This window comes from Osmia lignaria, unplaced genomic scaffold (genome assembly GCF_051020975.1).
Source record: "Osmia lignaria lignaria isolate PbOS001 unplaced genomic scaffold, iyOsmLign1 scaffold0005, whole genome shotgun sequence".
Taxonomy (NCBI): Eukaryota; Metazoa; Arthropoda; class Insecta; order Hymenoptera; family Megachilidae; genus Osmia; species Osmia lignaria.
Genome location: NW_027478162.1, coordinates 20,347,741 through 20,419,829, shown reverse-complemented (window position 1 = coordinate 20,419,829; position 72,089 = coordinate 20,347,741).

The window sequence follows — 72,089 nt, the reverse complement described above, 5'->3', positions numbered from 1 at the left end:
ATAAAAAGTAGGAAACTTAATTCTCTACAAAAACGGTCTCTTAACATTTTGCCATGGCTCGCTTCGTTTCCGAGATATTTGCAGATATATCTCAAGGGAAGGGGCCTGACGGACATATTTCGAGATATTTCTTCTTCTTGTTGTTCTTCTTCTGCACAGCTAAGCTGGAAGTGGCATTTGCGGCTCGCACTAGTGCAGAGTTATCTCAAAGAAAGGGGCCACGGTGTTTCTGTATCTCTATTATGTTGGTGCGGCTTCGGAACTTTTAAATATCTCGATATATCTCGAAAACTACGCTTCTGATCAAAAAATATCATAGAACATAAATTGTAGGAAACATAATTCTCTACAAAAAAGGTCTCTTAACATTTTGCCATAGCTCACTTCGTTTCCGAGATATTTGCAGATATATCTCAAGGGAAGGGGCCTGACGGACATATTTCGAGATATTTCTTCTTCTTGTTGTTCTTCTTCTGCACAGCTAAAATGGAAGTGGCATTTACAGCTCGCAATAGTGCAGAGTTATCTCAATGAAAGGGGCCACGGTGTTTCTGTATCTCTATTATGTTGGTGCGGCTTCGGAACTTTTAAATATCTTGATATATCTCGAGAACTACGCTTCTGATCAAAAAATATCATAGAACATGAAAAGTAGGAAACTTAATTCTCTACAAAAAAGGTCTCCTAACATTTTGCCATAGCTCTCTTCGTTTCCGAGATATTTGCAGATTTATCTCAAGGGAAGGGGCCTGACGGACATATTTCGAGATATTTCTTCTTCTTGTTGTTCTTCTTCTGCACAGCTTAGCTGGAAGTGGCATTTGCAGCTCGCAATAGTGCAGAGTTATCTCAAAGAAAGGGGCCACGGTGTTTCTGTATCTCTATTATGTTGGTGCGGCTTCGGAACTTTTAAATATCTCGATATATCTCGAAAACTACGCTTCTGATCAAAAAATATCATAGAACATAAATTGTAGGAAACATAATTCTCTACAAAAAACGTCTCTTAACATTTTGCCGTAGCTCGCTTCGTTTCCGAGATATTTGCAGATTCAGCTCAAAGGAACGGGCCTGACGGACATATTTCGAGATACTTCTTCTTCTTGTTGTTCTTCTTCTGCACAGCTAAGCTGGAAGTGGCATTTGCGGCTCGCACTAGTGCAGAGTTATCTCAAAGAAAGGGGCCACGGTGTTTCTGTATCTCTATTATGTTGGTGCGGCTTCGGAACTTTTAAATATCTCGATATATCTCGAAAACTACGCTTCTGATCAAAAAATATTATAGAACATAAATTGTAGGAAACATAATTCTCTACAAAAAACGTCTCTTAACATTTTGCCATAGCTCGCTTCGTTTCCGAGATATTTGCAGATTCAGCTCAAAGGAACGGGCCTGACGGACATATTTCGAGATACTTCTTCTTCTTGTTGTTCTTCTTCTGCACAGCTAAGCTGGAAGTGGCATTTGCGGCTCGCACTAGTGCAGAGTTATCTCAAAGAAAGGGGCCACGGTGTTTCTGTGTCTCTATTATGTTGGTGCAGCTTCGGATCTTTTAAATATCTCGATATATCTCGAGAACTACGCATCTGATCAAAAAATACCATAGAACATAAAAAGTAGGAAACTTAATTCTCCAGAAAAAAGGTCTCTCAACATTTTGCCATAGCTCGCTTCGTTTCCGAGATATTTGCAGATTTATCTCAAGGGAAGGGGCCTGACAGACATATTTCGAGATATTTCTTCTTCTTGTTGTTCTTCTTCTGCACAGCTAAGCTGGAAGTGGCATTTGCGGCACGCACTAGTGCAGAGTTATCTCAAAGAAAGGGGCCACGGTGTTTCTGTATCTCTATTATGTCGGTGCGGCTTTGGAACTTTTAAATATCTCGATATATCTCGAAAACTACGCTTCTGACCAAAAAATATCATAGAGAATAAATTGTAGGAAACATAATTCTCTACAAAAAAGGTCTCTTAACATTTTGCCATAGCTCGCTTCGTTTCCGAGATATTTGCAGATATATCTCAAGGGAAGGGGCCTGACGGACATATTTCGAGATATTTCTTCTTCTTGTTGTTCTTCTTCTGCACAGCTAAGCTGGAAGTGGCATTTACAGCTCGCAATAGTGCAGAGTTATCTCAAAGAAAGGGGCCACGGTGTTTCTGTATCCCTATTATGTTGGTGCGGCTTCGGAACTTTTAAATATCTTGATATATCTCGAGAACTACGCATCTGATCAAAAAATATCATAGAACATAAAAAGTAGGAAACGTAATTCTCTACAAAAAAGGTCTCTTAACATTTTGCCATAGCTCTCTTCGTTTCCGAGATATTTGCAGATTTATCTCAAGGGAAGGGGCCTAACGGACATATTTCGAAATATTTCTTCATCTTGTTGTTCTTCTTCTGCACAGCTAAGCTGGAAGTGGCATTTGCAGCTCGCAATAGTGCAGAGTTATCTCAAAGAAAGGGGCCACGGTGTTTCTGTATCTCTATTATGTTGGTGCGGCTTCGGAACTTTTAAATATCTTGATATATCTCGAGAACTACGCATCTGATCAAAAAATATCATAGAACATAAAAAGTAGGAAACTTAATTCTCTACAAAAAAGGTCTCTTAACATTTTGCCATAGCTCTCTTCGTTTCCGAGATATTTGCAGATTTATCTCAAGGGAAGGGGCCTAACGGACATATTTCGAGATATTTCTTCTTCTTGTTGTTCTTCTTCTGCACAGCTAAGCTGGAAGTGGCATTTGCGGCTCGCACTAGTGCAGAGTTATCTCAAAGAAAGGGGCCACGGTGTTTCTGTATCTCTATTATGTTGGTGCGGCTTCGGAACTTTTAAATATCTTGATATATCTCGAGAACTACGCATCTGATCAAAAAATATCATAGAACATGAAAAGTAGGAAACTTAATTATCTACAAAAAAGGTCTCTTAACATTTTGCCATAGCTCTCTTCGTTTCCGAGATATTTGCAGATTTATCTCAAGGGAAGGGGCCTGACGGACATATTTCGAGATATTTCTTCTTCTTGTTGTTCTTCTTCTGCACAGCTAAGCTGGAAGTGGCATTTGCGGCTCGCACTAGTGCAGAGTTATCTCAAAGAAAGGGGCCACGGTGTTTCTGTATCCCTATTATGTTGGTGCGGCTTCGGAACTTTTAAATATCTCGATATATCTCGAAAACTACGCTTCTGATCAAAAAATATCATAGAACATAAATTGTAGGAAACATAATTCTCTATAAAAAACGTCTCTTAACATTTTGTCATAGCTCGCTTCGTTTCCGAGATATTTGCAGATTCAGCTCAAAGGAACTGGCCTGACGGACATATTTCGAGATATTTCTTCTTCTTGTTGTTCTCCCTCTGCACAGCTAAGCTGGAAGTGGCATTTGCAGCTCGCAATAGTGCAGAGTTATCTCAAAGAAAGGGGCCACGGTGTTTCTGTATCTCTATTATGTTGGTGCGGCTTCGGAACTTTTAAATATCTTGATATATCTCGAGAACTACGCATCTGATCAAAAAATATCATAGAACATAAAAAGTAGGAAACTTAATTCTCTACAAAAAAGGTCTCTTAACATTTTGCCATAGCTCTCTTCGTTTCCGAGATATTTGCAGATTTATCTCAAGGGAAGGGGCCTGACGGACATATTTCGAGATATTTCTTCTTCTTGATGTTCTTCTTCTGCACAGCTAAGCTGGAAGTGGCATTTGCAGCTCGCAATAGTGCAGAGTTATCTCAAAGAAAGGGGCCACGGTGTTTCTGTATCCCTATTATGTTGGTGCGGCTTCGGAACTTTTAAATATCTTGATATATCTCGAGAACTACGCATCTGATCAAAAAATATCATAGAACATAAAAAGTAGGAAACGTAATTCTCTACAAAAAAGGTCTCTTAACATTTTGCCATAGCTCTCTTCGTTTCCGAGATATTTGCAGATTTATCTCAAGGGAAGGGGCCTAACGGACATATTTCGAAATATTTCTTCATCTTGTTGTTCTTCTTCTGCACAGCTAAGCTGGAAGTGGCATTTGCAGCTCGCAATAGTGCAGAGTTATCTCAAAGAAAGGGGCCACGGTGTTTCTGTATCTCTATTATGTTGGTGCGGCTTCGGAACTTTTAAATATCTTGATATATCTCGAGAACTACGCATCTGATCAAAAAATATCATAGAACATAAAAAGTAGGAAACTTAATTCTCTACAAAAAAGGTCTCTTAACATTTTGCCATAGCTCTCTTCGTTTCCGAGATATTTGCAGATTTATCTCAAGGGAAGGGGCCTAACGGACATATTTCGAGATATTTCTTCTTCTTGTTGTTCTTCTTCTGCACAGCTAAGCTGGAAGTGGCATTTGCGGCTCGCACTAGTGCAGAGTTATCTCAAAGAAAGGGGCCACGGTGTTTCTGTATCTCTATTATGTTGGTGCGGCTTCGGAACTTTTAAATATCTTGATATATCTCGAGAACTACGCATCTGATCAAAAAATATCATAGAACATGAAAAGTAGGAAACTTAATTATCTACAAAAAAGGTCTCTTAACATTTTGCCATAGCTCTCTTCGTTTCCGAGATATTTGCAGATTTATCTCAAGGGAAGGGGCCTGACGGACATATTTCGAGATATTTCTTCTTCTTGTTGTTCTTCTTCTGCACAGCTAAGCTGGAAGTGGCATTTGCGGCTCGCACTAGTGCAGAGTTATCTCAAAGAAAGGGGCCACGGTGTTTCTGTATCCCTATTATGTTGGTGCGGCTTCGGAACTTTTAAATATCTCGATATATCTCGAAAACTACGCTTCTGATCAAAAAATATCATAGAACATAAATTGTAGGAAACATAATTCTCTATAAAAAACGTCTCTTAACATTTTGTCATAGCTCGCTTCGTTTCCGAGATATTTGCAGATTCAGCTCAAAGGAACTGGCCTGACGGACATATTTCGAGATATTTCTTCTTCTTGTTGTTCTCCCTCTGCACAGCTAAGCTGGAAGTGGCATTTGCAGCTCGCAATAGTGCAGAGTTATCTCAAAGAAAGGGGCCACGGTGTTTCTGTATCTCTATTATGTTGGTGCGGCTTCGGAACTTTTAAATATCTTGATATATCTCGAGAACTACGCATCTGATCAAAAAATATCATAGAACATAAAAAGTAGGAAACTTAATTCTCTACAAAAAAGGTCTCTTAACATTTTGCCATAGCTCTCTTCGTTTCCGAGATATTTGCAGATTTATCTCAAGGGAAGGGGCCTGACGGACATATTTCGAGATATTTCTTCTTCTTGATGTTCTTCTTCTGCACAGCTAAGCTGGAAGTGGCATTTGCAGCTCGCAATAGTGCAGAGTTATCTCAAAGAAAGGGGCCACGGTGTTTCTGTATCTCTATTATGTTGGTGCGGCTTTGGAACTTTTAAATATCTTGATATATCTCGAGAACTACGCATCTGATCAAAAAATATCATAGAACATAAAAAGTAGGAAACTTAATTCTCTACAAAAAAGGTCTCTCAACATTTTGCCATAGCTCGCTTCGTTTCCGAGATATTTGCAGATTTATCTCAAGGGAAGGGGCCTGACGGACATATTTCGAGATATTTCTTCTTCTTGTTGTTCTTCTTCTGCACAGCTAAGCTGGAAGTGGCATTTGCGGCTCGCACTAGTGCAGAGTTATCTCAAAGAAAGGGGCCACGGTGTTTCTGTATCTCTATTATGTTGGTGCGGCTTTGGAACTTTTAAATATCTCGATATATCTCGAAAACTACGCTTCTGACCAAAAAATATCATAGAGAATAAATTGTAGGAAACATAATTCTCTACAAAAAAGGTCTCTTAACATTTTGCCATAGCTCGCTTCGTTTCCGAGATATTTGCAGATATATCTCAAGGGAAGGGGCCTGACGGACATATTTCGAGATATTTCTTCTTCTTGTTGTTCTTCTTCTGCACAGCTAAGCTGGAAGTGGCATTTACAGCTCGCAATAGTGCAGAGTTATCTCAAAGAAAGGGGCCACGGTGTTTCTGTATCCCTATTATGTTGGTGCGGCTTCGGAACTTTTAAATATCTTGATATATCTCGAGAACTACGCATCTGATCAAAAAATATCATAGAACACAAAAAGTAGGAAACTTAATTCTCTACAAAAACGGTCTCTTAACATTTTGCCATAGCTCGCTTCGTTTCCGAGATATTTGCAGATTTATCTCAAGGGAAGGGGCCTGACGGACATATTTCGAGATATTTCTTCTTCTTGTTGTTCTTCTTCTGCACAGCTAAGCTGGAAGTGGCATTTGCGGCTCGCACTAGTGCACAGTTATCTCAAAGAAAGGGGCCACGGTGTTTCTGTATCTTTATTATGTTGGTGCGGCTTCGGAACTTTTAAATATCTCGATATATCTCGAAAACTACGCTTCTGATCAAAAAATATCATAGAACATAAATTGTAGGAAACATAATTCTCTACAAAAAACGTCTCATAACATTTTGCCATAGCTCGCTTCGTTTCCGAGATATTTGCAGATTTATCTCAAGGGAAGGGGCCTGACGGACATATTTCGAGATATTTCTTCTTCTTGTTGTTCTTCTTCTGCACAGCTAAGCTGGAAGTGGCATTTGCGGCTCGCACTAGTGCAGAGTTATCTCAAAGAAAGGGGCCACGGTGTTTCTGTATCCCTATTATGTTGGTGCGGCTTCGGAACTTTTAAATATCTCGATATATCTCGAAAACTACGCTTCTGATCAAAAAAGATCATAGAACGTAAATTGTAGGAAACATAATTCTCTATAAAAAACGTCTCTTAACATTTTGTCATAGCTCACTTCGTTTCCGAGATATTTGCAGATTCAGCTCAAAGGAACTGGCCTGACGGACATATTTCGAGATATTTCTTCTTCTTGATGTTCTTCTTCTGCACAGCTAAGCTGGAAGTGGCATTTGCAGCTCGCAATAGTGCAGAGTTATCTCAAAGAAAGGGGCCACGGTGTTTCTGTATCTCTATTATGTTGGTGCGGCTTTGGAACTTTTAAATATCTTGATATATCTCGAGAACTACGCATCTGATCAAAAAATATCATAGAACATAAAAAGTAGGAAACTTAATTCTCTACAAAAAAGGTCTCTCAACATTTTGCCATAGCTCGCTTCGTTTCCGAGATATTTGCAGATTTATCTCAAGGGAAGGGGCCTGACGGACATATTTCGAGATATTTCTTCTTCTTGTTGTTCTTCTTCTGCACAGCTAAGCTGGAAGTGGCATTTGCGGCTCGCACTAGTGCAGAGTTATCTCAAAGAAAGGGGCCACGGTGTTTCTGTATCTCTATTATGTTGGTGCGGCTTTGGAACTTTTAAATATCTCGATATATCTCGAAAACTACGCTTCTGACCAAAAAATATCATAGAGAATAAATTGTAGGAAACATAATTCTCTACAAAAAAGGTCTCTTAACATTTTGCCATAGCTCGCTTCGTTTCCGAGATATTTGCAGATATATCTCAAGGGAAGGGGCCTGACGGACATATTTCGAGATATTTCTTCTTCTTGTTGTTCTTCTTCTGCACAGCTAAGCTGGAAGTGGCATTTACAGCTCGCAATAGTGCAGAGTTATCTCAAAGAAAGGGGCCACGGTGTTTCTGTATCCCTATTATGTTGGTGCGGCTTCGGAACTTTTAAATATCTTGATATATCTCGAGAACTACGCATCTGATCAAAAAATATCATAGAACACAAAAAGTAGGAAACTTAATTCTCTACAAAAACGGTCTCTTAACATTTTGCCATAGCTCGCTTCGTTTCCGAGATATTTGCAGATTTATCTCAAGGGAAGGGGCCTGACGGACATATTTCGAGATATTTCTTCTTCTTGTTGTTCTTCTTCTGCACAGCTAAGCTGGAAGTGGCATTTGCGGCTCGCACTAGTGCACAGTTATCTCAAAGAAAGGGGCCACGGTGTTTCTGTATCTTTATTATGTTGGTGCGGCTTCGGAACTTTTAAATATCTCGATATATCTCGAAAACTACGCTTCTGATCAAAAAATATCATAGAACATAAATTGTAGGAAACATAATTCTCTACAAAAAACGTCTCATAACATTTTGCCATAGCTCGCTTCGTTTCCGAGATATTTGCAGATTTATCTCAAGGGAAGGGGCCTGACGGACATATTTCGAGATATTTCTTCTTCTTGTTGTTCTTCTTCTGCACAGCTAAGCTGGAAGTGGCATTTGCGGCTCGCACTAGTGCAGAGTTATCTCAAAGAAAGGGGCCACGGTGTTTCTGTATCCCTATTATGTTGGTGCGGCTTCGGAACTTTTAAATATCTCGATATATCTCGAAAACTACGCTTCTGATCAAAAAAGATCATAGAACGTAAATTGTAGGAAACATAATTCTCTATAAAAAACGTCTCTTAACATTTTGTCATAGCTCACTTCGTTTCCGAGATATTTGCAGATTCAGCTCAAAGGAACTGGCCTGACGGACATATTTCGAGATATTTCTTCTTCTTGATGTTCTTCTTCTGCACAGCTAAGCTGGAAGTGGCATTTGCAGCTCGCAATAGTGCAGAGTTATCTCAAAGAAAGGGGCCACGGTGTTTCTGTATCTCTATTATGTTGGTGCGGCTTTGGAACTTTTAAATATCTTGATATATCTCGAGAACTACGCATCTGATCAAAAAATATCATAGAACATAAAAAGTAGGAAACTTAATTCTCTACAAAAAAGGTCTCTCAACATTTTGCCATAGCTCGCTTCGTTTCCGAGATATTTGCAGATTTATCTCAAGGGAAGGGGCCTGACGGACATATTTCGAGATATTTCTTCTTCTTGTTGTTCTTCTTCTGCACAGCTAAGATGGAAGTGGCATTTGCGGCTCGCACTAGTGCAGAGTTATCTCAAAGAAAGGGGCCACGGTGTTTCTGTATCTCTATTATGTTGGTGCGGCTTTGGAACTTTTAAATATCTCGATATATCTCGAAAACTACGCTTCTGACCAAAAAATATCATAGAGAATAAATTGTAGGAAACATAATTCTCTACAAAAAAGGTCTCTTAACATTTTGCCATAGCTCGCTTCGTTTCCGAGATATTTGCAGATATATCTCAAGGGAAGGGGCCTGACGGACATATTTCGAGATATTTCTTCTTCTTGTTGTTCTTCTTCTGCACAGCTAAGCTGGAAGTGGCATTTACAGCTCGCAATAGTGCAGAGTTATCTCAAAGAAAGGGGCCACGGTGTTTCTGTATCCCTATTATGTTGGTGCGGCTTCGGAACTTTTAAATATCTTGATATATCTCGAGAACTACGCATCTGATCAAAAAATATCATAGAACACAAAAAGTAGGAAACTTAATTCTCTACAAAAACGGTCTCTTAACGTTTTGCCATAGCTCGCTTCGTTTCCGAGATATTTGCAGATTTATCTCAAGGGAAGGGGCCTGACGGACATATTTCGAGATATTTCTTCTTCTTGTTGTTCTTCTTCTGCACAGCTAAGCTGGAAGTGGCATTTGCGGCTCGCACTAGTGCACAGTTATCTCAAAGAAAGGGGCCACGGTGTTTCTGTATCTTTATTATGTTGGTGCGGCTTCGGAACTTTTAAATATCTCGATATATCTCGAAAACTACGCTTCTGATCAAAAAATATCATAGAACATAAATTGTAGGAAACATAATTCTCTACAAAAAACGTCTCATAACATTTTGCCATAGCTCGCTTCGTTTCCGAGATATTTGCAGATTTATCTCAAGGGAAGGGGCCTGACGGACATATTTCGAGATATTTCTTCTTCTTGTTGTTCTTCTTCTGCACAGCTAAGCTGGAAGTGGCATTTGCGGCTCGCACTAGTGCAGAGTTATCTCAAAGAAAGGGGCCACGGTGTTTCTGTATCCCTATTATGTTGGTGCGGCTTCGGAACTTTTAAATATCTCGATATATCTCGAAAACTACGCTTCTGATCAAAAAATATCATAGAACATAAATTGTAGGAAACATAATTCTCTATAAAAAACGTCTCTTAACATTTTGTCATAGCTCACTTCGTTTCCGAGATATTTGCAGATTCAGCTCAAAGGAACTGGCCTGACGGACATATTTCGAGATATTTCTTCTTCTTGATGTTCTTCTTCTGCACAGCTAAGCTGGAAGTGGCATTTGCAGCTCGCAATAGTGCAGAGTTATCTCAAAGAAAGGGGCCACGGTGTTTCTGTATCTCTATTATGTTGGTGCGGCTTTGGAACTTTTAAATATCTTGATATATCTCGAGAACTACGCATCTGATCAAAAAATATCATAGAACATAAAAAGTAGGAAACTTAATTCTCTACAAAAAAGGTCTCTCAACATTTTGCCATAGCTCGCTTCGTTTCCGAGATATTTGCAGATTTATCTCAAGGGAAGGGGCCTGACGGACATATTTCGAGATATTTCTTCTTCTTGTTGTTCTTCTTCTGCACAGCTAAGCTGGAAGTGGCATTTGCGGCTCGCACTAGTGCAGAGTTATCTCAAAGAAAGGGGCCACGGTGTTTCTGTATCTCTATTATGTTGGTGCGGCTTTGGAACTTTTAAATATCTCGATATATCTCGAAAACTACGCTTCTGACCAAAAAATATCATAGAGAATAAATTGTAGGAAACATAATTCTCTACAAAAAAGGTCTCTTAACATTTTGCCATAGCTCGCTTCGTTTCCGAGATATTTGCAGATATATCTCAAGGGAAGGGGCCTGACGGACATATTTCGAGATATTTCTTCTTCTTGTTGTTCTTCTTCTGCACAGCTAAGCTGGAAGTGGCATTTACAGCTCGCAATAGTGCAGAGTTATCTCAAAGAAAGGGGCCACGGTGTTTCTGTATCCCTATTATGTTGGTGCGGCTTCGGAACTTTTAAATATCTTGATATATCTCGAGAACTACGCATCTGATCAAAAAATGTCATAGAACATAAAAAGTAGGAAACTTAATTCTCTACAAAAAAGGTCTCTTAACATTTTGCCATAGCTCGCTTCGTTTCCGAGATATTTGCAGATTTATCTCAAGGGAAGGGGCCTGACGGACATATTTCGAGATATTTCTTCTTCTTGTTGTTCTTCTTCTGCACAGCTAAGCTGGAAGTGGCATTTGCGGCTCGCACTAGTGCAGAGTTATCTCAAAGAAAGGGGCCACGGTGTTTCTGTATCTCTATTATGTTGGTGCGGCTTCGGAACTTTTAAATATCTCGATATATCTCGAAAACTACGCTTCTGATCAAAAAATATCATAGAACATAAATTGTAGGAAACATAATTCTCTACAAAAAAGGTCTCTTAACATTTTGCCATAGCTCGCTTTGTTTCCGAGATATTTGCAGATATATCTCAAGGGAAGGGGCCTGACGGACATATTTCGAGATATTTCTTCTTCTTGTTGTTCTTCTTCTGCACAGCTAAGCTGGAAGTGGCATTTACAGCTCGCAATAGTGCAGAGTTATCTCAAAGAAAGGGGCCACGGTGTTTCTGTATCTCTATTATGTTGGTGCGGCATCGGAACTTTTAAATATCTTGATATATCTCGAGAACTACGCATCTGATCAAAAAATATCATAGAACATAAAAAGTAGGAAACTTAATTCTCTACAAAAAAGGTCTCTTAACATTTTGCCATAGCTCTCTTCGTTTCCGAGATATTTGCAGATTTATCTCAAGGGAAGGGGCCTGACGGACATATTTCGAGATATTTCTTCTTCTTGTTGTTCTTCTTCTGCACAGCTAAGCTGGAAGTGGCATTTGCGGCTCGCACTAGTGCAGAGTTATCTCAAAGAAAGGGGCCACGGTGTTTCTGTATCTCTATTATGTTGGTGCGGCTTCGGAACTTTTAAATATCTCGATATATCTCGAAAACTACGCTTCTGATCAAAAAATATCATAGAACATAAATTGTAGGAAACATAATTCTCTACAAAAAAGGTCTCTTAACATTTTGCCATAGCTCGCTTTGTTTCCGAGATATTAGCAGATATATCTCAAGGGAAGGGGCCTGACGGACATATTTCGAGATATTTCTTCTTCTTGTTGTTCTTCTTCTGCACAGCTAAGCTGGAAGTGGCATTTACAGCTCGCAATAGTGCAGAGTTATCTCAAAGAAAGGGGCCACGGTGTTTCTGTATCTCTATTATGTTGGTGCGGCATCGGAACTTTTAAATATCTTGATATATCTCGAGAACTACGCATCTGATCAAAAAATATCATAGAACATAAAAAGCAGGAAACTTAATTCTCTACAAAAAAGGTCTCTTAACATTTTGCCATAGCTCTCTTCGTTTCCGAGATATTTGCAGATTTATCTCAAGGGAAGGGGCCTAACGGACATATTTCGAAATATTTCTTCATCTTGTTGTTCTTCTTCTGCACAGCTAAGCTGGAAGTGGCATTTGCAGCTCGCAATAGTGCAGAGTTATCTCAAAGAAAGGGGCCACGGTGTTTCTGTATCTCTATTATGTTGGTGCGGCTTCGGAACTTTTAAATATCTTGATATATCTCGAGAACTACGCATCTGATCAAAAAATATCATAGAACATAAAAAGTAGGAAACTTAATTTTCTACAAAAAAGGTCTCTTAACATTTTGCCATAGCTCTCTTCGTTTCCGAGATATTTGCAGATTTATCTCAAGGGAAGGGGCCTAACGGACATATTTCGAGATATTTCTTCTTCTTGTTGTTCTGCTTCTGCACAGCTAAGCTGGAAGTGGCATTTGCGGCTCGCACTAGTGCACAGTTATCTCAAAGAAAGGGGCCACGGTGTTTCTGTATCTTTACTATGTTGGTGCGGCTTCGGAACTTTTAAATATCTCGATATATCTCGAAAACTACGCTTCTGATCAAAAAATATCATAGAACATAAATTGTAGGAAACATAATTCTCTACAAAAAACATCTCATAACATTTTGCCATAGCTCGCTTCGTTTCCGAGATATTTGCAGATTCAGCTCAAAGGAACTGGCCTGACGAACATATTTCGAGATATTTCTTCTTCTTGTTGTTCTTCCTCTGCACAGCTAAGCTGGAAGTGGCATTTGCAGCTCGCAATAGTGCAGAGTTATCTCAAAGAAAGGGGCCACGGTGTTTCTGTATCTCTATTATGTTGGTGCGGCTTCGGAACTTTTAAATATCTTGATATATCTCGAGAACTACGCATCTGATCAAAAAATATCATAGAACAGAAAAAGTAGGAAACTTAATTCTCTACAAAAAAGGTCTCTTAACATTTTGCCATAGCTCGCTTCGTTTCCGAGATATTTGCAGATTTATCTCAAGGGAAGGGGCCTGACGGACATATTTCGAGATATTTCTTCTTCTTGTTGTTCTTCTTCTGCACAGCTAAGCTGGAAGTGGCATTTGCGGCTCGCACTAGTGCAGAGTTATCTCAAAGAAAGGGGCCACGGTGTTTCTGTATCCCTATTATGTTGGTGCGGCTTCGGAACTTTTAAATATCTCGATATATCTCGAAAACTACGCTTCTGATCAAAAAATATCATAGAACATAAATTGTAGGAAACATAATTCTCTATAAAAAACGTCTCTTAAGATTTTGTCATAGCCCGCTTCGTTTCCGAGATATTTGCAGATTCAGCTCGAAGGAACTGGCCTGACGGACATATTTCGAGATATTTCTTCTTCTTGTTGTTCTTCCTCTGCACAGCTAAGCTGGAAGTGGCATTTGCAGCTCGCAATAGTGCAGAGTTATCTCAAAGAAAGGGGCCACGGTGTTTCTGTATCTCTATTATGTTGGTGCGGCTTCGGAACTTTTAAATATCTTGATATATCTCGAGAACTACGCATCTGATCAAAAAATGTCATAGAACATAAAAAGTAGGAAACTTAATTCTCTACAAAAAAGGTCTCTTAACATTTTGCCATAGCTCGCTTCGTTTCCGAGATATTTGCAGATTTATCTCAAGGGAAGGGGCCTGACGGACATATTTCGAGATATTTCTTCTTCTTGTTGTTCTTCTTCTGCACAGCTAAGCTGGAAGTGGCATTTGCGGCTCGCACTAGTGCAGAGTTATCTCAAAGAAAGGGGCCACGGTGTTTCTGTATCTCTATTATGTTGGTGCGGCTTCGGAACTTTTAAATATCTCGATATATCTCGAAAACTACGCTTCTGATCAAAAAATATCATAGAACATAAATTGTAGGAAACATAATTCTCTACAAAAAAGGTCTCTTAACATTTTGCCGTAGCTCGCTTCGTTTCCGAGATATTAGCAGATATATCTCAAGGGAAGGGGCCTGACGGACATATTTCGAGATATTTCTTCTTCTTGTTGTTCTTCTTCTGCACAGCTAAGCTGGAAGTGGCATTTACAGCTCGCAATAGTGCAGAGTTATCTCAAAGAAAGGGGCCACGGTGTTTCTGTATCTCTATTATGTTGGTGCGGCATCGGAACTTTTAAATATCTTGATATATCTCGAGAACTACGCATCTGATCAAAAAATATCATAGAACATAAAAAGCAGGAAACTTAATTCTCTACAAAAAAGGTCTCTTAACATTTTGCCATAGCTCTCTTCGTTTCCGAGATATTTGCAGATTTATCTCAAGGGAAGGGGCCTAACGGACATATTTCGAAATATTTCTTCATCTTGTTGTTCTTCTTCTGCACAGCTAAGCTGGAAGTGGCATTTGCAGCTCGCAATAGTGCAGAGTTATCTCAAAGAAAGGGGCCACGGTGTTTCTGTATCTCTATTATGTTGGTGCGGCTTCGGAACTTTTAAATATCTTGATATATCTCGAGAACTACGCATCTGATCAAAAAATATCATAGAACATAAAAAGTAGGAAACTTAATTTTCTACAAAAAAGGTCTCTTAACATTTTGCCATAGCTCTCTTCGTTTCCGAGATATTTGCAGATTTATCTCAAGGGAAGGGGCCTAACGGACATATTTCGAGATATTTCTTCTTCTTGTTGTTCTGCTTCTGCACAGCTAAGCTGGAAGTGGCATTTGCGGCTCGCACTAGTGCACAGTTATCTCAAAGAAAGGGGCCACGGTGTTTCTGTATCTTTACTATGTTGGTGCGGCTTCGGAACTTTTAAATATCTCGATATATCTCGAAAACTACGCTTCTGATCAAAAAATATCATAGAACATAAATTGTAGGAAACATAATTCTCTACAAAAAACATCTCATAACATTTTGCCATAGCTCGCTTCGTTTCCGAGATATTTGCAGATTCAGCTCAAAGGAACTGGCCTGACGAACATATTTCGAGATATTTCTTCTTCTTGTTGTTCTTCCTCTGCACAGCTAAGCTGGAAGTGGCATTTGCAGCTCGCAATAGTGCAGAGTTATCTCAAAGAAAGGGGCCACGGTGTTTCTGTATCTCTATTATGTTGGTGCGGCTTCGGAACTTTTAAATATCTTGATATATCTCGAGAACTACGCATCTGATCAAAAAATATCATAGAACAGAAAAAGTAGGAAACTTAATTCTCTACAAAAAAGGTCTCTTAACATTTTGCCATAGCTCGCTTCGTTTCCGAGATATTTGCAGATTTATCTCAAGGGAAGGGGCCTGACGGACATATTTCGAGATATTTCTTCTTCTTGTTGTTCTTCTTCTGCACAGCTAAGCTGGAAGTGGCATTTGCGGCTCGCACTAGTGCAGAGTTATCTCAAAGAAAGGGGCCACGGTGTTTCTGTATCCCTATTATGTTGGTGCGGCTTCGGAACTTTTAAATATCTCGATATATCTCGAAAACTACGCTTCTGATCAAAAAATATCATAGAACATAAATTGTAGGAAACATAATTCTCTATAAAAAACGTCTCTTAAGATTTTGTCATAGCCCGCTTCGTTTCCGAGATATTTGCAGATTCAGCTCGAAGGAACTGGCCTGACGGACATATTTCGAGATATTTCTTCTTCTTGTTGTTCTTCCTCTGCACAGCTAAGCTGGAAGTGGCATTTGCAGCTCGCAATAGTGCAGAGTTATCTCAAAGAAAGGGGCCACGGTGTTTCTGTATCTCTATTATGTTGGTGCGGCTTCGGAACTTTTAAATATCTTGATATATCTCGAGAACTACGCATCTGATCAAAAAATGTCATAGAACATAAAAAGTAGGAAACTTAATTCTCTACAAAAAAGGTCTCTTAACATTTTGCCATAGCTCGCTTCGTTTCCGAGATATTTGCAGATTTATCTCAAGGGAAGGGGCCTGACGGACATATTTCGAGATATTTCTTCTTCTTGTTGTTCTTCTTCTGCACAGCTAAGCTGGAAGTGGCATTTGCGGCTCGCACTAGTGCAGAGTTATCTCAAAGAAAGGGGCCACGGTGTTTCTGTATCTCTATTATGTTGGTGCGGCTTCGGAACTTTTAAATATCTCGATGTATCTCGAAAACTACGCTTCTGATCAAAAAATATCATAGAACATAAATTGTAGGAAACATAATTCTCTACAAAAAAGGTCTCTTAACATTTTGCCGTAGCTCGCTTCGTTTCCGAGATATTTGCAGATATATCTCAAGGGAAGGGGCCTGACGGACATATTTCGAGATATTTCTTCTTCTTGTTGTTCTTCTTCTGCACAGCTAAGCTGGAAGTGGCATTTACAGCTCGCAATAGTGCAGAGTTATCTCAAAGAAAGGGGCCACGGTGTTTCTGTATCTCTATTATGTTGGTGCGGCTTCGGAACTTTTAAATATCTTGATATATCTCGAGAACTACGCATCTGATCAAAAAATATCATAGAACATAAAAAGTAGGAAACTTAATTCTCTACAAAAAAGGTCTCTTAACATTTTGCCATAGCTCGCTTCGTTTCCGAGATATTTGCAGATTTATCTCAAGGGAAGGGGCCTGACGGACATATTTCGAGATATTTCTTCTTCTTGTTGTTCTTCTTCTGCACAGCTAAGCTGGAAGTGGCATTTGCGGCTCGCACTAGTGCAGAGTTATCTCAAAGAAAGGGGCCACGGTGTTTCTGTATCCCTATTATGTTGGTGCGGCTTCGGAACTTTTAAATATCTCGATATATCTCGAAAACTACACTTCTGATCAAAAAATATCATAGACCATAAATTGTAGGAAACATAATTCTCTATAAAAAACGTCTCTTAACATTTTGTCATAGCTCGCTTCGTTTCCGAGATATTTGCAGATTCAGCTCAAAGGAACTGGCCTGACGGACATATTTCGACATATTTCTTCTTCTTGTTGTTCTTCCTCTGCACAGCTAAGCTGGAAGTGGCATTTGCAGCTCGCAATAGTGCAGAGTTATCTCAAAGAAAGGGGCCACGGTGTTTCTGTATCTCTATTATGTTGGTGCGGCTTCGGAACTTTTAAATATCTTGATATATCTCGAGAACTACGCATCTGATCAAAAAATATCATAGAACATAAAAAGTAGGAAACTTAATTCTCTACAAAAAAGGTCTCTTAACATTTTGCCATAGCTCGCTTCGTTTCCGAGATATTTGTAGATTTATCTCAAGGGAAGGGGCCTGACGGACATATTTCGAGATATTTCTTCTTCTTGTTGTTCTTCTTCTGCACAGCTAAGCTGGAAGTGGCATTTGCGGCTCGCACTAGTGCAGAGTTATCTCAAAGAAAGGGGCCACGGTGTTTCTGTATCTCTATTATGTTGGTGCGGCTTCGGAACTTTTAAATATCTCGATATATCTCGAAAACTACGCTTCTGATCAAAGAATATCATAGAATATAAATTGTAGGAAACAGAATTCTCTACAAAAAAGGTCTCTTAACATTTTGCCATAGCTCGCTTCGTTTCCGAGATATTTGCAGATATATCTCAAGGGAAGGGGCCTGACGGACATATTTCGAGATATTTCTTCTTCTTGTTGTTCTTCTTCTGCACAGCTAAGCTGGAAGTGGCATTTGCGGCTCGCACTAGTGCAGAGTTATCTCAAAGAAAGGGGCCACGGTGTTTCTGTATCTCTATTATGTTGGTGCGGCTTCGGAACTTTTAAATATCTCGATGTATCTCGAAAACTACGCATCTGATCAAAAAATATCATAGAACGTAAAAGGTAGGAAACTTAATTCTCTACAAAAAAGGTCTCTTAACATTTTGCCATAGCTCGCTTCGTTTCCGAGATATTTGCAGATTTATCTCAAGGGAAGGGGCCTAACGGACATATTTCGAGATATTTCTTCTTCTTGTTGTTCTTCTTCTGCACAGCTAAGCTGGAAGTGGCATTTGCGGCTCGTACAAGTGCAGAGTTATCTCAAAGAAAGGGGTCACGGTGTTTATGTATCTCTATTATGTTGGTGCGGTTTCGGAACTTTTAAATATCTTGATATATCTCGAGAACTACGCATCTGATCAAAAAATATCATAGAACGTAAAAGGTAGGAAACTTAATTCTCTACAAATAAGGTCTCTTAACATTTTGCCATAGCTCGCTTCGTTTCCGAGATATTTGCAGATTTATCTCAAGGGAAGGGGCCTAACGGACATATTTCGAGATATTTTTGCTTCTTGTTGTTCTTCTTCTGCACAGCTAAACTGGAAGTGGCATTTCCAGCTCGCAATAGTGCAGAGTTATCTCAAAGAGAGGGGCCACGGTGTTTCTGTATCTCTATTATGGTGGTGCGGCTTCGGAACTTTTAAATATCTTGATATATCTCGAGAACTACGCATCAGATCAAAAAATATCATACAACATAAAAAGTAGGAAACTTAATTCTCTACAAAAAAGGTCTCTTAACATTTTGCCATAGCTCTCTTCGTTTCCGAGATATTTGCAGATTTATCTCAAGGGATGGGGCCTGACGGACATATTTCGAGATATTTCTTCTTCTTGATGTTCTTCTTCTGCACAGCTAAACTGGAAGTGGCATTTCCAGCTCGCAATAGTGCAGAGTTATCTCAAAGAGAGGGGCCACGGTGTTTCTGTATCTCTATTATGGTGGTGCGGCTTCGGAACTTTTAAATATCTTGATATATCTCGAGAACTACGCATCAGATCAAAAAATATCATACAACATAAAAAGTAGGAAACTTAATTCTCTACAAAAAAGGTCTCTTAACATTTTGCCATAGCTCTCTTCGTTTCCGAGATATTTGCAGATTTATCTCAAGGGATGGGGCCTGACGGACATATTTCGAGATATTTCTTCTTCTTGATGTTCTTCTTCTGCACAGCTAAGCTGGAAGTGGCATTTGCAGCTCGCAATAGTGCAGAGTTATCTCAAAGAAAGGGGCCACGGTGTTTCTGTATCTCTATTATGGTGGTGCGGCTTTGGAACTTTTAAATATCTTGATATATCTCGAGAACTACGCATCTGATCAAAAAATATCATAGAACATAAAAAGTAGGAAACTTAATTCTCTACAAAAAAGGTCTCTCAACATTTTGCCATAGCTCGCTTCGTTTCCGAGATATTTGCAGATTTATCTCAAGGGAAGGGGCCTGACGGACATATTTCGAGATATTTCTTCTTCTTGTTGTTCTTCTTCTGCACAGCTAAGCTGGAAGTGGCATTTGCGGCACGCACTAGTGCAGAGTTATCTCAAAGAAAGGGGCCACGGTGTTTCTGTATCTCTATTATGTTGGTGCGGCTTTGGAACTTTTAAATATCTCGATATATCTCGAAAACTACGCTTCTGACCAAAAAATATCATAGAGAATAAATTGTAGGAAACATAATTCTCTACAAAAAAGGTCTCTTAACATTTTGCCATAGCTCGCTTCGTTTCCGAGATATTTGCAGATATATCTCAAGGGAAGGGGCCTGACGGACATATTTCGAGATATTTCTTCTTCTTGTTGTTCTTCTTCTGCACAGCTAAGCTGGAAGTGGCATTTACAGCTCGCAATAGTGCAGAGTTATCTCAAAGAAAGGGGCCACGGTGTTTCTGTATCCCTATTATGTTGGTGCGGCTTCGGAACTTTTAAATATCTTGATATATCTCGAGAACTACGCATCTGATCAAAAAATATCATAGAACGTAAAAAGTAGGAAACTTAATTCTCTACAAAAAAGGTCTCTTAACATTTTGCCATAGCTCTCTTCGTTTCCGAGATATTTGCAGATTTATCTCAAGGGAAGGGGCCTAACGGACATATTTCGAAATATTTCTTCATTTTGTTGTTCTTCTTCTGCACAGCTAAGCTGGAAGTGGCATTTGCAGCTCGCAATAGTGCAGAGTTATCTCAAAGAAAGGGGCCACGGTGTTTCTGTATCTCTATTATGTTGGTGCGGCTTCGGAACTTTTAAATATCTTGATATATCTCGAGAACTACGCATCTGATCAAAAAATATCATAGAACATAAAAAGTAGGAAACTTAATTCTCTACAAAAAAGGTCTCTTAACATTTTGCCATAGCTCTCTTCGTTTCCGAGATATTTGCAGATTTATCTCAAGGGAAGGGGCCTAACGGACATATTTCGAGATATTTCTTCTTCTTGTTGTTCTTCTTCTGCACAGCTAAGCTGGAAGTGGCATTTGCGGCTCGCACTAGTGCAGAGTTATCTCAAAGAAAGGGGCCACGGTGTTTCTGTATCTCTATTATGTTGGTGCGGCTTCGGAACTTTGAAATATCTTGATATATCTCGAGAACTACGCATCTGATCAAAAAATATCATACAACATGAAAAGTAGGAAACTTAATTATCTACAAAAAAGGTCTCTTAACATTTTGCCATAGCTCTCTTCGTTTCCGAGATATTTGCAGATTTATCTCAAGGGAAGGGGCCTGACGGACATATTTCGAGATATTTCTTCTTCTTGTTGTTCTTCTTCTGCACAGGTAAGCTGGAAGTGGCATTTGCAGCTCGCAATAGTGCAGAGTTATCTCAAAGAAAGGGGCCACGGTGTTTCTGTATCTCTATTATGTTGGTGCGGCTTCGGAACTTTTAAATATCTTGATATATCTCGAGAACTACGCGTCTGATCAAAAAATATCATAGAACACAAAAAGTAGGAAACTTAATTCTCTACAAAAAAGGTCTCTTAACATTTTGCCATAGCTCTCTTCGTTTCCGAGATATTTGCAGATTTATCTCAAGGGAAGGGGCCTGACGGACATATTTCGAGATATTTCTTCTTCTTGTTGTTCTTCTTCTGCACAGCTAAGCTGGAAGTGGCATTTGCGGCTCGCACTAGTGCACAGTTATCTCAAAGAAAGGGGCCACGGTGTTTCTGTATCTTTATGATGTTGGTGCGGCTTCGGAACTTTTAAATATCTCGATATATCTCGAAAACTACGCTTCTGATCAAAAAATATCATAGAACATAAATTGTAGGAAACATAATTCTCTACAAAAAACGTCTCATAACATTTTGCCATAGCTCGCTTCGTTTCCGAGATATTTGCAGATTCAGCTCAAAGGAACTGGCCTGACGGACATATTTCGAGATATTTCTTCTTCTTGTTGTTCTTCCTCTGCACAGCTAAGCTGGAAGTGGCATCTGCAGCTCGCAATAGTGCAGAGTTATCTCAAAGAAAGGGGCCACGGTGTTTCTGTATCTCTATTATATTGGTGCGGCTTCGGAACTTTTAAATATCTTGATATATCTCGAGAACTACGCATCTGATCAAAAAATATCATAGAACATAAAAAGTAGGAAACTTAATTCTCTATAAAAAAGGTCTCTTAACATTTTGCCATAGCTCGCTTCGTTTCCGAGATATTTGCAGATTTATCTCAAGGGAAGGGGCCTGACGGACATATTTCGAGATATTTCTTCTTCTTGTTGTTCTTCTTCTGCACAGCTAAGCTGGAAGTGGCATTTGCGGCTCGCACTAGTGCAGAGTTATCTCAAAGAAAGGGGCCACGGTGTTTCTGTATCCCTATTATGTTGGTGCGGCTTCGGAACTTTTAAATATCTCGATATATCTCGAAAACTACGCTTCTGATCAAAAAATATCATAGAACATAAATTGTAGGAAACATAATTCTCTATAAAAAACGTCTCTTAACATTTTGTCATAGCTCGCTTCGTTTCCGAGATATTTGCAGATTCAGCTCAAAGGAACTGGCCTGACGGACATATTTCGAGATATTTCTTCTTCTTGTTGTTCTTCCTCTGCACAGCTAAGCTGGAAGTGGCATTTGCAGCTCGCAATAGTGCAGAGTTATCTCAAAGAAAGGGGCCACGGTGTTTCTGTATCTCTATTATGTTGGTGCGGCTTCGGAACTTTTAAATATCTTGATATATCTCGAGAACTACGCATCTAATCAAAAAATATCATAGAACATAAAAAGTAGGAAACTTAATTCTCTACAAAAAAGGTCTCTTAACATTTTGCCATAGCTCTCTTCGTTTCCGAGATATTTGCAGATTTATCTCAAGGGAAGGGGCCTGACGGACATATTTCGAGATATTTCTTCTTCTTGTTGTTCTTCTTCTGCACAGCTAAGCTGGAAGTGGCATTTGCAGCTCGTAATAGTGCAGAGTTATCTCAAAGAAAGGGGCCACGGTGTTTCTGTATCTCTATTATGTTGGTGCGGCTTCGGAACTTTTAAATATCTTGATATATCTCGAGAACTACGCATATGATCAAAAAATATCATAGAACATAAAAAGTAGGAAACTTAATTCTCTACAAAAAAGGTCTCTTAACATTTTGCCATAGCTCGCTTCGTTTCCGAGATATTTGCAGATTTATCTCAAGGGAAGGGGCCTGACGGACATATTTCGAGATATTTCTTCTTCTTGTTGTTCTTCTGCACAGCTAAGCTGGAAGTGGCATTTGCAGCTCGCAATAGTGCATAGTTATCTGAAAGAAAGGGGCCACGGTGTTTCTGTATCTCTATTATGTTGGTGCGGCTTCGGAACTTTTAAATATCTTGATATATCTCGAGAACTACGCATCTAATCAAAAAATATCATAGAACATAAAAAGTAGGAAACTTAATTCTCTACAAAAAAGGTCTCTTAACATTTTGCCATAGCTCGCTTCGTTTCCGAGATATTTGCAGATTTATCTCAAGGGAAGGGGCCTGACGGACATATTTCGAGATATTTCTTCTTCTTGTTGTTCTTCTTCTGCACAGCTAAGCTGGAAGTGGCATTTGCGGCTCGCACTAGTGCAGAGTTATCTCAAAGAAAGGGGCCACGGTGTTTCTGTATCTCTATTATGTTGGTGCGGCTTCGGAACTTTTAAATATCTCGATATATCTCGAAAACTACGCTTCTGATCAAAAAATATCATAGAACATAAATTGTAGGAAACATAATTCTCTACAAAAAAGGTCTCTTAACATTTTGCCATAGCTCGCTTCATTTCCGAGATATTTGCAGATATATCTCAGGGGAAGGGGCCTGACGGACATATTTCGAGATATTTCTTCTTCTTGTTGTTCTTCTTCTGCACAGCTAAGCTGGAAGTGGCATTTACAGCTCGCAATAGTGCAGAGTTATCTCAAAGAAAGGGGCCACGGTGTTTCTGTATCTCTATTATGTTGGTGCGGCTTCGGAACTTTTAAATATCTTGATATATCTCGAGAACTACGCATCTGATCAAAAAATATCATAGAACATAAAAAGTAGGAAACTTAATTCTCTACAAAAAAGGTCTCTTAACATTTTGCCATAGCTCTCTTCGTTTCCGAGATATTTGCAGATTTATCTCAAGGGAAGGGGCCTAACGGACATATTTCGAAATATTTCTTCATCTTGTTGTTCTTCTTCTGCACAGCTAAGCTGGAAGTGGCATTTGCAGCTCGCAATAGTGCAGAGTTATCTGAAAGAAAGGGGCCACGGTGTTTCTGTATCTCTATTATGTTGGTGCGGCTTCGGAACTTTTAAATATCTTGATATATCTCGAGAACTACGCATCTGATCAAAAAATATCATAGAACATAAAAAGTAGGAAACTTAATTTTCTACAAAAAAGGTCTCTTAACATTTTGCCATAGCTCTCTTCGTTTCCGAGATATTTGCAGATTTATCTCAAGGGAAGGGGCCTAACGGACATATTTCGAGATATTTCTTCTTCTTGTTGTTCTGCTTCTGCACAGCTAAGCTGGAAGTGGCATTTGCGGCTCGCACTAGTGCAGAGTTATCTCAAAGAAAGGGGCCACGGCGTTTCTGTATCTCTATTATGTTGGTGCGGCTTCGGAACTTTTAAATATCTTGATATATCTCGAGAACTACGCGTCTGATCAAAAAATATCATAGAACATAAAAAGTAGGAAACTTAATTCTCTACAAAAACGGTCTCTTAACATTTTGCCATAGCTCGCTTCGTTTCCGAGATATTTGCAGATTTATCTCAAGGGAAGGGGCCTGACGGACATATTTCGAGATATATCTTCTTCTTGTTGTTCTTCTTCTGCACAGCTAAGCTGGAAGTGGCATTTGCGGCTCGCACTAGTGCACAGTTATCTCAAAGAAAGGGGCCACGGTGTTTCTGTATCTTTACTATGTTGGTGCGGCTTCGGAACTTTTAAATATCTCGATATATCTCGAAAACTACGCTTCTGATCAAAAAATATCATAGAATATAAATTGTAGGAAACATAATTCTCTACAAAAAACGTCTCATAACATTTTGCCATAGCTCGCTTCGTTTCCGAGATATTTGCAGATTCAGCTCAAAGGAACTGGCCTGACGGACATATTTCGAGATATTTCTTCTTCTTGTTGTTCTTCCTCTGCACAGCTAAGCTGGAAGTGGCATTTGCAGCTCGCAATAGTGCAGAGTTATCTCAAAGAAAGGGGCCACGGTGTTTCTGTTTCTCTATTATGTTGGTGCGGCTTCGGAACTTTTAAATATCTTGATATATCTCGAGAACTACGCATCTGATCAAAAAATATCATAGAACAGAAAAAGTAGGAAACTTAATTCTCTACAAAAAAGGTCTCTTAACATTTTGCCATAGCTCGCTTCGTTTCCGAGATATTTGCAGATTTATCTCAAGGGAAGGGGCCTGACGGACATATTTCGAGATATTTCTTCTTCTTGTTGTTCTTCTTCTGCACAGCTAAGCTGGAAGTGGCATTTGCGGCTCGCACTAGTGCAGAGTTATCTCAAAGAAAGGGTCCACGGTGTTTCTGTATCCCTATTATGTTGGTGCGGCTTCGGAACTTTTAAATATCTCGATATATCTCGAAAACTACGCTTCTGATCAAAAAATATCATAGAACATAAATTGTAGGAAACATAATTCTCTATAAAAAACGTCTCTTAACATTTTGTCATAGCTCGCTTCGTTTCCGAGATATTTGCAGATTCAGCTCAAAGGAACTGGCCTGACGGACATATTTCGAGATATTTCTTCTTCTTGTTGTTCTTCCTCTGCACAGCTAAGCTGGAAGTGGCATTTGCAGCTCGCAATAGTGCAGAGTTATCTCAAAGAAAGGGGCCACGGTGTTTCTGTATCTCTATTATGTTGGTGCGGCTTCGGAACTTTTAAATATCTTGATATATCTCGAGAACTACGCATCTGATCAAAAAATATCATAGAACATAAAAAGTAGGAAACTTAATTCTCTACAAAAAAGGTCTCTTAACATTTTGCCATAGCTCGCTTCGTTTCCGAGATATTTGCAGATTTATCTCAAGGGAAGGGGCCTGACGGACATATTTCGAGATATTTCTTCTTCTTGTTGTTCTTCTTCTGCACAGCTAAGCTGGAAGTGGCATTTGCAGCTCGCAATAGTGCAGAGTTATCTCAAAGAAAGGGGCCACGGTGTTTCTGTATCTCTATTATGTTGGTGCGGCTTCGGAACTTTTAAATATCTTGATATATCTCGAGAACTACGCATCTGATCAAAAAATATTATAGAACATAAAAAGTAGGAAACTTAATTCTCTACAAAAAAGGTCTCTTAACATTTTGCCATAGCTCGCTTCGTTTCCGAGATATTTGCAGATTTATCTCAAGGGAAGGGGCCTGACGGACATATTTCGAGATATTTCTTCTTCTTGTTGTTCTTCTTCTGCACAGCTAAGCTGGAAGTGGCATTTGCAGCTCGCAATAGTGCAGAGTTATCTCAAAGAAAGGGGCCACGGTGTTTCTGTATCTCTATTATGTTGGTGCGGCTTCGGAACTTTTAAATATCTTGATATATCTCGAGAACTACGCATCTGATCAAAAAATATCATAGAACATAAAAAGTAGGAAACTTAATTCTCTACAAAAAAGGTCTCTTAACATTTTGCCATAGCTCGCTTCGTTTCCGAGATATTTGCAGATTTATCTCAAGGGAAGGGGCCTGACGGACATATTTCGAGATATTTCTTCTTCTTGTTGTTCTTCTTCTGCACAGCTAATCTGGAAGTGGCATTTGCGGCTCGCACTAGTGCAGAGTTATCTCAAAGAAAGGGGCCACGGTGTTTCTGTATCTCTATTATGTTGGTGCGGCTTCGGAACTTTTAAATATCTCGATGTATCTCGAAAACTACGCTTCTGATCAAAAAATATCATAGAACATAAATTGTAGGAAACATAATTCTCTACAAAAAAGGTCTCTTAACATTTTGCCATAGCTCGCTTCGTTTCCGAGATATTTGCAGATTTATCTCAAGGGAAGGGGCCTGACGGACATATTTCGAGATATTTCTTCTTCTTGTTGTTCTTCTTCTGCACAGCTAAGCTGGAAGTGGCATTTGCGGCTCGCACTAGTGCAGAGTTATCTCAAAGAAAGGGGCCACGGTGTTTCTGTATCTCTATTATGTTGGTGCGGCTTCGGAACTTTTAAATATCTCGATGTATCTCGAAAACTACGCTTCTGATCAAAAAATATCATAGAACATAAATTGTAGGAAACATAATTCTCTACAAAAAAGGTCTCTTAAGATTTTGCCGTAGCTCGCTTCGTTTCCGAGATATTTGCAGATATATCTCAAGGGAAGGGGCCTGACGGACATATTTCGAGATATTTCTTCTTCTTGTTGTTCTTCTTCTGCACAGCTAAGCTGGAAGTGGCATTTACAGCTCGCAATAGTGCAGAGTTATCTCAAAGAAAGGGGCCACGGTGTTTCTGTATCTCTATTATGTTGGTGCGGCTTCGGAACTTTTAAATATCTTGATATATCTCGAGAACTACGCATCTGATCAAAAAATATCATAGAACATAAAAAGTAGGAAACTTAATTCTCTACAAAAAAGGTCTCTTAACATTTTGCCATAGCTCGCTTCGTTTCCGAGATATTTGCAGATTTATCTCAAGGGAAGGGGCCTGACGGACATATTTCGAGATATTTCTTCTTCTTGTTGTTCTTCTTCTGCACAGCTAAGCTGGAAGTGGCATTTGCGGCTCGCACTAGTGCAGAGTTATCTCAAAGAAAGGGGCCACGGTGTTTCTGTATCTCTATTATGTTGGTGCGGCTTCGGAACTTTTAAATATCTCGATGTATCTCGAAAACTACGCTTCTGATCAAAAAATATCATAGAACATAAATTGTAGGAAACATAATTCTCTACAAAAAAGGTCTCTTAACATTTTGCCGTAGCTCGCTTCGTTTCCGAGATATTTGCAGATATATCTCAAGGGAAGGGGCCTGACGGACATATTTCGAGATATTTCTTCTTCTTGTTGTTCTTCTTCTGCACAGCTAAGCTGGAAGTGGCATTTACAGCTCGCAATAGTGCAGAGTTATCTCAAAGAAAGGGGCCACGGTGTTTCTGTATCTCTATTATGTTGGTGCGGCTTCGGAACTTTTAAATATCTTGATATATCTCGAGAACTACGCATCTGATCAAAAAATATCATAGAACATAAAAAGTAGGAAACTTAATTCTCTACAAAAAAGGTCTCTTAACATTTTGCCATAGCTCGCTTCGTTTCCGAGATATTTGCAGATTTATCTCAAGGGAAGGGGCCTGACGGACATATTTCGAGATATTTCTTCTTCTTGTTGTTCTTCTTCTGCACAGCTAAGCTGGAAGTGGCATTTGCGGCTCGCACTAGTGCAGAGTTATCTCAAAGAAAGGGGCCACGGTGTTTCTGTATCTCTATTATGTTGGTGCGGCTTCGGAACTTTTAAATATCTCGATGTATCTCGAAAACTACGCTTCTGATCAAAAAATATCATAGAACATAAATTGTAGGAAACATAATTCTCTACAAAAAAGGTCTCTTAACATTTTGCCGTAGCTCGCTTCGTTTCCGAGATATTTGCAGATATATCTCAAGGGAAGGGGCCTGACGGACATATTTCGAGATATTTCTTCTTCTTGTTGTTCTTCTTCTGCACAGCTAAGCTGGAAGTGGCATTTACAGCTCGCAATAGTGCAGAGTTATCTCAAAGAAAGGGGCCACGGTGTTTCTGTATCTCTATTATGTTTGTGCGGCTTCGGAACTTTTAAATATCTTGATATATCTCGAGAACTACGCATCTGATCAAAAAATATCATAGAACATAAAAAGTAGGAAACTTAATTCTCTACAAAAAAGGTCTCTTAACATTTTGCCATAGCTCTCTTCGTTTCCGAGATATTTGCAGATTTATCTCAAGGGAAGGGGCCTAACGGACATATTTCGAAATATTTCTTCATCTTGTTGTTCTTCTTCTGCACAGCTAAGCTGGAAGTGGCATTTGCAGCTCGCAATAGTGCAGAGTTATCTGAAAGAAAGGGGCCACGGTGTTTCTGTATCTCTATTATGTTGGTGCGGCTTCGGAACTTTTAAATATCTTGATATATCTCGAGAACTACGCATCTGATCAAAAAATATCATAGAACATAAAAAGTAGGAAACTTAATTTTCTACAAAAAAGGTCTCTTAACATTTTGCCATAGCTCTCTTCGTTTCCGAGATATTTGCAGATTTATCTCAAGGGAAGGGGCCTAACGGACATATTTCGAGATATTTCTTCTTCTTGTTGTTCTGCTTCTGCACAGCTAAGCTGGAAGTGGCATTTGCGGCTCGCACTAGTGCAGAGTTATCTCAAAGAAAGGGGCCACGGTGTTTCTGTATCTCTATTATGTTGGTGCGGCTTCGGAACTTTTAAATATCTTGATATATCTCGAGAACTACGCGTCTGATCAAAAAATATCATAGAATATAAATTGTAGGAAACATAATTCTCTACAAAAGCGTCTCATAACATTTTGCCATAGCTCGCTTCGTTTCCGAGATATTTGCAGATTCAGCTCAAAGGAACTGGCCTGACGGACATATTTCGAGATATTTCTTCTTCTTGTTGTTCTTCCTCTGCACAGCTAAGCTGGAAGTGGCATTTGCAGCTCGCAATAGTGCAGAGTTATCTCAAAGAAAGGGGCCACGGTGTTTCTGTTTCTCTATTATGTTGGTGCGGCTTCGGAACTTTTAAATATCTTGATATATCTCGAGAACTACGCATCTGATCAAAAAATATCATAGAACAGAAAAAGTAGGAAACTTAATTCTCTACAAAAAAGGTCTCTTAACATTTTGCCATAGCTCGCTTCGTTTCCGAGATATTTGCAGATTTATCTCAAGGGAAGGGGCCTGACGGACATATTTCGAGATATTTCTTCTTCTTGTTGTTCTTCTTCTGCACAGCTAAGCTGGAAGTGGCATTTGCGGCTCGCACTAGTGCAGAGTTATCTCAAAGAAAGGGTCCACGGTGTTTCTGTATCCCTATTATGTTGGTGCGGCTTCGGAACTTTTAAATATCTCGATATATCTCGAAAACTACGCTTCTGATCAAAAAATATCATAGAACATAAATTGTAGGAAACATAATTCTCTATAAAAAACGTCTCTTAACATTTTGTCATAGCTCGCTTCGTTTCCGAGATATTTGCAGATTCAGCTCAAAGGAACTGGCCTGACGGACATATTTCGAGATATTTCTTCTTCTTGTTGTTCTTCCTCTGCACAGCTAAGCTGGAAGTGGCATTTGCAGCTCGCAATAGTGCAGAGTTATCTCAAAGAAAGGGGCCACGGTGTTTCTGTATCTCTATTATGTTGGTGCGGCTTCGGAACTTTTAAATATCTTGATATATCTCGAGAACTACGCATCTGATCAAAAAATATCATAGAACATAAAAAGTAGGAAACTTAATTCTCTACAAAAAAGGTCTCTTAACATTTTGCCATAGCTCGCTTCGTTTCCGAGATATTTGCAGATTTATCTCAAGGGAAGGGGCCTGACGGACATATTTCGAGATATTTCTTCTTCTTGTTGTTCTTCTTCTGCACAGCTAAGCTGGAAGTGGCATTTGCAGATCGCAATAGTGCAGAGTTATCTCAAAGAAAGGGGCCACGGTGTTTCTGTATCTCTATTATGTTGGTGCGGCTTCGGAACTTTTAAATATCTTGATATATCTCGAGAACTACGCATCTGATCAAAAAATATCATAGAACATAAAAAGTAGGAAACTTAATTCTCTACAAAAAAGGTCTCTTAACATTTTGCCATAGCTCGCTTCGTTTCCGAGATATTTGCAGATTTATCTCAAGGGAAGGGGCCTGACGGACATATTTCGAGATATTTCTTCTTCTTGTTGTTCTTCTTCTGCACAGCTAATCTGGAAGTGGCATTTGCGGCTCGCACTAGTGCAGAGTTATCTCAAAGAAAGGGGCCACGGTGTTTCTGTATCTCTATTATGTTGGTGCGGCTTCGGAACTTTTAAATATCTCGATGTATCTCGAAAACTACGCTTCTGATCAAAAAATATCATAGAACGTAAATTGTAGGAAACATAATTCTCTACAAAAAAGGTCTCTTAACATTTTGCCATAGCTCGCTTCGTTTCCGAGATATTTGCAGATTTATCTCAAGGGAAGGGGCCTGACGGACATATTTCGAGATATTTCTTCTTCTTGTTGTTCTTCCTCTGCACAGCTAAGCTGGAAGTGGCATTTGCAGCTCGCAATAGTGCAGAGTTATCTCAAAGAAAGGGGCCACGGTGTTTCTGTTTCTCTATTATGTTGGTGCGGCTTCGGAACTTTTAAATATCTTGATATATCTCGAGAACTACGCATCTGATCAAAAAATATCATAGAACAGAAAAAGTAGGAAACTTAATTCTCTACAAAAAAGGTCTCTTAACATTTTGCCATAGCTCGCTTCGTTTCCGAGATATTTGCAGATTTATCTCAAGGGAAGGGGCCTGACGGACATATTTCGAGATATTTCTTCTTCTTGTTGTTCTTCTTCTGCACAGCTAAGCTGGAAGTGGCATTTGCGGCTCGCACTAGTGCAGAGTTATCTCAAAGAAAGGGTCCACGGTGTTTCTGTATCCCTATTATGTTGGTGCGGCTTCGGAACTTTTAAATATCTCGATATATCTCGAAAACTACGCTTCTGATCAAAAAATATCATAGAACATAAATTGTAGGAAACATAATTCTCTATAAAAAACGTCTCTTAACATTTTGTCATAGCTCGCTTCGTTTCCGAGATATTTGCAGATTCAGCTCAAAGGAACTGGCCTGACGGACATATTTCGAGATATTTCTTCTTCTTGTTGTTCTTCCTCTGCACAGCTAAGCTGGAAGTGGCATTTGCAGCTCGCAATAGTGCAGAGTTATCTCAAAGAAAGGGGCCACGGTGTTTCTGTATCTCTATTATGTTGGTGCGGCTTCGGAACTTTTAAATATCTTGATATATCTCGAGAACTACGCATCTGATCAAAAAATATCATAGAACATATAAAGTAGGAAACTTAATTCTCTACAAAAAAGGTCTCTTAACATTTTGCCATAGCTCGCTTCGTTTCCGAGATATTTGCAGATTTATCTCAAGGGAAGGGGCCTGACGGACATATTTCGAGATATTTCTTCTTCTTGTTGTTCTTCTTCAGCACAGCTAAGCTGGAAGTGGCATTTGCAGCTCGCAATAGTGCAGAGTTATCTCAAAGAAAGGGGCCACGGTGTTTCTGTATCTCTATTATGTTGGTGCGGCTTCGGAACTTTTAAATATCTCGATATATCTCGAAAACTACGCATCTGATCAAAAAATATCATAGAACATAAAAAGTAGGAAACTTAATTCTCTACAAAAAAGGTCTCTTAACATTTTGCCATAGCTCGCTTCGTTTCCGAGATATTTGCAGATTCAGCTCAAAGGAACTGGCCTGACCGACATATTTCGAGATATTTCTTCTTCTTGTTGTTCTTGCTCTGCACAGCTAAGCTGGAAGTGGCATTTGCAGCTCGCAATGGTGCAGAGTTATCTCAAAGAAAGGGGCCACGGTGTTTCTGTATCTCTATTATGTTGGTGCGGCTTCGGAACTTTTAAATATCTTGATATATCTCGAGAACTACGCATCTGATCAAAAAATATCATAGAACATAAAAAGTAGGAAACTTCATTCTCTACAAAAAAGGTCTCTTAACATTTTCCCATAGCTCGCTTCGTTTCCGAGATATTTGCATATTTATCTCAAGGGAAGGGGCCTGACGGACATATTTCGAGATATTTCTTCTTCTTGTTGTTCTTCTTCTGCACAGCTAAGCTGGAAGTGGCATTTGCAGCTCGCAATAGTGCAGAGTTATCTCAAAGAAAGGGGCCACGGTGTTTCTGTATCTCTATTATGTTGGTGCGGCTTCGGAACTTTTAAATATCTCGATGTATCTCGAAAACTACGCTTCTGATCAAAAAATATCATAGAACATAAATTGTAGGAAACATAATTCTCTACAAAAAAGGTCTCTTAACATTTTGCCATAGCTCGCTTCGTTTCCGAGATATTTGCAGATTTATCTCAAGGGAAGGGGCCTGACGGACATATTTCGAGATATTTCTTCTTCTTGTTGTTCTTCTTCTGCACAGCTAAGCTGGAAGTGGCATTTGCGGCTCGCACTAGTGCAGAGTTATCTCAAAGAAAGGGGCCACGGTGTTTCTGTATCTCTATTATGTTGGTGCGGCTTCGGAACTTTTAAATATCTCGATATATCTCGAAAACTACGCTTCTGATCCAAAAATATCATAGAACATAAAAAGTAGGAAACTTAATTCTCTACAAAAAATGTCTCTTAACATTTTGCCATAGCTCGCTTCGTTTCCGAGATATTTGCAGATATATCTCAAGGGAAGGGGCCTGACGGACATATTTCGAGATATTTCTTCTTCTTGTTGTTCTTCCTCTGCACAGCTAAGCTGGAAGTGGCATTTGCAGCTCGCAATAGTGCAGAGTTATCTCAAAGAAAGGGGCCACGGTGTTTCTGTATCTCTATTATGTTGGTGCGGCTTCGGAACTTTTAAATATCTTGATATATCTCGAGAACTACGCATCTGATCAAAAAATATCATAGAACATAAAAAGTAGGAAACTTAATTCTCTACAAAAAAGGTCTCTTAACATTTTGCCATAGCTCGCTTCTTTTCCGAGATATTTGCATATTTATCTCAAGGGAAGGGGCCTGACGGACATATTTCGAGATATTTCTTCTTCTTGTTGTTCTTCTTCTGCACAGCTAAGCTGGAAGTGGCATTTGCGGCTCGCACTAGTGCAGAGTTATCTCAAAGAAAGGGGCCACGGTGTTTCTGTATCTCTATTATGTTGGTGCGGCTTCGGAACTTTGAAATATCTTGATATATCTCGAGAACTACGCGTCTGATCAAAAAATATCATAGAGCATAAAAAGTAGGAAACTTAATTCTCTACAACAACGGTCTCTTAACATTTTCCCATAGCTGGCATCGTTTCCGAGATATTTGCAGATTTAGCTCAAGGGAAGGGGCCTGACGGACATATTCCGAGATATTTCTTCTTCTTGTTGTTCCTCTTCTGCACAGCTAAGCTGGAAGTGGCATTTGCAGGTCGCAATAGTGCAGAGTTATCTCAAAGAAAGGGGCCACGGTGTTTCTGTATCCCTATTATGTTGGTGCGGCTTCGGAACTTTTAAATATCTCGATATATCTCGAGAACTACGCTTCTGATCAAAAAATATCATAGAACATAAATTGTAGGAAACATAATTCTCTACAAAAAACGTCTCTTAACATTCTGCCATAGCTCGCTTCGTTTCCGAGATATTTGCAGATTTATCTCAAGGGAAGGGGCCTGACGGACATATTTCGAGATATTTCTTCTTCTTGTTGTTCTTCTTCTGCACAGCTAAGCTGGAAGTGGCATTTGCGGCTCGCACTAGTGCAGAGTTATCTCAAAGAAAGGGGCCACGGTGTTTCTGTATCCCTATTATGTTGGTGCGGCTTCGGAACTTTTAAATATCTCGATATATCTCGAGAACTACGCTTCTGATCAAAAAATATCATAGAACATAAATTGTAGGAAACATAATTCTCTACAAAAAAGGTCTCTTAACATTTTGCCATAGCTCGCTTCGTTTCCGAGATATTTGCAGATATATCTCAAGGGAAGGGGCCTGACGGACATATTTCGAGATATTTCTTCTTCTTGTTGTTCTTCCTCCGCACAGCTAAGCTGGAAGTGGCATTTGCAGCTCGCAATAGTGCAGAGTTATCTCAAAGAAAGGGGCCACGGTGTTTCTGTATCTCTATTATGTTGGTGCGGCTTCGGAACTTTTAAATATCTCGATATATCTCGAAAACTACGCTTCTGATCCAAAAATATCATAGAACATAAAAAGTAGGAAACTTAATTCTCTACAAAAAATGTCTCTTAACATTTTGCCATAGCTCGCTTCGTTTCCGAGATATTTGCAGATATATCTCACGGGAAGGGGCCTGACGGACATATTTCGAGATATTTCTTCTTCTTGTTGTTCTTCCTCCGCACAGCTAAGCTGGAAGTGGCATTTGCAGCTCGCAATAGTGCAGAGTTATCTCAAAGAAAGGGGCCACGGTGTTTCTGTATCTCTATTATGTTGGTGCGGCTTCGGAACTTTTAAATATCTCGATATATCTCGAAAACTACGCTTCTGATCCAAAAATATCATAGAACATAAAAAGTAGGAAACTTAATTCTCTACAAAAAATGTCTCTTAACATTTTGCCATAGCTCGCTTCGTTTCCGAGATATTTGCAGATATATCTCAAGGGAAGGGGCCTGACGGACATATTTCGAGATATTTCTTCTTCTTGTTGTTCTTCCTCTGCACAGCTAAGCTGGAAGTGGCATTTGCAGCTCGCAATAGTGCAGAGTTATCTCAAAGAAAGGGGCCACGGTGTTTCTGTATCTCTATTATGTTGGTGCGGCTTCGGAACTTTTAAATATCTTGATATATCTCGAGAACTACGCATCTGATCAAAAAATATCATCGAACATAAAAAGTAGGAAACTTAATTCTCTACAAAAAAGGTCTCTTAACATTTTGCCATAGCTCGCTTCGTTTCCGAGATATTTGCAGATTCATCTCAAAGGAACTGGCCTGACGGACATATTTCGAGATATTTCTTCTTCTTGTTGTTCTTCCTCTGCACAGCTAAGCTGGAAGTGGCATTTGCAGCTCGCAATATTGCAGAGTTATCTCACAGAAAGGGGCCACGGTGTTTCTGTATCTCTATTATGTTGGTGCGGCTTCGGAACTTTTAAATATCTTGATATATCTCGAGAACTAAGCATCTGATCAAAAAATATCATAGAACATAAATTGTAGGAAACATAATTCTCTATAAAAAAGGTCTCTCAACATTTTGCCATAGCTCGCTTCGTTTCCGAGATATTTGCAGATATATCTCAAGGGAAGGGGCCTGACGGACATATTTCGAGATATTTCTTCTTCTTGTTGTTCTTCCTCTGCACAGCTAAGCTGGAAGTGGCATTTGCAGCTCGCAATAGTGCAGAGTTATCTCAAAGAAAGGGGCACGGTGTTTCTGTATCTCTATTATGTTGGTGCGGCTTCGGAACTTTTAAATATCTTGATATATCTCGAGAACTACGCATCTGATCAAAAAATATCATAGAACATAAAAGGTAGGAAACTTAATTCTCTACAAAAAAGGTCTCTTAACATTTTGCCATAGCTCGCTTCGTTTCGGAGATATTTGCATATTTATCTCAAGGGAAGGGGCCTGACGGACATATTTCGAGATATTTCTTCTTCTTGTTGTTCTTCTTCTGCACAGCTAAGCTGGAAGTGGCATTTGCGGCTCGCACTAGTGCAGAGTTATCTCAAAGAAAGGGGCCACGGTGTTTCTGTATCTCTATTATGTTGGTGCGGCTTCGGAACTTTTAAATATCTCGATATATCTCGAAAACTACGCTTCTGATCAAAAAATATCATAGAACATAAAAAGTAGGAAACTTAATTCTCTACAACAACGGTCTCTTAACATTTTGCCATAGCTCGCTTCGTTTCCGAGATATTTGCATATTTATCTCAAGGGAAAGGGCCTGACGGACATATTTCGAGATATTTCTTCTTCTTGTTGTTCTTCTTCTGCACAGCTAAGCTGGAAGTGGCATTTGCGGCTCGCACTAGTGCAGAGTTATCTCAAAGAAAGGGGCCACGGTGTTTCTGTATCTCTATTATGTTGGTGCGGCTTCGGAACTTTTAAATATCTCGATATATCTCGAAAACTACGCTTCTGATCAAAAAATATCATAGAACATAAATTGTAGGAAACATAATTCTCTACAAAAAACGTCTCTTAACATTTTGCCATAGCTCGCTTCGTTTCCGAGATATTTGCAGATTCAGCTCAAAGGAACTGGCCTGACGGACATATTTCGAGATATTTCTTCTTCTTGTTGTTCTTCTTCTGCACAGCTAAGCTGGAAGTGGCATTTGCGGCTCGCACTAGCGCACAGTTATCTCAGAGAAAGGGGCCACGGTGTTTCTGTATCTCTATTATGTTGGTGCGTCTTCGGAACTTTTAAATATCTCGATATATCTCGAAAACTACGCTTCTGATCAAAAAATATCATAGAACGTAAATTGTAGGAAACATTATTCTCTACAAAAAAGGTCTCTTAACATTTTGCCATAGCTCGCTTCGTTTCCGAGATATTTGCAGATTTATCTCAAGGGAAGTGGCCTGACGGACATATTTCGAGATATTTCTTCTTCTTGTTGTTCTTCTTCTGCACAGCTAAGCTGGAAGTGGCATTTGCAGCTCGCAATAGTGCAGAGATATCTCAAAGAAAGGGGCCACGGTGTTTCTGTATCTCTATTATGTTGGTGCGGCTTCGGAACTTTTAAATATCTTGATATATCTCGAGAACTACGCGTCTGATCAAAAAATATCATAGAACATAAAAAGTAGGAAACTTAATTCTCTACAAAAACGGTCTCTTAACATTTTGCCATAGCTCGCTTCGTTTCCGAGATATTTGCAGATATATTTCAAGGGAAGGGGCCTGACGGGCATATTTCGAGATATTTCTTCTTCTTGTTGTTCTTCTTCTGCACAGCTAAGCTGGAAGTGGCATTTGCAGCTGGCAATAGTGCAGAGTTATCTCAAAGAAAGGGGCCACGGTGTTTCTGTATCTCTATTATGTTGGTGCGGCTTCGGAACTTTTAAATATCTCGATATATCTCGAAAACTACGCTTCTGATCAAAAAATATCATACAACATAAATTGTAGGAAACATAATTCTCTACAAAAAACGTCTGTTAACATTTTGCCATAGCTCGCTTCGTTTCCGAGATATTTGCAGATTCAGCTCAAAGGAACTGGCCTGACGGACATATTTCGAGATATTTCTTCTTCTTGTTGTTCTTCCTCTGCACAGCTAAGCTGGAAGTGGCATTTGCAGCTCGCACTAGTGCAGAGTTATCTCAAAGAAAGGGGCCACGGTGTTTCTGTATCTCTATTATGTTGGTGCGGCTTCGGGACTTTTAAATATCTTGATATATCTCGAGAACTACGCATCTGATCAAAAAATATCATAGAACATGAAAAGTAGGAAACTTAATTCTCTACAAAAAAGGTCTCTTAACATTTTGCCATAGCTCTCTTCGTTTCCGAGATATTTGCAGATTTATCTCAAGGGAAGGGGCCTGACGGACATATTTCGAGATATTTCTTCTTCTTGTTGTCCTTCTTCTGCACAGCTAAGCTGGAAGTGGCATTTGCAGCTCGCAATAGTGCAGAGTTATTTCAAAGAAAGGGGCCACAGTGTTTCTGTATCTCTATTATGTTGGTGGGGCTTCGGAACTTTTAAATATCTTGATATATCTTGAGAACTACGCGTCTGATCAAAAAATATCATAGAACATAAAAAGTAGGAAACTTAATTCTCTACAAAAACGGTCTCTTAACATTTTGCCATAGCTCACTTCGTTTCCGAGATATTTGCAGATATATCTCAAGGGAAGGGGCCTGACGGACATATTTCGAGATATTTCTTCTTCTTGTTGTTCTTCTTCTGCACAGCTAAGCTGGAAGTGGCATTTGCCCCTCGCACTAGTGCAGAGTTATCTCAACGAAAGGGGCCACGGTGTTTCTGTATCTCTATTATGTTGGTGCGGCTTCGGAACTTTTAAATATCTCGATATATCTCGAAAACTACGCTTCTGATCAAAAAATATCATAGAACATAAATTGTAGGAAGCATAATTCTCTACAAAAAAGGTGCTTTAACATTTTGCCATAGCTCGCTTCGTTTCCGAGATATTTGCAGATATATCTCAAGGGAAGGGGCCTGACGGACATATTTCGAGATATTTCTTCTTCTTGTTGTTCTTCTTCTGCACATCTAAGTTGGAAGTGGCATTTACAGCTCGCAACAGTGCAGAGTTATCTCAAAGAAAGGGGCCACGGTGTTTCTGTATCTCTATTATGTTGGTGCGGCTTCGGAACTTTTAAATATCTTGATATATCTCGAGAACTACGCATCTGATCAAAAAATATCATAGAACATAAAAAGTAGGAAACTTAATTCTCTACAAAAAAGGTCTCTTAACATTTTGCCATAGCTCTCTTCGTTTCCGAAATATTTGCAGATTTATCTGAAGGGAAGGGGCCTAACGGACATATTTCGAGATATTTCTTCTTCTTGTTGTTCTTCTTCTGCACAGCTAAACTGGAAGTGGCATTTCCAGCTCGCAATAGTGCAGAGTTATCTCAAAGAAAGGGGCCACGGTGTTTCCGTATCTCTATTATGTTGGTGCGGCTTCGGAACTTTTAAATATCTTGATATATCTCGAGAACTACGCATCTGATCAAAAAATATCATAGAACATAAAAAGTAGGAAACTTAATTCTCTACAAAAAAGGTCTCTTAACATTTTGCCATAGCTCGCTTCGTTTCCGAGATATTTGCAGATTTATGTCAAGGGAAGGGGCCTAACGGACATATTTCGAGATATTTCTTCTTCTTGTTGTTCTTCTTCTGCACAGCTAAGCTGGAAGTGGCATTTGCAGCTCGCAATAGTGCAGAGATATCTCAAAGAAAGGGGCCACGGTGTTTCTGTATCTCTATTATGTTGGTGCGGCTTCGGAACTTTTAAATATCTTTATATATCTCGAGAACTACGCATCTGATCAAAAAATATCATAGAACATAAAAAGTAGGAAACTTAATTCTCTACAAAATAGGTCTCTTAACATTTTGCAATAGCTCTCTTCGTTTCCGAGATATTTGCAGATTTATCTCAAGGGAAGGGGCCTGACGGACATATTTCGAGATATTTCTTCTTCTTGTTGTTCTTCTTCTGCACAGCTAAGCTGGAAGTGGCATTTGCGGCTCGCACTAGTGCAGAGTTATCTCAAAGAAAGGGGCCACGGTGTTTCTGTATCTCTATTATGTTGGTGCGGCTTCGGAACTTTTAAATATCTCGATATATCTCGAAAACTACGCTTCTGATCAAAAAATATCATAGAACATAAATTGTAGGAAACATAATTCTCTACAAAAAACGTCTCTTAACATTTTGCCATAGCTCGCTTCGTTTCCGAGATATTTGCAGATTCAGCTCAAAGGAACTGGCCTGACGGACATATTTCGAGATATTTCTTCTTCTTGTTGTTCTTCTTCTGCACAGCTAAGCTGGAAGTGGCATTTGCGGCTCGCACTAGCGCACAGTTATCTCAGAGAAAGGGGCCACGGTGTTTCTGTATCTCTATTATGTTGGTGCGTCTTCGGAACTTTTAAATATCTCGATATATCTCGAAAACTACGCTTCTGATCAAAAAATATCATAGAACGTAAATTGTAGGAAACATTATTCTCTACAAAAAAGGTCTCTTAACATTTTGCCATAGCTCGCTTCGTTTCCGAGATATTTGCAGATTCATCTCAAGGGAAGGGGTCTGACGGACATATTTCGAGATATTTCTTCTTCTTGTTGTTCTTCTTCTGCACAGCTAAGCTCGAAGTGGCATTTGCAGCTCGCAATAGTGCAGAGTTATCTCAAAGAAAGAGGCCACGGTGTTTCTGTACCTCTATTATGTTGGTGCAGCTTCGGAACTTTTAAATATCTTGATATATCTCGAGAACTACGCATCTGATCAAAAAATATCATCGAACATAAAAAGTAGGAAACTTAATTCTCTACAAAAAAGGTCTCTTAACATTTTGCCATAGCTCGCTTCGTTTCCGAGATATTTGCAGATTTATCTCAAGGGAAGTGGCCTGACGGACATATTTCGAGATATTTCTTCTTCTTGTTGTTCTTCTTCTGCACAGCTAAGCTGGAAGTGGCATTTGCAGCTCGCAATAGTGCAGAGATATCTCAAAGAAAGGGGCCACGGTGTTTCTGTATCTCTATTATGTTGGTGCGGCTTCGGAACTTTTAAATATCTTGATATATCTCGAGAACTACGCGTCTGATCAAAAAATATCATAGAACATAAAAAGTAGGAAACTTAATTCTCTACAAAAACGGTCTCTTAACATTTTGCCATAGCTCGCTTCGTTTCCGAGATATTTGCAGATATATTTCAAGGGAAGGGGCCTGACGGGCATATTTCGAGATATTTCTTCTTCTTGTTGTTCTTCTTCTGCACAGCTAAGCTGGAAGTGGCATTTGCAGCTGGCAATAGTGCAGAGTTATCTCAAAGAAAGGGGCCACGGTGTTTCTGTATCTCTATTATGTTGGTGCGGCTTCGGAACTTTTAAATATCTCGATATATCTCGAAAACTACGCTTCTGATCAAAAAATATCATACAACATAAATTGTAGGAAACATAATTCTCTACAAAAAACGTCTGTTAACATTTTGCCATAGCTCGCTTCGTTTCCGAGATATTTGCAGATTCAGCTCAAAGGAACTGGCCTGACGGACATATTTCGAGATATTTCTTCTTCTTGTTGTTCTTCCTCTGCACAGCTAAGCTGGAAGTGGCATTTGCAGCTCGCACTAGTGCAGAGTTATCTCAAAGAAAGGGGCCACGGTGTTTCTGTATCTCTATTATGTTGGTGCGGCTTCGGGACTTTTAAATATCTTGATATATCTCGAGAACTACGCATCTGATCAAAAAATATCATAGAACATGAAAAGTAGGAAACTTAATTCTCTACAAAAAAGGTCTCTTAACATTTTGCCATAGCTCTCTTCGTTTCCGAGATATTTGCAGATTTATCTCAAGGGAAGGGGCCTGACGGACATATTTCGAGATATTTCTTCTTCTTGTTGTTCTTCTTCTGCACAGCTAAGCTGGAAGTGGCATTTGCAGCTCGCAATAGTGCAGAGTTATTTCAAAGAAAGGGGCCACAGTGTTTCTGTATCTCTATTATGTTGGTGGGGCTTCGGAACTTTTAAATATCTTGATATATCTCGAGAACTACGCGTCTGATCAAAAAATATCATAGAACATAAAAAGTAGGAAACTTAATTCTCTACAAAAACGGTCTCTTAACATTTTGCCATAGCTCACTTCGTTTCCGAGATATTTGCAGATATATCTCAAGGGAAGGGGCCTGACGGACATATTTCGAGATATTTCTTCTTCTTGTTGTTCTTCTTCTGCACAGCTAAGCTGGAAGTGGCATTTGCCCCTCGCACTAGTGCAGAGTTATCTCAACGAAAGGGGCCACGGTGTTTCTGTATCTCTATTATGTTGGTGCGGCTTCGGAACTTTTAAATATCTCGATATATCTCGAAAACTACGCTTCTGATCAAAAAATATCATAGAACATAAATTGTAGGAAGCATAATTCTCTACAAAAAAGGTGCTTTAACATTTTGCCATAGCTCGCTTCGTTTCCGAGATATTTGCAGATATATCTCAAGGGAAGGGGCCTGACGGACATATTTCGAGATATTTCTTCTTCTTGTTGTTCTTCTTCTGCACATCTAAGTTGGAAGTGGCATTTACAGCTCGCAACAGTGCAGAGTTATCTCAAAGAAAGGGGCCACGGTGTTTCTGTATCTCTATTATGTTGGTGCGGCTTCGGAACTTTTAAATATCTTGATATATCTCGAGAACTACGCATCTGATCAAAAAATATCATAGAACATAAAAAGTAGGAAACTTAATTCTCTACAAAAAAGGTCTCTTAACATTTTGCCATAGCTCTCTTCGTTTCCGAAATATTTGCAGATTTATCTGAAGGGAAGGGGCCTAACGGACATATTTCGAGATATTTCTTCTTCTTGTTGTTCTTCTTCTGCACAGCTAAACTGGAAGTGGCATTTCCAGCTCGCAATAGTGCAGAGTTATCTCAAAGAAAGGGGCCACGGTGTTTCCGTATCTCTATTATGTTGGTGCGGCTTCGGAACTTTTAAATATCTTGATATATCTCGAGAACTACGCATCTGATCAAAAAATATCATAGAACGTAAATTGTAGGAAACATTATTCTCTACAAAAAAGGTCTCTTAACATTTTGCCATAGCTCGCTTCGTTTCCGAGATATTTGCAGATTCATCTCAAGGGAAGGGGTCTGACGGACATATTTCGAGATATTTCTTCTTCTTGTTGTTCTTCTTCTGCACAGCTAAGCTCGAAGTGGCATTTGCAGCTCGCAATAGTGCAGAGTTATCTCAAAGAAAGAGGCCACGGTGTTTCTGTACCTCTATTATGTTGGTGCAGCTTCGGAACTTTTAAATATCTTGATATATCTCGAGAACTACGCATCTGATCAAAAAATATCATCGAACATAAAAAGTAGGAAACTTAATTCTCTACAAAAAAGGTCTCCTAACATTTTGCCATAGCTCGCTTCGTTTCCGAGATATTTGCAGATTTATCTCAAGGGAAGTGGCCTGACGGACATATTTCGAGATATTTCTTCTTCTTGTTGTTCTTCTTCTGCACAGCTAAGCTGGAAGTGGCATTTGCAGCTCGCAATAGTGCAGAGATATCTCAAAGAAAGGGGCCACGGTGTTTCGGTATCTCTATTATGTTGGTGCGGCTTCGGAACTTTTAAATATCTTGATATATCTCGAGAACTACGCGTCTGATCAAAAAATATCATAGAACATAAAAAGTAAGAAACATAATTCTCTACAAAAAAGGTCTCTTAACATTTTGCCATAGCTCGCTTCGTTTCCGAGATATTTGCAGATTTATCTCAAGGGAAGGGGCCTGACGGACATATTTCGAGATATTTCTTCTTCTTGTTGTTCTTCTTCTGCACAACTAAGCTGGAAGTGGCATTTGCGGCTCGCACTAGTGCAGAGTTATCTCAACGAAAGGGGCCACGGTGTTTCTGTATCTCTATTATGTTGGTGCGGCTTCGGAACTTTTAAATATCTTGATATATCTCGAGAACTACGCTTCTGATCAAAAAATATCATAGAAGATAAATTGTAGGAAACATAATTCTCTACAAAAAACGTCTCTTAACATTTTGCCATAGCTCGCTTCGTTTCCGAGATATTTGCAGATTCACCTCAAAGGAACTGGCCTGACGGACATATTTCAAGATATTTCTTCTTCTTGTTGTTCTTCTTCTGCACAGCTAAGCTGGAAGTGGCATTTGCAGCTCGCAATAGTGCAGAGTTATCTCAAAGAAAGAGGCCACGGTGTTTCTGTATCTCTATTATGTTGGTGCGGCTTCGGAACTTTTAAATATCTTGATATATCTCGAGAACTACGCGTCTGATCAAACAATGTCATAGAACATAAAAAGTAGGAAACTTAATTCTCTACAAAAACGGTCTCTTAACATTTTGCCATAGCTCACTTCGTTTCCGAGATATTTGCAGATATATCTCAAGGGAAGGGGCCTGACGGACATATTTCGAGATATTTCTTCTTCTTGTTGTTCTTCTTCTGCACAGCTAAGCTGGAAGTGGCATTTGCAGCTGGCAATAGTGCAGAGTTATCTCAAAGAAAGGGGCCACGGTGTTTCTGTATCTCTATTATGTTGGTGCGGCTTCGGAACTTTTAAATATCTCGATATATCTCGAAAACTACGCTTCTGATCAAAAAATATCATACAACATAAAAAGTAAGAAACATAATTCTCTACAAAAAAGGTCTCTTAACATTTTGCCATAGCTCGCTTCGTTTCCGAGATATTTGCAGATTTATCTCAAGGGAAGGGGCCTGACGGACATATTTCGAGATATTTCTTCTTCTTGTTGTTCTTCTTCTGCACAACTAAGCTGGAAGTGGCATTTGCGGCTCGCACTAGTGCAGAGTTATCTCAACGAAAGGGGCCACGGTGTTTCTGTATCTCTATTATGTTGGTGCGGCTTCGGAACTTTTAAATATCTTGATATATCTCGAGAACTACGCTTCTGATCAAAAAATATCGTAGAAGATAAATTGTAGGAAACATAATTCTCTACAAAAAACGTCTCTTAACATTTTGCCATAGCTCGCTTCGTTTCCGAGATATTTGCAGATTCACCTCAAAGGAACTGGCCTGACGGACATATTTCGAGATATTTCTTCTTCTTGTTGTTCTTCTTCTGCACAGCTAAGCTGGAAGTGGCATTTGCAGCTCGCAATAGTGCAGAGTTATCTCAAAGAAAGGGGCCACGGTGTTTCTGTATCTCTATTATGTTGGTGCGGCTTCGGAACTTTTAAATATCTTGATATATCTCGAGAACTACGCGTCTGATCAAACAATGTCATAGAACATAAAAAGTAGGAAACTTAATTCTCTACAAAAACGGTCTCTTAACATTTTGCCATAGCTCACTTCGTTTCCGAGATATTTGCAGATATATCTCAAGGGAAGGGGCCTGACGGACATATTTCGAGATATTTCTTCTTCTTGTTGTTCTTCTTCTGCACAGCTAAGCTGGAAGTGGCATTTGCGGCTCGCACTAGCGCACAGTTATCTCAGAGAAAGGGGCCACGGTGTTTCTGTATCTCTATTATGTTGGTGCGTCTTCGGAACTTTTAAATATCTCGATATATCTCGAAAACTACGCTTCTGATCAAAAAATATCATAGAACGGAAATTGTAGGAAACATTATTCTCTACAAAAAAGGTCTCTTCACATTTTGCCATAGCTCGCTTCGTTTCCGAGATATTTGGAGATTCATCTCAAGGGAAGGGGTCTGACGGACATATTTCGAGATATTTCTTCTTCTTGTTGTTCTTCTTCTGCACAGCTAAGCTGGAAGTGGCATTTGCAGCTCGCAATAGTGCAGAGATATCTCAAAGAAAGGGGCTACGGTGTTTCTGTATCTCTATTATGTTGGTGCGGCTTCGGAACTTTTAAATATCTTGATATATCTCGAGAACTACGCGTCTGATCAAAAAATATCATAGAACATAAAAAGTAGGAAACTTAATTCTCTACAAAAACGGTCTCTTAACATTTTGCCATAGCTCGCTTCGTTTCCGAGATATTTGCAGATATATTTCAAGGGAAGGGGCCTGACGGGCATATTTCGAGATATTTCTTCTTCTTGTTGTTCTTCTTCTGCACAGCTAAGCTGGAAGTGGCATTTGCAGCTGGCAATAGTGCAGAGTTATCTCAAAGAAAGGGGCCACGGTGTTTCTGTATCTCCATTATGTTGGTGCGGCTTCGGAACTTTTAAATATCTCGATATATCTCGAAAACTACGCTTCTGATCAAAAAATATCATACAACATAAATTGTAGGAAACATAATTCTCTACAAAAAACGTCTGTTAACATTTTGCCATAGCTCGCTTCGTTTCCGAGATATTTGCAGATTCAGCTCAAAGGAACTGGCCTGACGGACATATTTCGAGATATTTCTTCTTCTTGTTGTTCTTCCTCTGCACAGCTAAGCTGGAAGTGGCATTTGCAGCTCGCAATAGTGCAGAGTTATCTCAAAGAAAGAGGCCACGGTGTTTCTGTACCTCTATTATGTTGGTGCAGCTTCGGAACTTTTAAATATCTTGATATATCTCGAGAACTACGCATCTGATCAAAAAATATCATCGAACATGAAAAGTAGGAAACTTAATTCTCTACAAAAAAGGTCTCTTAACATTTTGCCACAGCTCGCTTCGTTTCCGAGATATTTGCAGATTTATCTCAAGGGAAGTGGCCTGACGGACATATTTCGAGATATTTCTTCTTCTTGTTGTTCTTCTTCTGCACAGCTAAGCTGGAAGTGGCATTTGCAGCTCGCAATAGTGCAGAGATATCTCAAAGAAAGGGGCCACGGTGTTTCTGTATCTCTATTATGTTGGTGCGGCTTCGGAACTTTTAAATATCTTGATATATCTCGAGAACTACGCGTCTGATCAAAAAATATCATAGAACATAAAAAGTAAGAAACATAATTCTCTACAAAAAAGGTCTCTTAACATTTTGCCATAGCTCGCTTCGTTTCCGAGATATTTGCAGATTTATCTCAAGGGAAGGGGCCTGACGGACATATTTCGAGATATTTCTTCTTCTTGTTGTTCTTCTTCTGCACAGCTAAGCTGGAAGTGGCATTTGCAGCTCGCAGTAGTGCAGAGATATCTCAAAGAAAGGGGCCACGGTGTTTCTGTATCTCTATTATGTTGGTGCGGCTTCGGAACTTTTAAATATCTCGATATATCTCGAAAACTACGCTTCTGATCAAAAAATATCATACAACATAAATTGTAGGAAACATAATTCTCTACAAAAAACGTCTGTTAACATTTTGCCATAGCTCGCTTCGTTTCCGAGATATTTGCAGATTCAGCTCAAAGGAACTGGCCTGACGGACATATTTGGAGATATTTCTTCTTCTTGTTGTTCTTCCTCTGCACAGCTAAGCTGGAAGTAGCATTTGCAGCTCGCAATAGTGCAGAGTTATCTCAAAGAAAGAGGCCACGGTGTTTCTGTACCTCTATTATGTTGGTGCAGCTTCGGAACTTTTAAATATCTTGATATATCTCGAGAACTACGCATCTGATCAAAAAATATCATCGAACATAAAAAGTAGGAAACTTAATTCTCTACAAAAAAGGTCTCTTAACATTTTGCCACAGCTCGCTTCGTTTCCGAGATATTTGCAGATTTATCTCAAGGGAAGTGGCCTGACGGACATATTTCGAGATATTTCTTCTTCTTGTTGTTCTTCTTCTGTACAGCTAAGCTGGAAGTGGCATTTGCAGCTCGCAATAGTGCAGAGATATCTCAAAGAAAGGGGCCACGGTGTTTCTGTATCTCTATTATGTTGGTGCGGCTTCGGAACTTTTAAATATCTTGATATATCTCGAGAACTACGCGTCTGATCAAAAAATATCATAGAACATAAAAAGTAAGAAACATAATTCTCTACAAAAAAGGTCTCTTAACATTTTGCCATAGCTCGCTTCGTTTCCGAGATATTTGCAGATATATTTCAAGGGAAGGGGCCTGACGGGCATATTTCGAGATATTTCTTCTTCTTGTTGTTCTTCTTCTGCACAGCTAAGCTGGAAGTGGCATTTGCAGCTGGCAATAGTGCAGAGTTATCTCAAAGAAAGGGGCCACGGTGTTTCTGTATCTCTATTATGTTGGTGCGGCTTCGGAACTTTTAAATATCTTGATATATCTCGAGAACTACGCATCTGATCAAAAAATATCATAGAACATGAAAAGTAGGAAACTTAATTCTCTACAAAAAAGGTCTCTTAACATTTTGCCATAGCTCTCTTCGTTTCCGAGATATTTGCAGATTTATCTCAAGGGAAGGGGCCTGACGGACATATTTCGAGATATTTCTTCTTCTTGTTGTTCTTCTTCTGCACAGCTAAGCTGGAAGTGGCATTTGCAGCTCGCAATAGTGCAGAGTTATCTCAAAGAAAGGGGCCACGGTGTTTCTGTATCTCTATTATGTTGGTGCGGCTTCGGAACTTTTAAATATCTCGATATATCTCGAAAACTACGCTTCTGATCAAAAAATATCATACAACATAAATTGTAGGAAACATAATTCTCTACAAAAAACGTCTGTTAACATTTTGCCATAGCTCGCTTCGTTTCCGAGATATTTGCAGATTCAGCTCAAAGGAACTGGCCTGACGGACATATTTCGAGATATTTCTTCTTCTTGTTGTTCTTCCTCTGCACAGCTAAGCTGGAAGTGGCATTTGCAGCTCGCACTAGTGCAGAGTTATCTCAAAGAAAGGGGCCACGGTGTTTCTGTATCTCTATTATGTTGGTGCGGCTTCGGAACTTTTAAATATCTGGATATATCTGGAAAACTACGCATCTGATCAAAAAATATCATCGAACATAAAAAGTAGGAAACTTAATTCTCTACAAAAAAGGTCTCTTAACATTTTGCCATAGCTCGCTTCGTTTCCGAGATATTTGCAGATTTATCTCAAGGGAAGGGGCCTGACGGACATATTTCGAGATATTTCTTCTTCTTGTTGTTCTTCTTCTGCACAGCTAAGCTGGAAGTGGCATTTGCAGCTCGCAATAGTGCAGAGTTATCTCAAAGAAAGGGGCCACGGTGTTTCTGTATCTCTATTATGTTGGTGCGGCTTCGGAACTTTTAAGTATCTTGATATATCTCGAGAACTACGCGTCTGATCAAAAAATATCATAGAACATAAAAAGTAGGAAACTTAATTCTCTACAAAAAAGGTCTCTTAACATTTTGCCATAGCTCGCTTCGTTTCCGAGATATTTGCAGATTTATCTCAAGGGAAGTGGCCTGACGGACATATTTCGAGATATTTCTTCTTCTTGTTGTTCTTCTTCTGCACAGCTAAGCTGGAAGTGGCATTTGCAGCTCGCAATAGTGCAGAGATATCTCAAAGAAAGGGGCCACGGTGTTTCTGTATCTCTATTATGTTGGTGCGGCTTCGGAACTTTTAAATATCTTGATATATCTCGAGAACTACGCATCTGATCAAAAAATATCATAGAACATAAAAAGTAAGAAACATAATTCTCTACAAAAAAGGTCTCTTAACATTTTGCCATAGCTCGCTTCGTTTCCGAGATATTTGCAGATTTATCTCAAGGGAAGGGGCCTGACGGACATATTTCGAGATATTTCTTCTACTTGTTGTCCTTCTTCTGCACAGCTAAGCTGGAAGTGGCATTTGCGGCTCGCACTAGTGCACAGTTATCTCAAAGAAAGGGGCCACGGTGTTTCTGTATCTCTATTATGTTGGTGCGGCTTCGGAACTTTTAAGTATCTCGATATATCTCGAAAACTACGCTTCTGATCAAAAAATATCATAGAACATAAATTGTAGGAAACATAATTCTCTACAAAAAATGTCTCTTAACATTTTGCCATAGCTCGCTTCGTTTCCGAGATATTTGCAGATTTATCTCAAGGGAAGTGGCCTGACGGACATATTTCGAGATATTTCTTCTTCTTGTTGTTCTTCTTCTGCACAGCTAAGCTGGAAGTGGCATTTGCAGCTCGCAATAGTGCAGGGATATCTCAAAGAAAGGGGCCACGGTGTTTCTGTATCTCTATTATGTTGGTGCGGCTTCGGAACTTTTAAATATCTTGATATATCTCGAGAACTACGCATCTGATCAAAAAATATCATAGAACATAAAAAGTAGGAAACTTAATTCTCTACAAAAAAGGTCTCTTAACATTTTGCCATAGCTCGCTTCGTTTCCGAGATATTTGCATATTTATCTCAAGGGAAGGGGCCTGACGGACATATTTCGAGATATTTCTTCTTCTTGTTGTTCTTCTTCTGCACAGCTAAGCTGGAAGTGGCATTTGCGGCTCGCACTAGTGCAGAGTTATCTCAAAGAAAGGGGCCACGGTGTTTCTGTATCTCTATTATGTTGGTGCGGCTTCGGAACTTTTAAATATCTCGATATATCTCGAAAACTACGCTTCTGATCAAAAAATATCATAGAACCTAAATTATAGGAAACATAATTCTCTACAAAAAAGGTCTCTTAACATTTTGCCATAGCTCGCTTCGTTTCCGAGATATTTGCAGATATATCTCAAGGGAAGGGGCCTGACGGACATATTTCGAGATATTTCTTCTTCTTGTTGTTCTTCTTCTGCACAGCTAAGCTGGAAGTGGCATTTGCAGCTCGCAATAGGGCAGAGTTATCTCAAAGAAAGGGGCCACGGTGTTTCTGTATCTCTATTATGTTGTTGCGGCTTCGGAACTTTTAAGTATCTCGATATATCTCGAAAACTACGCTTCGGATCAAAAAATATCATAGAACATAAATTGTAGGAAACATAATTCTCTACAAAAAACGTCTCTTAACATTTTGCCATAGCTCGCTTCGTTTCCGAGATATTTGCAGATTCAGCTCAAAGGAACTGGCCTGACCGACATATTTCGAGATATTTCTTCTTCTTGTTGTTCTTGCTCTGCACAGCTAAGCTGGAAGTGGCATTTGCGGCTCGCACTAGTGCACAGTTATCTCAAAGAAAGGGGCCACGGTGTTTCTGTATCTCTATTATGTTGGTGCGGCTTCGGAACTTTTAAGTATCTCGATATATCTCGAAAACTACGCTTCGGACCAAAAAATATCATAGAACATAAATTGTAGGAAACGTAATTCTCTACAAAAAATGTCTCTTAACATTTTGCCATAGCTCGCTTCGTTTCCGAGATATTTGCAGATTCAGCTCAAAGGAACTGGCCTGACCGACATATTTCGAGATATTTCTTCTTCTTGTTGTTCTTCTTCTGCACAGCTAAGCTGGAAGTGGCATTTGCGGCTCGCACTAGTGCAGAGTTATCTCAAAGAAAGGGGCCACGGTGTTTCTGTATCTCTATTATGTTGGTGCGGCTTCGGAACTTTTAAATATCTCGATATATCTCGAAAACTACGCTTCTGATCAAAAAATATCATAGAACCTAAATTGTAGGAAACATAATTCTCTACAAAAAAGGTCTCTTAACATTTTGCCATAGCTCGCTTCGTTTCCGAGATATTTGCAGATATATCTCAAGGGAAGGGGCCTGACGGACATATTTCGAGATATTTCTTCTTCTTGTTGTTCTTCTTCTGCACAGCTAAGCTGGAAGTGGCATTTGCAGCTCGCAATAGTGCAGAGTTATCTCAAAGAAAGGGGCCACGGTGTTTCTGTATCTCTATTATGTTGTTGCGGCTTCGGAACTTTTAAGTATCTCGATATATCTCGAAAACTACGCTTCGGATCAAAAAATATCATAGAACATAAATTGTAGGAAACATAATTCTCTACAAAAAACGTCTCTTAACATTTTGCCATAGCTCGCTTCGTTTCCGAGATATTTGCAGATTCAGCTCAAAGGAACTGGCCTGACCGACATATTTCGAGATATTTCTTCTTCTTGTTGTTCTTGCTCTGCACAGCTAAGCTGGAAGTGGCATTTGCAGCTCGCAATGGTGCAGAGTTATCTCAAAGAAAGGGGCCACGGTGTTTCTGTATCTCTATTATGTTGGTGCGGCTTCGGAACTTTTAAATATCTTGATATATCTCGAGAACTACGCATCTGATCAAAAAATATCATAGAACATAAAAAGTAGGAAACTTAATTCTCTACAAAAAAGGTCTCTTAACATTTTGCCATAGCTCGCTTCGTTTCCGAGATATTTGCATATTTATCTCAAGGGAAGGGGCCTGACGGACATATTTCGAGATATTTCTTCTTCTTGTTGTTCTTCTTCTGCACAGCTAAGCTGGAAGTGGCATTTGCGGCTCGCACTAGTGCAGAGTTATCTCAAAGAAAGGGGCCACGGTGTTTCTGTATCTCTATTATGTTGGTGCGGCTTCGGAACTTTTAAATATCTCGATATATCTCGAAAACTACGCTTCTGATCAAAAAATATCATAGAACCTAAATTGTAGGAAACATAATTCTCTACAAAAAAGGTCTCTTAACATTTTGCCATAGCTCGCTTCGTTTCCGAGATATTTGCAGATATATCTCAAGGGAAGGGGCCTGACGGACATATTTCGAGATATTTCTTCTTCTTGTTGTTCTTCTTCTGCACAGCTAAGCTGGAAGTGGCATTTGCAGCTCGCAATAGTGCAGAGTTATCTCAAAGAAAGGGGCCACGGTGTTTCTGTATCTCTATTATGTTGGTGCGGCTTCGGAACTTTTAAGTATCTCGATATATCTCGAAAACTACGCTTCGGATCAAAAAATATCATAGAACATAAATTGTAGGAAACATAATTCTCTACAAAAAATGTCTCTTAACATTTTGCCATAGCTCGCTTCGTTTCCGAGATATTTGCAGATTCAGCTCAAAGGAACTGGCCCGACCGACATATTTCGAGATATTTCTTCTTCTTGTTGTTCTTGCTCTGCACAGCTAAGCTGGAAGTGGCATTTGCGGCTCGCACTAGTGCACAGTTATCTCAAAGAAAGGGGCCACGGTGTTTCTGTATCTCTATTATGTTGGTGCGGCTTCCGAACTTTTAAGTATCTCGATATATCTCGAAAACTACGCTTCGGACCAAAAAATATCACAGAACATAAATTGTAGGAAACGTAATTCTCTACAAAAAATGTCTCTTAACATTTTGCCATAGCTCGCTTCGTTTCCGAGATATTTGCAGATTCAGCTCAAAGGAACTGGCCTGACCGACATATTTCGAGATATTTCTTCTTCTTGTTGTTCTTGCTCTGCACAGCTAAGCTGGAAGTGGCATTTGCGGCTCGCACTAGTGCAGAGTTATCTCAAAGAAAGGGGCCACGGTGTTTCTGTATCTCTATTATGTTGGTACGGCTTCGGAACTTTTAAATATCTCGATATATCTCGAAAACTACGCTTCTGATCAAAAAATATCATAGAACCTAAATTGTAGGAAACGTAATTCTCTACAAAAAAGGTCTCTTAACATTTTGCCATAGCTCGCTTCGTTTCCGAGATATTTGCAGATTTATCTCAAGGGAAGTGGCCTGACGGACATATTTCGAGATATTTCTTCTTCTTGTTGTTCTTCTTCTGCACAGCTAAGCTGGAAGTGGCATTTGCAGCTCGCAATAGTGCAGGGATATCTCAAAGAAAGGGGCCACGGTGTTTCTGTATCTCTATTATGTTGGTGCGGCTTCGGAACTTTTAAATATCTTGATATATCTCGAGAACTACGCATCTGATCAAAAAATATCATAGAACATAAAAAGTAAGAAACATAATTCTCTACAAAAAAGGTCTCTTAACATTTTGCCATAGCTCGCTTCGTTTCCGAGATATTTGCAGATTTATCTCAAGGGAAGGGGCCTGACGGACATATTTCGAGATATTTCTTCTACTTGTTGTTCTTCTTCTGCACAGCTAAGCTGGAAGTGGCATTTGCGGCTCGCACTAGTGCACAGTTATCTCAAAGAAAGGGGCCACGGTGTTTCTGTATCTCTATTATGTTGGTGCGGCTTCGGAACTTTTAAGTATCTCGATATATCTCGAAAACTACGCTTCGGATCAAAAAATATCATAGAACATAAATTGTAGGAAACATAATTCTCTACAAAAAATGTCTCTTAACATTTTGCCATAGCTCGCTTCGTTTCCGAGATATTTGCAGATTCAGCTCAAAGGAACTGGCCTGACCGACATATTTCGAGATATTTCTTCTTCTTGTTGTTCTTGCTCTGCACAGCTAAGCTGGAAGTGGCATTTGCAGCTCGCAATGGTGCAGAGTTATCTCAAAGAAAGGGGCCACGGTGTTTCTGTATCTCTATTATGTTGGTGCGGCTTCGGAACTTTTAAATATCTTGATATATCTCGAGAACTACGCATCTGATCAAAAAATATCATAGAACATAAAAAGTAGGAAACTTAATTCTCTACAAAAAAGGTCTCTTAACATTTTGCCATAGCTCGCTTCGTTTCCGAGATATTTGCATATTTATCTCAAGGGAAGGGGCCTGACGGACATATTTCGAGATATTTCTTCTTCTTGTTGTTCTTCTTCTGCACAGCTAAGCTGGAAGTGGCATTTGCGGCTCGCACTAGTGCAGAGTTATCTCAAAGAAAGGGGCCACGGTGTTTCTGTATCTCTATTATGTTGGTGCGGCTTCGGAACTTTTAAATATCTCGATATATCTCGAAAACTACGCTTCTGATCAAAAAATATCATAGAACCTAAATTGTAGGAAACACAATTCTCTACAAAAAAGGTCTCTTAACATTTTGCCATAGCTCGCTTCGTTTCCGAGATATTTGCAGATATATCTCAAGGGAAGGGGCCTGACGGACATATTTCGAGATATTTCTTCTTCTTGTTGTTCTTCTTCTGCACAGCTAAGCTGGAAGTGGCATTTGCAGCTCGCAATAGTGCAGAGTTATCTCAAAGAAAGGGGCCACGGTGTTTCTGTATCTCTATTATGTTGGTGCGGCTTCGGAACTTTTAAGTATCTCGATATATCTCGAAAACTACGCTTCGGATCAAAAAATATCATAGAACATAAATTGTAGGAAACATAATTCTCTACAAAAAATGTCTCTTAACATTTTGCCATAGCTCGCTTCGTTTCCGAGATATTTGCAGATTCAGCTCAAAGGAACTGGCCTGACCGACATATTTCGAGATATTTCTTCTTCTTGTTGTTCTTGCTCTGCACAGCTAAGCTGGAAGTGGCATTTGCGGCTCGCACTAGTGCACAGTTATCTCAAAGAAAGGGGCCACGGTGTTTCTGTATCTCTATTATGTTGGTGCGGCTTCGGAACTTTTAAGTATCTCGATATATCTCGAAAACTACGCTTCGGATCAAAAAATATCATAGAACATAAATTGTAGGAAACATAATTCTCTACAAAAAATGTCTCTTAACATTTTGCCATAGCTCGCTTCGTTTCCGAGATATTTGCAGATTCAGCTCAAAGGAACTGGCCTGACCGACATATTTCGAGATATTTCTTCTTCTTGTTGTTCTTGCTCTGCACAGCTAAGCTGGAAGTGGCATTTGCAGCTCGCAATGGTGCAGAGTTATCTCAAAGAAAGGGGCCACGGTGTTTCTGTATCTCTATTATGTTGGTGCGGCTTCGGAACTTTTAAATATCTTGATATATCTCGAGAACTACGCATCTGATCAAAAAATATCATAGAACATAAAAAGTAGGAAACTTAATTCTCTACAAAAAAGGTCTCTTAACATTTTGCCATAGCTCGCTTCGTTTCCGAGATATTTGCATATTTATCTCAAGGGAAGGGGCCTGACGGACATATTTCGAGATATTTCTTCTTCTTGTTGTTCTTCTTCTGCACAGCTAAGCTGGAAGTGGCATTTGCGGCTCGCACTAGTGCAGAGTTATCTCAAAGAAAGGGGCCACGGTGTTTCTGTATCTCTATTATGTTGGTGCGGCTTCGGAACTTTTAAATATCTCGATATATCTCGAAAATTACGCTTCTGATCAAAAAATATCATAGAACCTAAATTGTAGGAAACACAATTCTCTACAAAAAAGGTCTCTTAACATTTTGCCATAGCTCGCTTCGTTTCCGAGATATTTGCAGATATATCTCAAGGGAAGGGGCCTGACGGACATATTTCGAGATATTTCTTCTTCTTGTTGTTCTTCTTCTGCACAGCTAAGCTGGAAGTGGCATTTGCAGCTCGCAATAGTGCAGAGTTATCTCAAAGAAAGGGGCCACGGTGTTTCTGTATCTCTATTATGTTGGTGCGGCTTCGGAACTTTTAAGTATCTCGATATATCTCGAAAACTACGCTTCGGATCAAAAAATATCATAGAACATAAATTGTAGGAAACATAATTCTCTACAAAAAATGTCTCTTAACATTTTGCCATAGCTCGCTTCGTTTCCGAGATATTTGCAGATTCAGCTCAAAGGAACTGGCCTGACCGACATATTTCGAGATATTTCTTCTTCTTGTTGTTCTTGCTCTGCACAGCTAAGCTGGAAGTGGCATTTGCGGCTCGCACTAGTGCACAGTTATCTCAAAGAAAGGGGCCACGGTGTTTCTGTATCTCTATTATGTTGGTGCGGCTTCGGAACTTTTAAGTATCTCGATATATCTCGAAAACTACGCTTCGGACCAAAAAATATCACAGAACATAAATTGTAGGAAACGTAATTCTCTACAAAAAATGTCTCTTAACGTTTTGCCATAGCTCGCTTCGTTTCCGAGATATTTGCAGATTCAGCTCAAAGGAACTGGCCTGACCGACATATTTCGAGATATTTCTTCTTCTTGTTGTTCTTGCTCTGCACAGCTAAGCTGGAAGTGGCATTTGCGGCTCGCACTAGTGCAGAGTTATCTCAAAGAAAGGGGCCACGGTGTTTCTGTATCTCTATTATGTTGGTGCGGCTTCGGAACTTTTAAATATCTCGATATATCTCGAAAACTACGCTTCTGATCAAAAAATATCATAGAACCTAAATTGTAGGAAACATAATTCTCTACAAAAAAGGTCTCTTAACATTTTGCCATAGCTCGCTTCGTTTCCGAGATATGTGCAGATTTATCTCAAGGGAAGGGACCTGACGGACATATTTCGAGATATTTCTTCTTCTTGTTGTTCTTCTTCTGCACAGCTAAGCTGGAAGTGGCATTTGCGGCTCGCACTAGTGCAGAGTTATCTCAAAGAAAGGGGCCACGGTGTTTCTGTATCTCTATTATGTTGGTGCGGCTTCGGAACTTTTAAATATCTCGATATATCTCGAAAACTACGCTTCTGATCAAAAAATATCATAGAACATAAATTGTAGGAAACATAATTCTCTACAAAAAACGTCTCTTAACATTTTGCCATAGCTCGCTTCGTTTCCGAGATATTTGCAGATTCAGCTCAAAGGAACTGGCCTGACGGACATATTTCGAGATATTTCTTCTTCTTGTTGTTCTTCCTCTGCACAGCTAAGCTGGAAGTGGCATTTGCAGCTCGCAATAGTGCAGAGTTATCTCAAAGAAAGGGGCCACGGTGTTTCTGTATCTCTATTATGTTGGTGCGGCTTCGGAACTTTTAAATATCTTGGTATATCTCGAGAACTACGCATCTGATCAAAAAATATCATAGAACATAAAAAGTAGGAAACTTAATTCTCTACAAAAAAGGTCTCTTAACATTTTGCCATAGCTCGCTTCGTTTCCGAGATATTTGCAGATTTATCTCAAGGGAAGGGGCCTGACGGACATATTTCGAGATATTTCTTCTTCTTGTTGTTCTTCTTCTGCGCAGCTAAGCTGGAAGTGGCATTTGCTGCTCGCAATAGTGCAGAGATATCTCAAAGAAAGGGGCCACGGTGTTTCTGTATCTCTATTATGTTGGTGCGGCTTCGGAACTTTTAAATATCTTGATATATCTCGAGAACTACGCGTCTGATCAAAAAATATCATAGAACATAAAAAGTAGGAAACATAATTCTCTACAAAAAAGGTCTCTTAACGTTTTGCCATAGCTCGCTTCGTTTCCGAGATATTTGCAGATTTATCTCAAGGGAAGGGGCCTAACGGACATATTTCCAGATATTTCTTCTTCTTGTTGTTCTTCTTCTGCACAGCTAAGCTGGAAGTGGCATTTGCGGCTCGCACTAGTGCAGAGTTATCTCAAAGAAAGGGGCCACGGTGTTTCTGCATCTCTATTAAGTTGGTGCAGCTTCAGGACTTTTAAATATCTTGATATATCTCGAGAACTACGCATCTGATCAAAAAATATCATGGAACATAGAAAGTAGAAAACTTAATTCTCTACAGAAAAGGTCTCTTAACATTTTGCCATAGCTCGCTTCGTTTCCGAGATATTTGCAGATTTATCTCAAGGGAAGGGGCCTGACGGACATATTTCGAGATATTTCTTCTTCTTGTTGTTCTTCTTCTGCACAGCTAAGCTGGAAGTGGCATTTGCAGCTCGCAATAGTGCAGAGTTATCTCAAAGAAAGGGGCCACGGTGTTTCTGTATCTCTATTATGTTGGTGCGGCTTCGGAACTTTTAAATATCTCGATATATCTCGAAAACTACGCATCTGATCAAAAAATATCATAGAACATAAAAAGTAGGAAACTTAATTCTCTACAAAAAACGTCTCTTAACATTTTGCCATAGCTCGCTTCGTTTCCGAGATATTTGCAGATTCAGCTCAAAGGAACTGGCCTGACCGACATATTTCGAGATATTTCTTCTTCTTGTTGTTCTTCTTCTGCACAGCTAAGCTGGAAGTGGCATTTGCGGCTCGCACTAGTGCAGAGTTATCTCAAAGAAAGGGGCCACGGTGTTTCTGTATCTCTATTATGTTGGTGCGGCTTCGGAACTTTTAAATATCTCGATATATCTCGAAAACTACGCTTCTGATCAAAAAATATCATAGAACCTAAATTGTAGGAAACATAATTCTCTACAAAAAAGGTCTCTTAACATTTTGCCATAGCTCGCTTCGTTTCCGAGATATTTGCAGATTTATCTCAAGGGAAGGGGCCTAACGGACATATTTCCAGATATTTCTTCTTCTTGTTGTTCTTCTTCTGCACAGCTAAGCTGGAAGTGGCATTTGCGGCTCGCACTAGTGCAGAGTTATCTCAAAGAAAGGGGCCACGGTGTTTCTGTATCTCTATTAAGTTGGTGCAGCTTCAGGACTTTTAAATATCTTGATATATCTCGAGAACTACGCATCTGATCAAAAAATATCATGGAACATAAAAAGTAGAAAACTTAATTCTCTACAGAAAAGGTCTCTTAACATTTTGCCATAGCTCGCTTCGTTTCCGAGATATTTGCAGATTTATCTCAAGGGAAGGGGCCTGACGGACATATTTCGAGATATTTCTTCTTCTTGTTGTTCTTCTTCTGCACAGCTAAGCTGGAAGTGGCATTTGCAGCTCGCAATAGTGCAGAGTTATCTCAAAGAAAGGGGCCACGGTGTTTCTGTATCTCTATTATGTTGGTGCGGCTACGGAACTTTTAAATATCTCGATATATCTCGAAAACTACGCATCTGATCAAAAAATATCATAGAACATAAAAAGTAGGAAACTTAATTCCCTACAAAAAAGGTCTCTTAACATTTTGCCATAGCTCGCTTCGTTTCCGAGATATTTGCAGATTCAGCTGAAAGGAACTGGCCTGACCGACATATTTCGAGATATTTCTTCTTCTTGTTGTTCTTCTTCTGCACAGCTAAGCTGGAAGTGGCATTTGCGGCTCGCACTAGTGCAGAGTTATCTCAAAGAAAGGGGCCACGGTGTTTCTGTATCTCTATTATGTTGGTGCGGCTTCGGAACTTTTAAATATCTCGATATATCTCGAAAACTACGCTTCTGATCAAAAAATATCATAGAACCTAAATTGTAGGAAACATAATTGTCTACAAAAAAGGTCTCTTAAGATTTTCCCATAGCTCGCTTGGTTTCCGAGATATTTGCAGATTTATCTCAAGGGAAGGGTCCTGATGGACATATTTCGAGATATTTCTTCTTCTTGTTGTTCTTCTTCTGCACAGCTAAACTGGAAGTGGCATTTCCAGCTCGCAATAGTGCAGAGTTATCTCAAAGAAAGGGGCCACGGTGTTTCTGTATCTCTATTATGTTGGTGCGGCTTCGGAACTTTTAAATATCTTGATATATCTCGAGAACTACGCATCTGATCAAAAAATATCATAGAACATGAAAAGTAGGAAACTTAATTCTCTACAAAAAAGGTGTCTTAACATTTTGCCATAGCTCGCTTCGTTTCCGAGATATTTGCAGATTTATCTCAAGGGAAGGGGCCTGACGGACATATTTCGAGATATTTCTTCTTCTTGTTGTTCTTCTTCTGCACAGCTAAGCTGGAAGTGGCATTTGCAGCGCGCAATAGTGCAGAGTTATCTCAAAGAAAGGGGCCACGGTGTTTCTGTATCTCTATTACGTTGGTGCGGCTTCGGAACTTTTAAATATCTTGATATATCTCGAGAACTACGCATCTGATCAAAAAATATCATACTACATAAAAAGTAGGAAACTTAATTCTCTACAAGAAAGGTCTCTAAACATTTTGCCATAGCTCGCTTCGTTTCCGAGATATTTACAGATTTATCTCAAGGGAAGGGGCCTGACGGACATATTTCGAGATGTTTCTTCTTCTTGTTGTTCTTCTTCTGCACAGCTAAGCTGGAAGTGGCATTTGCAGCTCGCACTAGTGCAGAGTTATCTCAAAGAAAGGGGCCACGGTGTTTCTGTATCTCTATTATGTTGGTGCGGCTTCGGAACTTTTAAATATCTCGATATATCTCGAAAACTACGCTTCTGATCAAAAAATATCATAGAACCTAAATTGTAGGAAACATAATTCTCTACAAAAAAGGTCTCTTAACATTTTGCCATAGCTCGCTTCGTTTCCGAGATATTTGCAGATTTATCTCAAGGGAAGGGGCCTAACGGACATATTTCCAGATATTTCTTCTTCTTGTTGTTCTTCTTCTGCACAGCTAAGCTGGAAGTGGCATTTGCGGCTCGCACTAGTGCAGAGTTATCTCAAAGAAAGGGGCCACGGTGTTTCTGTATCTCTATTAAGTTGGTGCAGCTTCAGGACTTTTAAATATCTTGATATATCTCGAGAACTACGCATCTGATCAAAAAATATCATGGAACATAAAAAGTAGAAAACTTAATTCTCTACAGAAAAGGTCTCTTAACATTTTGCCATAGCTCGCTTCGTTTCCGAGATATTTGCAGATTTATCTCAAGGGAAGGGGCCTGACGGACATATTTCGAGATATTTCTTCTTCTTGTTGTTCTTCTTCTGCACAGCTAAGCTGGAAGTGGCATTTGCAGCTCGCAATAGTGCAGAGTTATCTCAAAGAAAGGGGCCACGGTGTTTCTGTATCTCTATTATGTTGGTGCGGCTACGGAACTTTTAAATATCTCGATATATCTCGAAAACTACGCATCTGATCAAAAAATATCATAGAACATAAAAAGTAGGAAACTTAATTCCCTACAAAAAAGGTCTCTTAACATTTTGCCATAGCTCGCTTCGTTTCCGAGATATTTGCAGATTCAGCTCAAAGGAACTGGCCTGACCGACATATTTCGAGATATTTCTTCTTCTTGTTGTTCTTCTTCTGCACAGCTAAGCTGGAAGTGGCATTTGCGGCTCGCACTAGTGCAGAGTTATCTCAAAGAAAGGGGCCACGGTGTTTCTGTATCTCTATTATGTTGGTGCGGCTTCGGAACTTTTAAATATCTCGATATATCTCGAAAACTACGCTTCTGATCAAAAAATATCATAGAACCTAAATTGTAGGAAACATAATTGTCTACAAAAAAGGTCTCTTAAGATTTTCCCATAGCTCGCTTGGTTTCCGAGATATTTGCAGATTTATCTCAAGGGAAGGGTCCTGATGGACATATTTCGAGATATTTCTTCTTCTTGTTGTTCTTCTTCTGCACAGCTAAACTGGAAGTGGCATTTCCAGCTCGCAATAGTGCAGAGTTATCTCAAAGAAAGGGGCCACGGTGTTTCTGTATCTCTATTATGTTGGTGCGGCTTCGGAACTTTTAAATATCTTGATATATCTCGAGAACTACGCATCTGATCAAAAAATATCATAGAACATGAAAAGTAGGAAACTTAATTCTCTACAAAAAAGGTGTCTTAACATTTTGCCATAGCTCGCTTCGTTTCCGAGATATTTGCAGATTTATCTCAAGGGAAGGGGCCTGACGGACATATTTCGAGATATTTCTTCTTCTTGTTGTTCTTCTTCTGCACAGCTAAGCTGGAAGTGGCATTTGCAGCGCGCAATAGTGCAGAGTTATCTCAAAGAAAGGGGCCACGGTGTTTCTGTATCTCTATTACGTTGGTGCGGCTTCGGAACTTTTAAATATCTTGATATATCTCGAGAACTACGCATCTGATCAAAAAATATCATACTACATAAAAAGTAGGAAACTTAATTCTCTACAAGAAAGGTCTCTAAACATTTTGCCATAGCTCGCTTCGTTTCCGAGATATTTACAGATTTATCTCAAGGGAAGGGGCCTGACGGACATATTTCGAGATGTTTCTTCTTCTTGTTGTTCTTCTTCTGCACAGCTAAGCTGGAAGTGGCATTTGCAGCTCGCAATAGTGCAGAGTTATCTCAAAGAGAGGGGCCACGGTGTTTCTGTATCTCTATTATGTTGGTGCGGCTTCGGAACTTTTAAATATCTTGATATATCTCGAGAACTACGCATCTGATCAAAAAATATCATAGAACATAAAAAGTAGGAAACTTAATTCTCTACAAAAAAGGTCTCTTAACATTTTGCCATAGCTCGCTTCGTTTCCGAGATATTTGCAGATTTATCTCAAGGGAAGGGGCCTGACGGACATATTTCGAGATATTTCTTCTTCTTGTTGTTCTTCTTCTGCACAGTTAAGCTGGAAGTGGCATTTGCGGCTCGCACTAGTGCAGAGTTATCTCAACGAAAGGGGCCACGGTGTTTCTGTATCTCTATTATGTTGGTGCGGCTTCGGAACTTTTAAATATCTCGATATATCTCGAAAACTACGCTTCTGATCAAAAAATATCATAGAACATAAATTGTAGGAAACATAATTCTCTACAAAAAAGGTCTCTTAACATTTTGCCATAGCTCGCTTCGTTTCCGAGATATTTGCAGATTTATCTCAAGGGAAGGGGCCTAACGGATATATTTCCAGATATTTCTTCTTCTTGTTGTTCTTCTTCTGCACAGCTAAGCTGGAAGTGGCATTTGCGGCTCGCACTAGTGCAGAGTTATCTCAAAGAAAGGGGCCACGGTGTTTCTGTATCTCTATTAAGTTGGTGCAGCTTCAGGACTTTTAAATATCTTGATATATCTCGAGAACTACGCATCTGATCAAAAAATATCATGGAACATAAAAAGTAGAAAACTTAATTCTCTACAGAAAAGGTCTCTTAACATTTTGCCATAGCTCGCTTCGTTTCCGAGATATTTGCAGATTTATCTCAAGGGAAGGGGCCTGACGGACATATTTCGAGATATTTCTTCTTCTTGTTGTTCTTCTTCTGCACAGCTAAGCTGGAAGTGGCATTTGCAGCTCGCAATAGTGCAGAGTTATCTCAAAGAAAGGGGCCACGGTGTTTCTGTATCTCTATTATGTTAGTGCGGCTTCGGAACTTTTAAATATCTTGATATATCTCGAGAACTACGCATCTGATCAAAAAATATCATGGAACATAAAAAGTAGAAAACTTAATTCTCTACAGAAAAGGTCTCTTAACATTTTGCCATACCTCGCTTCGTTTCCGAGATACTTGCCGATTTATCTCAAGGGAAGGGGCCTGACGGACATATTTCGAGATATTTCTTCTTCTTGTTGTTCTTCTTCTGCACAGCTAAGCTGGAAGTGGCATTTGCAGCTCGCAATTGTGCAGAGTTATCTCAAAGAAAGGGGCCACGGTGTTTCTGTATCTCTATTATGTTGGTGCGGCTTCGGAACTTTTAAATATCTCGATATATCTCGAGAACTACTCATCTGATCAAAAAATATCATAGAACATAAAAAGTAGGAAACTTAATTCTCTACAAATAAGGTCTCTTAACATTTTGGCATAGCTCGCTTCGTTTCCGAGATATTTGCAGATTTATCTCAAGGGAAGGGGCCTGACGGACATATTTCGAGATATTTCTTCATCTTGTTGTTCTTCTTCTGCACAGCTAAGCTGGAAGTGGCATTTGCAGCTCGCAATAGTGCAGAGTTATCTCAAAGAGAGGGGCCACGGTGTTTCTGTATCTCTATTATGTTGGTGCGGCTTCGGAACTTTTAAATATCTTGATATATCTCGAGAACTCCGCATCTGACCAAAAAATATCATAGAACATAAAAAGTAGGAAACTTAATTCTCTACAAAAAAGGTCTCTTAACATTTTGCCATAGCTCGCTTCGTTTCCGAGATATTTGCAGATTTATCTCAAGGGAAGGGGCCTGACGGACATATTTCGAGATATTTCTTCTTCTTGTTGTTCTTCTTCTGCACAGTTAAGCTGGAAGTGGCATTTGCGGCTCGCACTAGTGCAGAGTTATCTCAACGAAAGGGGCCACGGTGCTTCTGTATCTCTATTATGTTGGTGCGGCTTCGGAACTTTTAAATATCTTGATATATCTCGAGAACTGCGCGTCCGATCAAAAAATATCATAGAACATAAAAAGTAGGAAACTTAATTCTCTACAAAAACGGTTTCTTAACATTTTGCCATAGCTCGCTTCGTTTCCGAGATATGTGCAGATTTATCTCAAGGGAAGGGACCTGACGGACATATTTCGAGATATTTCTCCTTCTTGTTGTTCTTCTTCTGCACAGCTAAGCTGGAAGTGGCATTTGCGGCTCGCACTAGTGCAGAGTTATCTCAAAGAAAGGGGCCACGGTGTTTCTGTATCTCTATTATGTTGGTGCTGCTTCGGAACTTTTAAATATCTCGATATATCTCGAAAACTACGCTTCTGATCAAAAAATATCATAGAACATAAATTGTAGGAAACATAATTCTCTACAAAAAACGTCTCTTAACATTTTGCCATAGCTCGCTTCGTTTCCGAGATATTTGCAGATTCAGCTCAAAGGAACTGGCCTGACGGACATATTTCGAGATATTTCTTCTTCTTGTTGTTCTTCTTCTGCACAGCTAAGCTGGAAGTGGCATTTGCAGCTCGCAATAGTGCAGAGATATCTCAAAGAAAGGGGCCACGGTGTTTCTGTATCTCTATTATGTTGGTGCGGCTTCGGAACTTTTAAATATCTTGATATATCTCGAGAACTACGCGTCTGATCAAAAAATATCATAGAACATAAAAAGTAAGAAACATAATTCTCGACAAAAAAGGTCTCTTAACATTTTGCCATAGCTCGCTTCGTTTCCGAGATATTTGCAGATTTATCTCAAGGGAAGGGGCCTGACGGACATATTTCGAGATATTTCTTCTTCTTGTTGTTCTTCTTCTGCACAGCTAAGCTGGAAGTGGCATTTGCAGCTCGCAATAGTGCAGAGTTATCTCAAATAAAGGGGCCACGGTGTTTCTGTATCTCTATTATGTTGGTGCGGCTTCGGAACTTTTAAATATCTTGATATATCTCGAGAACTACGCGTCTGATCAAAAAATATCATAGAACATAAAAAGTAGGAAACTTAATTCTCTACAAAAAAGTTCTCTTAACATTTTGCCATAGCTCGCTTCGTTTCCGAGATATTTGCAGATTTATCTCAAGGGAAGTGGCCTGACGGACATATTTCGAGATATTTCTTCTTCTTGTTGTTCTTCTTCTGCACAGCTAAGCTGGAAGTGGCATTTGCAGCTCGCAATAGTGCAGAGATATCTCAAAGAAAGGGGCCACGGTGTTTCTGTATCTCTATTATGTTGGTGCGGCTTCGGAACTTTTAAATATCTTGATATATCTCGAGAACTACGCATCTGATCAAAAAATATCATAGAACATAAAAAGTAGGAAACTTAATTCTCTACAAAAAAGGTCTCTTAACATTTTGCCATAGCTCGCTTCGTTTCCGAGATATTTGCATATTTATCTCAAGGGAAGGGGCCTGACGGACATATTTCGAGATATTTCTTCTTCTTGTTGTTCTTCTTCTGCACAGCTAAGCTGGAAGTGGCATTTGCAGCTCGCAATTGTGCAGAGTTATCTCAAAGAAAGGGGCCACGGTGTTTCTGTATCTCTATTATGTTGGTGCGGCTTCGGAACTTTTAAATATCTCGATATATCTCGAGAACTACTCATCTGATCAAAAAATATCATAGAACATAAAAAGTAGGAAACTTAATTCTCTACAAATAAGGTCTCTTAACATTTTGGCATAGCTCGCTTCGTTTCCGAGATATTTGCAGATTTATCTCAAGGGAAGGGGCCTGACGGACATATTTCGAGATATTTCTTCTTCTTGTTGTTCTTCTTCTGCACAGCTAAGCTGGAAGTGGCATTTGCAGCTCGCAATAGTGCAGAGTTATCTCAAAGAGAGGGGCCACGGTGTTTCTGTATCTCTATTATGTTGGTGCGGCTTCGGAACTTTTAAATATCTTGATATATCTCGAGAACTACGCATCTGATCAAAAAATATCATAGAACATAAAAAGTAGGAAACTTAATTCTCTACAAAAAAGTTCTCTTAACATTTTGCCATAGCTCGCTTCGTTTCCGAGATATTTGCAGATTTATCTCAAGGGAAGTGGCCTGACGGACATATTTCGAGATATTTCTTCTTCTTGTTGTTCTTCTTCTGCACAGCTAAGCTGGAAGTGGCATTTGCAGCTCGCAATAGTGCAGAGATATCTCAAAGAAAGGGGCCACGGTGTTTCTGTATCTCTATTATGTTGGTGCGGCTTCGGAACTTTTAAATATCTTGATATATCTCGAGAACTACGCATCTGATCAAAAAATATCATAGAACATAAAAAGTAAGAAACATAATTCTCTACAAAAAAGGTCTCTTTACATTTTGCCATAGCTCGCTTCGTTTCCGAGATATTTGCATATTTATCTCAAGGGAAGGGGCCTGACGGACATATTTCGAGATATTTCTTCTTCTTGTTGTTCTTCTTCTGCACAGCTAAGCTGGAAGTGGCATTTGCAGCTCGCAATAGTGCAGAGTTATCTCAAAGAAAGGGGCCACGGTGTTTCTGTATCTCTATTATGTTGGTGCGGCTTCGGAACTTTTAAGTATCTCGATATATCTCGAAAACTACGCTTCTGATCAAAAAATATCATAGAACCTAAATTGTAGGAAACATAAGTCTCTACAAAAAATGTCTCTTAACATTTTGCCATAGCTCGCTTCGTTTCCGAGATATTTGCAGATTCAGCTCAAAGGAACTGGCCTGACCGACATATTTCGAGATATTTCTTCTTCTTGTTGTTCTTGCTCTGCACAGCTAAGCTGGAAGTGGCATTTGCAGCTCGCAATGGTGCAGAGTTATCTCAAAGAACGGGGCCACGGTGTTTCTGTATCTCTATTATGTTGGTGCGGCTTCGGAACTTTTAAATATCTTGATATATCTCGAGAACTACGCATCTGATCAAAAAATATCATAGAACATAAAAAGTAGGAAACTTAATTCTCTACAAAAAAGGTCTCTTAACATTTTGCCATAGCTCGCTTCGTTTCCGAGATATTTGCATATTTATCTCAAGGGAAGGGGCCTGACGGACATATTTCGAGATATTTCTTCTTCTTGTTGTTCTTCTTCTGCACAGCTAAGCTGGAAGTGGCATTTGCAGCTCGCAATAGTGCAGAGTTATCTCAAAGAAAGGGGCCACGGTGTTTCTGTATCTCTATTATGTTGGTGCGGCTTCGGAACTTTTAAATATCTTGATATATCTCGAGAACTACGCGTCTGATCAAAAAATATCATAGAACATAAAAAGTAGGAAACTTAATTCTCTACAAAAAAGGTCTCTTAACATTTTGCCATAGCTCGCTTCGTTTCCGAGATATTTGCAGATTCAGCTCAAAGGAACTGGCCTGACCGACATATTTCGAGATATTTCTTCTTCTTGTTGTTCTTGCTCTGCACAGCTAAGCTGGAAGTGGCATTTGCAGCTCGCAATGGTGCAGAGTTATCTCGAAGAAAGGGGCCACGGTGTTTCTGTATCTCTATTATGTTGGTGCGGCTTCGGAACTTTTAAATGTCTTGATATATCTCGAGAACTACGCATCTGATCAAAAAATATCATAGAACATAAAAAGTAGGAAACTTAATTCTCTACAAAAAAGGTCTCTTAACATTTTGCCATAGCTCGCTTCGTTTCCGAGATATTTGCATATTTATCTCAAGGGAAGGGGCCTGACGGACATATTTCGAGATATTTCTTCTTCTTGTTGTTCTTCTTCTGCACAGCTAAGCTGGAAGTGGCATTTGCGGCTCGCACTAGTGCAGAGTTATCTCAAAGAAAGGGGCCACGGTGTTTCTGTATCTCTATTATGTTGGTGCGGCTTCGGAACTTTTAAATATCTCGATATATCTCGAAAACTACGCTTCTGATCAAAAAATATCATAGAACCTAAATTGTAGGAAACATAATTATCTACAAAAAAGGTCTCTTAAGATTTTGCCATAGCTCGCTTGGTTTCCGAGATATTTGCAGATTTATCTCAAGGGAAGGGTCCTGATGGACATATTTCGAGATATTTCTTCTTCTTGTTGTTCTTCTTCTGCACAGCTAAACTGGAAGTGGCATTTCCAGCTCGCAATAGTGCAGAGTTATCTCAAAGAAAGGGGCCACGGTGTTTCTGTATCTCTATTATGTTGGTGCGGCTTCGGAACTTTTAAATATCTTGGTATATCTCGAGAACTACGCATCTGATCAAAAAATATCATAGAACATAAAAAGTAGGAAACTTAATTCTCTACAAAAAAGGTCTCTTAACATTTTGCCATAGCTCGCTTCGTTTCCGAGATATTTGCAGATTTATCTCAAGGGAAGGGGCCTGACGGACATATTTCGAGATATTTCTTCTTCTTGTTGTTCTTCTTCTGCGCAGCTAAGCTGGAAGTGGCATTTGCTGCTCGCAATAGTGCAGAGATATCTCAAAGAAAGGGGCCACGGTGTTTCTGTATCTCTATTATGTTGGTGCGGCTTCGGAACTTTTAAATATCTTGATATATCTCGAGAACTACGCGTCTGATCAAAAAATATCATAGAACATAAAAAGTAGGAAACATAATTCTCTACAAAAAAGGTCTCTTAACATTTTGCCATAGCTCGCTTCGTTTCCGAGATATTTGCAGATTTATCTCAAGGGAAGGGGCCTAACGGACATATTTCCAGATATTTCTTCTTCTTGTTGTTCTTCTTCTGCACAGCTAAGCTGGAAGTGGCATTTGCGGCTCGCACTAGTGCAGAGTTATCTCAAAGAAAGGGGCCACGGTGTTTCTGTATCTCTATTAAGTTGGTGCAGCTTCAGGACTTTTAAATATCTTGATATATCTCGAGAACTACGCATCTGATCAAAAAATATCATGGAACATAAAAAGTAGAAAACTTAATTCTCTACAGAAAAGGTCTCTTAACATTTTGCCATAGCTCGCTTCGTTTCCGAGATATTTGCAGATTTATCTCAAGGGAAGGGGCCTGACGGACATATTTCGAGATATTTCTTCTTCTTGTTGTTCTTCTTCTGCACAGCTAAGCTGGAAGTGGCATTTGCAGTTCGCAATAGTGCAGAGTTATCTCAAAGAAAGGGGCCACGGTGTTTCTGTATCTCTATTATGTTAGTGCGGCTTCGGAACTTTTAAATATCTTGATATATCTCGAGAACTACGCATCTGATCAAAAAATATCATGGAACATAAAAAGTAGAAAACTTAATTCTCTACAGAAAAGGTCTCTTAACATTTTGGCATAGCTCGCTTCGTTTCCGAGATATTTGCAGATTTATCTCAAGGGAAGGGGCCTGACGGACATATTTCGAGATATTTCTTCTTCTTGTTGATCTTCTTCTGCACAGCTAAGCTGGAAGTGGCATTTGCGGCTCGCACTAGTGCAGAGTTATCTCAAAGAAAGGGGCCACGGTGTTTCTGTACCTCTATTATGTTGGTGCAGCTTCGGAGCTTTTAAATATCTTGATATATCTCGAGAACTACGCATCTGATCAAAAAACATCATAGAACATAAAAAGTAGGAAACCTAATTCTCTACAAAAAAGGTCTCTTAACGTTTTGCAATAGCTCGCTTCGTTTCCGAGATATTTGCTGATTTATCTCAAGGGAGGGGTCCTGACGGACATATTTCGAGATATTTCTTCTTCTTGTTGTTCTTCTTCTGCACAGCTAAACTGGAAGTGGCATTTCCAGCTCGCAATAGTGCAGAGTTATCCCAAAGAAAGGGGCCACGCTGTTTCTGTATCTCTATTATGTTGGTGCGGCTTCGGAACTTTTAAATATCTCGATATATCTCGAAAACTACGCTCTGATCAAAAAATATCATAGAACATAAATTGTAGGAAACGTAATTCTCTACAAAAAAGGTCTCTTAACATTTTGCCATAGCTCGCGTCGTTTCCGAGATATTTGCAGATTTATCTCAAGGGAAGGGGCCTGACGGACATATTTCGAGATATTTCTTCTTCTTGTTGTTCTTCTTCTGCACAGCTAAGCTGGAAGTGGCATTTGCAGCTCGCAATAGTGCAGAGTTACCTCAAAGAAAGGGGCCACGGTGTTTCTGTATCTCTATTATGTTGGTGCCGCTTCGGAACTTTTAAATATCTGGATATATCTCGAGAACTACGCATCTGATCAAAAAATATCATAGAACATAAAAAGTAGGAAACTTAATTCTCTACAAAAAAGGTCTCTTAACATTTTGCCATAGCTCGCTTCGTTTCCGAGATATTTGCAGATTTATCTCAAGGGAAGGGGTCTGACGGACATATTTCGAGATATTTCTTCTTCTTGTTGTTCTTCTTCTGCACCGCTAAGCTGGAAGTGGCATTTGCAGCTCGCAGTAGTGCAGAGTTATCTCAAAGAAAGGGGCCACGGTGTTTCTGTATCTCTATTATGTTGGTGCGGCTTCGGAACTTTTAAATATCTTGATATATCTCGAGAACTACGCATCTGATCAAAAAATATCATAGAACATAAAAAGTAGGAAACTTAATTCTCTACAAAAAAGGTCTCTTAACATTTTGCCATAGCTCGCTTCGTTTCCGAGATATTTGCAGATTTATCTCAATGGAAGGGGTCTGACGGACATATTTCGAGATATTTCTTCTTCTTGTTGTTCTTCTTCTGCACAGCTAAACTGGAAGTGGCATTTCCAGCTCGCAATCGTGCAGAGTTATCTCAAAGAAAGGGGCCACGGTGTTTCTGTATCTCTATTATGTTGGTGCGGCTTCGGAACTTTTAAATATCTTGATATATCTCGAGAACTACGCCTCTGATCGAAAAATATCATAGAACATAAAAAGTAGGAAACTTAATTCTCTACAAAAAACGTCTCTTAACGTTTTGCAATAGCTCGCTTCGTTTCCGAGATATTTGCTGATATATCTCAAGGGAGGGGTCCTGACGGACATATTTCGAGATATTTCTTCTTCTTGTTGTTCTTCTTCTGCACAGCTAAACTGGAAGTGGCATTTCCAGCTCGCAATAGTGCAGAGTTATCCCAAAGAAAGGGGCCACGCTGTTTCTGTATCTCTATTATGTTGGTGCGGCTTCGGAACTTTTAAATATCTCGATATATCTCGAAAACTACGCTCTGATCAAAAAATATCATAGAACATAAATTGTAGGAAACGTAATTCTCTACAAAAAAGGTCTCTTAACATTTTGCCATAGCTCGCGTCGTTTCCGAGATATTTGCAGATTTATCTCAAGGGAAGGGGCCTGACGGACATATTTCGAGATATTTCTTCTTCTTGTTGTTCTTCTTCTGCACAGCTAAGCTGGAAGTGGCATTTGCAGCTCGCAATAGTGCAGAGTTACCTCAAAGAAAGGGGCCACGGTGTTTCTGTATCTCTATTATGTTGGTGCCGCTTCGGAACTTTTAAATATCTGGATATATCTCGAGAACTACGCATCTGATCAAAAAATATCATAGAACATAAAAAGTAGGAAACTTAATTCTCTACAAAAAAGGTCTCTTAACATTTTGCCATAGCTCGCTTCGTTTCCGAGATATTTGCAGATTTATCTCAAGGGAAGGGGTCTGACGGACATATTTCGAGATATTTCTTCTTCTTGTTGTTCTTCTTCTGCACCGCTAAGCTGGAAGTGGCATTTGCAGCTCGCAGTAGTGCAGAGTTATCTCAAAGAAAGGGGCCACGGTGTTTCTGTATCTCTATTATGTTGGTGCGGCTTCGGAACTTTTAAATATCTTGATATATCTCGAGAACTACGCATCTGATCAAAAAATATCATAGAACATAAAAAGTAGGAAACTTAATTCTCTACAAAAAAGGTCTCTTAACATTTTGCCATAGCTCGCTTCGTTTCCGAGATATTTGCAGATTTATCTCAATGGAAGGGGCCTGACGGGCATATTTCGAGATATTTCTTCTTCTTGTTGTTCTTCTTCTGCACAGCTAAGCTGGAAGTGGCATTTGCGGCTCGCACTAGTGCAGAGTTATCTCAAAGAAAGGGGCCACGGTGTTTCTGTATCTCTATTATGTTGGTGCGGCTTCGGAACTTTTAAATATCTCGATATATCTCGAAA